We start from the raw sequence: 72089 nt of genomic DNA, 5'->3' as shown, positions 1-72089 counted from the left end.
TGCAGTTAGATTGAACCATCATTGTTTACTCCTGTTGCAAAGTCCACTTTAAATCAGTGTCTGTTTCTACACTGAGCTGCTTCACAAACCAGCATCACCTATGAGGTATTTCTGCTGAAAGTATGCGATGCTTACACGGTATGAGCTGGTGGACGTAAGATGAAGAATCAATAAAACAAAACTCCTTTGTTTATATCACTTGCAGCTACTTATACCCCAACAGTGTTTTGTTGAAACTTTTAGGCTCTGCAATGCAATTCCAAAAACTTCAAAAAATTAAACGTGATTCTACATTGTAATGGCAAATTGCAATCATGTTTTTATGCATTAAATTATTTTATTTATTTATTTATTTATTTTTTTTGCAGGAGGCTACCCTTATAACTTGTGAGGATCTGTAGCCTCATACTTCTGTTACCTTTATAAATGATCTCCAAGAATATATATAATAGGTTCATAGGAGGTTACTAGGCTAACAGCCCTAGAGCCCTTACAGGCCTAGCCATATTTATCTCGGGTTGCTCTAACTGTTGGCGGTTAGGTGAGTAAAGTTCACAAAGCTAAGGGTCTATGGTAGTTAATAATGACTTCCCCTGTCCAGGAGGGACATGGGCATCATCCATGTCCCTCTCTTGGGAAATGGGGAATTCTGAAATACACAGCAGTTTCAGACTTGGTATATATTTCTCACTAACCTGGCTTAATTTCTCACAGATTTGGGACTCACTTTATCAGATCTCAGGCAAACAATAGGATCCCCAGAAGAAAGCACACCATTTCCCAATTGATATAGCCAACATTTACTTTTGAGATATCCCAAATGGAGAATTTTGCTTGGAACATTATGCCAACTGTTTCTTTGACAAAAGATCAGATCAGGTGGGATTGTATATTGCTGAAAACAAGAAATGAAATACTGTATTCAAATAAAATAAAATCCAAATACATTTTATTTATTTTAATTATGTGTAATCAGTATACCAAAACAGTAGTAGAATTTATTTTCCAAAATGTTTGCATATTATTCATATTACAAGTGTGAATAATTTACAATGAGACAGCTGTTCATAGAACAACTTAGGTATATTTATTTCGTATATGATGCTGCTTTGTTAGGTATATACTCTGCAGGACAGGAAATAGCAGTAAAAAGTTAATTGTTTTATTTAGCCGCAGAACTAATATTTGATGGAATACAAGTTTAGAAGTAGTTGTCGAATACCATGGGACTTCACCAGATTCTTTAAATACGTTAAGTAAAAGCTGATATCCTAGTACTGCAAAATTTCTTTCATCATCAGCAGCATTTTTAACATTAAATAAAAATTCTGTTTCATTTGTTCGTCATCACATTTAAGTCCGGTTTCAGACTTACAGAATGTGTCAGCTGTGAAGCAAAATGCCAAACGAATGTCCGATTAATTGCCACATATTCAGATTCACTGTTATATCTGGCAAGTGTTTTTTTTTTACTACATTTATTGAATTATTAGTTAAGGCATAGGTAAACATGCATTTATATAAACAAAAACAAACCATATTAATATGTTCCTAGTCACTTACATTATAACACATTTGTTCTGTTGCATAACTATCAGCAATCCGACATTCCATAAATTGCTCACTTCCGACTTCCCTTAAACTTCGCTCTTCCTCTAGATCATTATTCTGCATGTATTGATCCCATAATTTCCATTTATTTCTATATAATTTGCTTCTATCTTTTGTAAAGATCCAACTTCCAGTTCTTTATTTTTTTTTCTCTTTTACGATATTCAGTTCTTCAAATACACTTGGTTTGGTCTGATTTCCATCTTCTTGTAATTGCATTTTTGGCAGCCACCACAATTAAACTTAATAAAGCATTACTATGTCTAGGCAATTCAGATCCTGTGCCCTAGCTCAAAACAACCATTTCTTTAGTTACACTCATTTGCTCAACCAATATTTTTGAAAGAGTACTCTGTGAGGAAAATTTGAAGCCTGTTGATTCATTATACTTCCAAAATATATATTCCCAGATATCTCTTTCTTCCCCATAACATTTGTCATTTACCTGAGGAAGAAAGATTTGGAGTCTGCTTAGGGTATAAAAATATATGTGTAAACACTTCCATGAAAAAAAAATTCTAAATCGTCTAGACTTTGTTGCATACTTGGGAGCCATGTATATGTCCTCTCATTGTCCACTTGTAAATGGCTTATTCAATCTCCCTTCCCAATCTTTTCTAACCTCCTCTCATTGATTCCTATAGTTTTTTATGCAAAATTTTATATGCCGTACTAATTGTCTCTTTTTTAACAGCAGCTTCTGTTCTGGCTTCAGCTAAAAACTCTACCTCAAGTTTCGTGCCCACTGAGTGGCGCAGAGCTACAGTTATCCCAATCCACAAGGGGGGGATCCACCTTGGATCCCGGAAACTACCGTCCCATCAGTCTGACAAGCCTTATCTGCAAGGCCATGGAGCGTATTATCATGGAACTTATAAACAAAGACATTGGCAACCTTCAAACACTGGACCCCACCCAGTTTGGGTTTGTGAAGGGCTGATCTTGTCTCCTGAACCTGATTGACTTCTTTGAATCAGTCTCCAGAGCGATGGACAAGGGTAAGGTGGTACACACAGCCTATCTAGACCTTGCCAAGGCCTTTGACACCATCCCCCACTCTGGAATCATAGATAAACTTACTAAGTTGGGCATTAATCCCTATGTCACCCAATGGGTTGCTAAATGGCTTACTGATAGAACCCACACTGTAAAAGTAGCCAACTCCAAATCCAGCTCCAGACAAGTGACAAGTGGAGTACCTCAGGGTTCAGTCCTGGGGCCGCTCTTGTATGGCATCTACTTCTCTGAAGTACAGGTCAACACTAAGGGACTCTGGCTAACAAAGTTTGCAGATGACTGCAAACTGGGAGCCATTATTGAATCCCCAAATGATGTGGATACTCTACAAAAGAGCCTTACAGAAACAGATGGTTGGTGCCAGAGCCATGGGCTCAAGCTCAATGCCAAGAATTGTATTATTATCCCCTTTGGGAAAAAACATGTATCCATGATTTACCATATAGGTGGCAGTACACTAAACACAGAAAGTGTGATAAGAGACTTAGGGACACAGGTGGACAGTGGTCTCACCTTCGATAACCACATCGCCACAACAGTCAGAAAATCCTTCTATGTGGCACACCTCATCACGAAGGGCTTTTCATCCAGAAAAAAGGAGGTCATTGTCCCACTGTAATCATCCCTCATTAGACCCATTATAGAATACAATGCCCCATTTGGTATGTACCTCTCAAGACATCTGCAACAACTGGAAAGGCCTCAGAAATACCTCACTAAAAGAATCACAGGCCTAAAGAAGATGCCCTACGCTGACCGCCTTAAAAAACTCCAGCTATACTCTGTCGCATATTGTCTACTCAGAGGCGATCTCTGCTTAACATACAAGGCCATGTCAAACCCAGAGCTGTTGGACATGCTACACTTAAAGAAATCCCAATCCCTCAGAGCTACACGCTCCAGGGATCTAAACCTTGTCATCACAATAAACAAAACATGCTGGAGGGATAGGTTCCTGACCCAGAGACTCCCAGACTCTGGAATAGATTGCCCATACATGTCAAGCAGAGTGCCTCTTTGGACCTCTTCAAGAGGAACCTTGTCGATTGGATGGGAGAAAGGAAATTCACCCCAGGGATCACGTCAGTCGCCCTGCTAGACAGGGGTCCAGGAAAGTAAATAATGTGGGAAGAAATAGCCAGGGAATTGTTATGACTAGGCTTGTATAGGCCCTAGGGCTGATAGCCTAGTACCAACCTATGAACCTATGAACGGGTTGGGAGGGTGGTCTAATGGTTAAGGTGTTTGCCTTACAAACACAAGGTGCAGGGTTTGAGTCTCACAAGGGATAACTGGCTAGGCTTAAAATGTCTCGCAAGGGCAGTTAGCTCAGTATGAATCTATGAACCTATGAAACTATGAACCTACCAGAGCAGGTCTGTCACTTAGGATCCCTTATCCCTATCTCTTTGCCTTTACTCTGATATCAGTTCCTGATAGAGAAGGCAGTCTCTAGCCTGCAATTCAAATGTCTTCTCGGACACTTCCCATTCTACACCTTTCCCTTTCTAGTTATTTGCTCCCAATACTTTGTTCCTTTTCCAGTTTTCTCCAGTAAATTCTAGCTTTTTCTTGCCTATCCTCTGTACCCCTAATTACAGTCATCCCTATGGGCAAAATCTCATTTCTCCTTTCTTATGCTAGCTTAGTTCCCAGAATACTTTATGGCTATAATATTATGTATGGCTGTTGCTATTCTCCTTAAGGATCTCTATCCAAAATCCCACTCTGTCCTTATTTTTGTCCTCTCATTCACCATCATCCCTTTCCACTTTGAATTATAGCTTTCTGCCTGTGTTATGTATATAAGCCATAGCTGTGTAGCTTTAAAATATCTCTTCAAATCAAGTAATCCTAAACCACTTTGTTCTCTCTGAAGGATCAACTTATACCATTTTACCCTTGCCCTCTTCCCCTCCCAGAAAAAAAAAAACTTCAACTCTTTATTAATTATTGTGCACAACTTCTACTGTGGCTGATGAAAATATGCCTGATATTTATATAAAGCAAAAGGGATTAACAACATTTTCACTGTGTGTATCCTATTCTCCATATCCACAAACAAGAGCTTCCAGCTTCTCAGTTATTATACTATCTTTTGTTTAGTCTCTCCCCACATATCCTACTGCCATAACAGAAGCCTTTTTAATCCATGCCCCTAAATGCATAATTTTATCATGTCCCCATAAATATGGGTATTGCTGAACCACTTCATGCATGGGTACACAACTTACAATTATAGCCTTTATTTTATCTTCATTGATTGTATATATCCTAAAAAGACCTGAAACTGTATTAAAATGTTTCACAACACTAAGATGTCCTTTTCTTGGTTTATTCTTATACAAAATATTATCTACAAATAAAGCCAACTCTTCTTGATTGCCATACTACCCTTATCCTTGAATGTCTGAATCACTTGTTTTCTTTGCCAATGTCTCTAAATATAAAGCAAATAACAAAGAGGAAAGAGGGTACCCCTGACTTGATTCTTCTGTTTAAACATAACTTATCAAAGAAGAATGTTCCCACTTTAATTCTTGCCTCTGATCCCTCATATATCCTTCTGATAACCTTACTATTGTATCACGGAATGCAAATGGTTCCATTGTCCTACTCATAAAATCCAAGCTTACTCTGTCAGGTACTTTCTTTGAATCAAGACCCACCAACAACAGTGGCATTTTTTACATTCTACTTTCCTCTGGATGATCATTGTTCTATTAATATTGTCAAATGTTTGCCTCTCCTTCACAAAACCACACTGAGCCACATCTATCAATTTTGGTAATACCTTTGCTATTCTTCTAACTATTATAGACATAAACATTTTATAATCATAATTTAAAATTGGAAAGGGTCTATATGAAGCTGATCTGATGGGTCTTTATTTATCGCAGACACCAAAGCTTTCTTCAAGGGTATCAGTGCTTCCCCTCCTTCTAAAATACTGTTAAACAAAACCTTCCAGATCTTTATCATTTTCTTGACTCCTAGCTTCCAAGCTTCCACAGGAATACCATCTGTTCCTGGTGATGTTCTTATAGATTCATTATACATCCTCATTTTATCTAATTTCCAAATATCTTAACTGCTAATTGTTGAGCCTCATCTACTTCTAATCTTATTTCTTTCATTAATATTTCCACCTGTGCACTTTACTGATTTCCACATTTCTCTGCTTTATATAATTTTTTATAAAATGTCTAAAATATCTCTAATATCTATATTGGATCTCTATTTATTTTTCTTGTTATAGGTTCCTTAAGTTTAGCAACAACCTTTTCTACTTTACGTTGCCTCAGTCAATGTGTTAAGTTTTTGTGCTCTTGTGTTGTTATTAAAAACAGTTGTTTATCTGCAATCTTTTTAAACTTATGCATATTATCTAGATACTTACTTATTTTCTCTTTAGCACTCAGCTGTTACACCTCTTTCTGGTCTGTGATTTCCCTCATTCTGCAATACTTTAACTTTTGTCAGCCACTCTAAATAATTCCTGTTACTTCATAATCATATTTTCTTTTCTTTTCTTTCTATCTATTTTTAAACTCCACTTTCATTTTATTCCACTCGCTAGCTATAACTTCTGAGAAATTTCTGTCCTCCCTAATAACTTTAGAATAATTTCCACTACCCATTCCATAAATTCCTCTCTTTTTAACAGATAGGTGGGGGAACACCAGTGTCTCATCTTTTCTTTCATTACCTTGCCTTTTTCTCTTAATTTTATTGGCTCATAATATTAAATAGTTATTGGATGTGTGTTGAAGATTTCAATTAAATTCACATGTTCCTGTGAAATGTAATTTCTGTGTAGTCTAGCCCAGTTATTTGCACCTTTGGGAATAATATGTAAATTTGTTCTCTGCAAATTCCTACTACTGAATTCACATCTTCAATGCCGAATATTTTCATAACATTTTCAGAAATCTACTATCTTTTGTTATTATTGCAAATCAAGTTGCAGTCCCCACATATAAGTAATATTCCCTACTGAAAGCTGATTATTTCTCTCAAAAATTTCTCAAGCTCCACAATAGCAGTTTTAGGTGGAATATAAATATATGCCAGTGCAATCCTTGCCAGTAGCCCCTTACTACCACAGATATTACATTATTATTCTTTTGTTTGCCTCTGTTGTCACTATTGGAGCTCCTGCGGCAATTACTATAAGTACTTCCATTTCCCTTTCTCCCTGATATTCTTCTGAATATCCATAGTGAAATCCTTTCTTTATCAAATTCACATGGTCATTTTTTCAAAATATGCCTCCTTAAGCATTGCTATTTGCACTCTACATTTCTTAATATAATTCAATATGCTTACTTTTTTAGCTGTACCTGTGAGGCCATTTATGTTCTAAAATAATGTGGATAGCATAGCTATTATTATAAAAAGTTATTATTATCATGTATGATATATGACAGCTTTTTTAAATGTCTATTTACAACCTTTGTGTCCCATATACCCACTAATGATTTGCAAGTTAATCTTTTATACTGTTGTTTCTTGTCATATCCATTTTAATCTATGTCACATTTTCAAGATTTTTTTTATTTTAATGTAACCTTCAAACAAAAAAGCAAACATATCCCAGAACACCCCAGAACCTATTAACTTAAAACACATGACCAAAACTATGTACTTTTTCAAATAATGTAGTTTAACCCTCCTGACGGAACAAATTGTTCTAAATTAACAGCTGTACCCTCAGGCATTACCTAAACTAACATTAAGGTTATCCATGCTAAAACACATTTTAATTTTACAGCATGTGCTCCCAGTTATAGAAATTTCTGTTCTTTCTTTATGTCAGTTTCCATTCCAGATGTGATAAAGAGCCTGTATGCTTTCACGAACATAAATGTTTAGCCTTAAGAAAAAGTATACTGGCTATCTTTAATTAAAACTAAATTATACTTTCTTCTAGTAAATACATTGAAGTACTTCAGCTACCAGGGATGCTGCCATCTTTTATTCACTTCCAATAATTTAAAACATTATTGTTTACTGAGCTTCTTGCCCTTGTACTTTTTAATTTTACATTTACCCCAGTAAACAATGTTCAGAACTCTCAAAATGCATTGCCTACACCTGTAGTCAGCTTGTTTCCATGGAAATATAACAACAAAATGTACAACTGCTCTCAGATGCAGACTTCTCTACTCACACTGAATATTTATTTGCTAAAGGAAAAAAATGCATTCACCATGTTTTCTTATTTTACAAACACATATGCTTATACCAACATCTTCTTCTTATATTAAACAAGCATTAATCATATCTGGCAAATATTATAGATTATCTCATGTTACATATTAGCTACCAGACTTCCTCTGCCTTCCTCTCTTACTACATTCACATGGAATAATCATTTCTCTTGTTGAAAGCATGTCTGAGAGATGAGAAATAAAGATTACATAAAAAAGGGAAATAACTATGCATTTACAGTTCAATGGAGAAAATGCAAACTAAAATGCAAATTTACATGCAGATTCTTCATAAAGAAAAATTCCATTGACTCCAGCAGGTGATCAGTGAAAACAATACTACTATTTAGTTACTCATTTAAACATGTTGACAGGGTAGTCTCACTGGAACACAGGTACTTTTTTCATGAGAGTCTGAAGGAGTCAGGATTCCACATAAAGACCAACAGACAATATTACATAACATAGCTCTATTTAGTGTTAATGCAGATAATGCATGGAAATACCAACTTCTTACATTACTTACTAGAAACTTATTTGACAATCAGAAAAAATGCATTCACATGCATCTACTTGTGTGGTATACTAAGAAACATATTTAGTACTAGCAATACTATTTGCAGTGAGTACAAATAGCAGAATAATAAGCGGTAATCTGCAAACGGGTACAGACATAGGTAAAATGTTTCTTTAGTTCAAGGAGTATACAGTTATTTTTGTAGAATTAATGTTTATGGAGTGTGTTTTTGAAGGCTAGCTTAGAAAGTGAATACGTCATAGACTACAGCAGCTTGTTTCAGAGACTGGGATGTAATTACTAAAAGCCTTATTACCATCCCATGTGGCAGTAAGTAGCATAGTTAATAATAATGTTTCACTGGATTTCAGCTTGCTTACAGAAGAGGTATGCCTTGAAGGAATGTTTGAAAGGATGGGAACAGAGTTAGTTTGGGTAGTGTGCAGGCTAGCCATAACTGTTGGTGAGCTAACCTGTGCTGAAGCAACATTTAGCCTGGCTGAGTGACTCCCTGCTTAATGTGTGGAATGCAATGTTTATGTTGCACTCCCAAGAATAAATCTTACAGTTCTATCACAAGCTTTTCTATCTCGGAATGGCTTAACAAAGTATGTGGTTTCAGAAGACAATACTGGGCTGAAGTTAGTCCTGCCTACCATTAAGGCTTTTGACACCATCCCCCATTCTGGAGTTGAAAATAAACTCACTAAACTAGGTATAAATCACTATGTCACAAGATGGGTTGCCAACTGGCTCACTGACAGAACCCACACTGTGAAAGTAGCAGACTCCAAATTAGACTTCAGACCAGTGACAAGTGGAGTACCACAGGGTTCAGTCCTGGGTCATCTACTGTTTAGTATCTACTTCTCTGAAGTGCAGGTTAACACAGAAGGTCTTTGGCTAACAAAGTTCACGGAAGACTGAAAACTAGGAGCCATAATCAAAACTTCTGATGATGTGGACATCCTACAAAAAGGCCTCACTGAGGCAGATGCCTGGTATCAAAGCCATGGCCTCAAGCTCAATGCCAAAAAGTGCATTGTCATCCCCTTTGGTAAAAACTCTGTACCCATGAACTACCACATAGGTGGTAGTCTACTTAACACCAAAAGTGTGACAAGACACCATAGGATACAGGTGGACAGTAGTCTCTCCTTTGATAATCACATCACCACAGTAGTCAGGAAATCCTTCTATGTGGCACACCTCATCACAAAAGGTTTCTCATCCAGGAAAAAAGAGGTCATTGTTCCCCTCTACTCGTCACTCATTAGACCCATTATAGAGTACAATTCCCCTACTGGTATGTACCTCACAAGATATCTACAACAACTGGAAAGGCCACATAAATATCTCACAAAGAGGATTACCAGCCTCAGGCAGATGCCCTATGCAGACTGTCTCAAAAAACTCCAGCTTTACTCCATTCCATATCGCCTGCCCACAGGCAATCTCTGCCTAAAATACAAAGCTATGTCAAACCCAGAACTGTTGGACATGCTCCACTTAAAGAAATCCCAAACCCTCTGAGCTACATACTCTAGGGACCTAAACCTTGTCACCACAATAAACAGAACATGCTGGAGGGATAGATTCCTGTCCCAGAGGCTTCCCATATCTGGAACAAACTGCCTATCTATATCAAACAAAGCTCCTCATTTGCACTCTTCATGAAAAATCTTGATGACTGTATGGGAAATAGGAAATTCACCCCAGGGATCACTCCTGTGGTTTTGCTCAACAGGGGCACAGGAAAATTTTCTTGGGTGGCGAAAACCAAGGTACCTTTTTGGCTAGGATTATATAGGCCCTAGGGCCTATAGCCTAGTACCTACCTATGAACCTATTACTTCACTTTCTGTGTGCATTAGTCTTGCTAGAAAGGCCATCTCTATTCAAGTAATATGCAAATGAAGATCCATAAGGCATTCTTATCATGTTAGCGAGTCATGTCTATCCAGAAAAGTCAGAAATGTAGGGATAAGGTATTCCACAGCATTATTACTTAAATTCACCAATGTTTTACAAGTCTAACAAAAACAGAGGATTCAGCTTTCAGAATAATGCCTTGAATATAACTATAGATGAAAATACATATTTTGTATTTGCTCCTCATATACCATAAAAGGTGGGTGGCTGATGTTTACTAATTGTGTAGCAAAATTCAAGCTGAAGAACACTTCAAACAGATTTCACATTCATGGCAACTGGTAGTCACAAAAAAAAATGAAAATATGTACTAGACTGAGGAAAAGAGGGACCAAAGCTGGAATTTCAATCAGATTGAAGGTAAACCATCGCAGGCCTGCACTCCCCCCCCCATACTACTAGCCAATATACGCTCACTTGAAAATAAGATGGATCACTTAAGACTGGAACTGTCAACACAAAACAAGGTGAGAAGCAGCAATTTATTTGTGTTTACTGAAACATGGTTAAATCAAAATATCAGTGATAATACAGTAAATGTAGAGGGCATGACTTTATTCAGAGCAGACAGAATTCAGTCACTATGTGGCAAATCCAGAGGAGGGGGAGTGTGTATATATGTTAATAACAACTGGTGCTGCAACTGTGTAGTGACCACTACCTTCTGCTCAGAAAACATTGAAATTCTGTTATTAAAATGCAGGCCCTTCTCCAAGCCAAGAAGAGTTCAATGGAATATGCATCACAGCAGTCTACATCCCACCTGATGCAAATATTAATGACGGTCTGTCCACCTTATATCATTCTATAAGTGACCAGCAAAACAGAAATCCAGAACATGCAATAGTAATTGCAGGAGACTTCAATCAGGCTAATGTAAAGACTGTAGTGCCCCATTACCGCCAACATGTAAACTTTGCCACAAGAGGAGTAAATATACTGGATAAGGTCTACACTAAAATAAAAGGTACATATAAAGCAAAACCTTACCCACATCTAGGGAGCTCTGAATACCTAGCCATCATGCTGGTTCCAGCTTATAAATCCATACCGAAAATTAGTACATCAGCTAGAAAACAAATAAGGATCTGGCCTGAGGGAAAAATCTCAGCTCTACAAGACTGCTTTGACTGAACAGACTGGTCAGTGTTTAGAGAGGCTGTTGTGACAAGCAACCATATTGACTTGGACACATACACTGAGTCAGACACAGCTTGCATTTCTAAGTGTGTGGAGGATGTAACAAACACCAAACTCATCACCATCGGGCAAATCAAAAACCTTGGCTAACTAGTAAGGTGTAGGTGCTCTTGAAAGTAAGAAACGCATATTTCAAATCCCAAGATATGGAAATTTTAAGTGTAGCCAGAGCCAAACTGAACAAAGGTATCAAAGAGGCGAAAAGATCCTATGGCAGAAAAATCCAGGTTTATATCAGAACATTGAAGGGTGATAAGTCCGAAGCTCACAACCTCGAACTGCAAACCTCAAAAACTGACAACATCGAACCGCAGAATGGAGATCGCTATAGAGTGCGGGAAGGGAAGATTTTCCTTTACTGCACTATAGTGTGATCTCAGAGTTGGTATATTTAAGTAATGGGGGGGGTGTGGGGGCTTGCCTCCATGCAGAGAGCATTTTTGTTTGTCCGTTCGATGTTGTCAGCTTTCTAGATTTGTAGTTCAAAGTTGTGAGCTTCGGAGTTGTAAGCTTTTGGTCATCTGATATAGATCCAAAAAATCCAAAGCCAATTCGGGGACCAAAAGGATACCAGGCAACTATGGAAAGGAATTCAAAGCGTCACCGACTACAAGCCTACATCAAATTCATGTGATGATAGCATCGAGTTTCTGAATGAACTGAACAAATTCTTCAGTAGGTTTGATGCTGACAACAAAACAACAGCATGCAGAATCCCTGAAGAAAAGGATGCAGTGGTGCTGAGCTTCAATACAATCGATGTCACCAGAACCCTAAAATGTGTCAACCTGAGGAAAGCAGCTGGCCCTGACAACATCATGGGCAGGATACTACGGGAATGTGTGACGGAACTGGCTCTAGCACTCACTGGCATCTTTAACACTTCACTCCATCTAGCCAGTGTTCTGAAAGGCTTCAAGGAGATGACTATCATTCCTCTACCCAAGAAACCACAGCCAGCAACTCTGAATGACTACCAACAAGTTGCTTTAAGCTCGACGGTAATGAAGTGCCTGGAGAAGCTGGTCAATGATCATATAGCCTCAATCTTATCTGCAATGCTGGACACAATGAAATTCGCATATGGGACAAACCGCAGTACATGGGATGCCATCTCACTAGCTCTCCATGAAACACTGACCCACTTAGAATACAAAAACTGCTATGCAAGACTGCTATTCATCAATTTAGTTCTGCCTTCAACACTGTCATCCCTCAGAATCTGATAGCAAAGCTACTTCAACTGGCCATAGACTCTCATTTATTCAATTGGATTCTGAGCTTCTTTACTGAAAAGTCTCAAAAGGTTTGTGTGGGAGACAACTCCAGAAGTATTATTCTGAACACAGGGGTACCAAAAGAGTGTGTCTTAAGCCCTCCTTTTCACTCTGCTGACACATGACTGCATGGCCAGACATGAGACGAATAGGATAATCAGATTCACGGATGGCACCACTGTTATAGGCCTGGTCAAAGATGGAGAGGAGGAGGCCTACAGGAACGAGACTGATCAACTTCTGGCCTGGTGTGACAACAACAGTCTAGCACTGAATATCAGCAAGACCAAGGAGTTGATTGTTGATTTCAGAAGATCTCAAATACCACACAAACCTCTACTGATGAAAGGGATGACAGTGGAAAGGGTCAGGAGAACAAAGTTCTTGCGTGTTCATATCACTGAGAACTTATCCTGGTCAGTCCATGTATCCAGCACAGTCAAAAAAGCTCAGCAATGCTTGCACTTTCTAAGGAAACTTAGGAAGGCAAAATTGCCAAGCTCCATACATCAGACCTTTTATAGGGGCACCATTGAAAGTGTCTTGACCAACAGCATTACAGTCTGGTATGGGAGCTGTAACAATCAGGATCAGAAGGCTCTCAAGAGAGTTGTAAAGTTGGCAGAAAGAATCATTGGCACCTCCCTTACACCTCTGGAAGATCTACACAAATGCCAGTGCATCAAAGTCTGCATTGAAAGACCACCAGTCTAATAACAGTTTCTTTTCGCTCTCCATTAGACTGTTGAACTGTTGGGAAAAACAAACCATGACTTCTGTTACATAACTAGCCTATCAAGTGGCTTATTTTATGGATGTGCAATAACTAAGTGCAATACTAAGGTAGATCACCTACACACTGAAGAATTGTAAAGTGCAATATACAAACTGCAGTAATTCAGTCTAATCATAGATATGCTGCTATTGCTTCAATTTTACTTTGATAATATTACCTTCATATTGTTCCTTGTCTTCCTTGTCTCCTCTTCTGGGATGGGTGTGGGTCACTGCTGTCCTACTTTACTTACTAATTACTACTTATTAAAAGTCTACTGTGATATTTTATTAATTCTTCTATGTCTATATGTGCAACTGTTTCCTGCATTGAGAACAAAGCATTGTAATTTCATTCAGCTACACTGGTGTGTAGTTCTGAATGACAATAATGTTTTCTTTGACTTTGACTTGACTTGATCTACAATTTATTGAGTATTCATTCTTGGCTGCTCTTTCCTCCAACGACTGGATCAGTTGTTGTCATCTGATATTATTTGTTGAAAGTCTTTAATGAAGACTAACAATTAGGTAATTTTGTTAGGATTCTGAAGGTGTGGTCACCAGTCTTTCAGCTTTTCCCAGTTACGGGTCACCCCAGCAGAACTCCAGTCCGCTAATGATTGGCAGTGAATTTTTACGGTGTTGAATTGCCAGCCCAGCACCAAACCATCAAAGAAGGCGCACCCACACACGCACCTAACCTGCATGTCTTTCAATTCACTCTACCACTCTGCCACAGAGGGGACATGCAGATAATTTGCTGATGTGAAATTCAACGATTGTTATGGGGGTGTTTAGGTTCAGATATACTAGCCAAGACAGACATGAGGCATGAACCTATGAACATATAATAGAGGCTGTTAGGGGCTGGGAGGGTGGCCTAATGGTTAAGGTGTTTGTCTTACAAACACAAAGTGCAGGGTTTGAGTCTCACAAGGGATAATTAGCTAGGCTTAAAATGGCTTACAAGGGCAGTTAGCTTAGTACTAATCTATGAACCTAAGTACTGTAAGAAGAGAGGTATATCGGATGCAGTAAAACAATAAGACCATGCAAGATAAATTTGGTTAAATATATATTAGAGACAGATAGAGATTGTGATATAGAGTTTTCATCGAGGTATGATGCACAGGGGTGAGGATTTTATGTGAAAATATTAGTTTAAGGAGAGTTACAGTAAATATGAAGAAGATAAATGATTAGAGTGTTATTAAGAGAAATTTGAGAGGAATGTTTTCATGGATAAGGAATCAAAAGTAGATTTGAGCTTTAATAAGGAGCAGGATAGCAGGAGAACATATTATGGAAGCTCTGTCAGTCCCTGGTTATAAATGTAGAAAAAGCAAGAGAAACAGTAAGACGTCTATATATATATATATATATATATATGTGTGTGTGTGTGTGTGTGTGTGTGTGTGTGTGTGTGTGTGTGTGTGTGTGTGTGTCAAGGTGAAGGTGCTGAAATAATGATCAGGTAGATGGCGTTCCCAGGATTAGCATAGCAGCAAATCCAAACAGTGGTGCCAAAAATCAAGACAGACTGAGAAAGTAAAAAAAAAATACAACTCAAATTTATGCAGACTCAAAATGGGCTAAAATGTTAAAATGTAGCCACCTTCTCTGAGCATGAAAGTACCATGTCAAATAATATTCCAAAACTGGTCGACTGCTTCTCTTATCAAACATAGCCTCTTGCATAGTGATGAGGTGAGCAAGTGCTACCTCATGGATTGCTGATGAAAAGTGAGTCTGTTGTAACAGATAACCTTACCACAATGTAAAAATCAGGTTTATAAGAAGCAAAACACCCTCTGAGGATGGTGGTATTTTAGGAAGAAGTTGATATAATCAAAGTGAGTTAAGATACAAATGTCAATGAAAAAATATTGTGCATGTTAGCTACATTGCATCAACATGCTGAGAAACAGCAGCGATCGCCCATTGAATGAATGTGCAGTCAGGATAGTCATATAGGAGGCATTTTGTAACTTAGCAGAAATGCTTGTAGTTCTAACCTTAATTTATACCATATTGATCAAAAAGTGAGTTACTATGCTACTATGCTAAGAACAATAAAAAAACTAAAAATAGCATTATTACCAGGCTGAATTTCATTCCAGAGTTCCACATTCATCAGGCAAGGTACTATAATCCCTGTTTTCATTTATATCGACATAATGTAATCAACTCCAAGTAATTACACCTTTAACCACAGAGAATTTCTCAAATAAACTTATTTAAAAAGAGTTGTTGCTTTCATGTGAGGCAGTCACACACATATCTGTCACTCTGTTCCACTCTGTTCCAGTGTCACTTTTACATAATTTTCACTTCATCCTTCCTTCAGCATCTAAATTTATATTTTGTTTAAAAAGTACTTTTTGCATGCTTCTGTATTACCTAATACACCCTAACTCAAGATCCTCATTACCATTACATTTGTCACTAGTGACTTCTCAGGAAATAAAGAAATAGTTGAATAATTATATTATTATGTTATCAATACCTTATGATACAAATAAGTCTTTTTGATATAAATTCATCATATTGATTTTTTCCTCTAGCAATAAGAAAATAAATGATTTCTGTGTATATATCCAGAGACAGTAGTTTTCTTAGACCATTCACACACTCACTGCTTTCTCATTCCTTTACAAACATCTGCCTTTTTAGAATCACTGACACATCATCAGTATATGCTATGATCTTTGGCCTATCACCTGCTACCAACATGGCATTGTTTTTTTAAAGGTGGTTGATTATTCCTAGGCAGTTTAATTTATCATCAATATCTATACAATATTTTCCTTTACTTTTTTAATAGTTTACCTCTGGGTTCATAATTATGCATTTTGTATTATTACTAGTAAACTTCAGTCTAAAATGTTTAAGTTTTTTTTTAATTTTATTCTTTGCTTCTTTAAAAGAAGAGTAGCAGCCCCCTATTTTCCTTTTTTTACATTCTTCTCTATTTTGAGGATCAACTTTTTCACAATAATCATGTCAGTGCTAGAAGTAATCCCCTGTGTAATGTCAGAGGCTCTAGTCAGACCACAATGTTCTATTAACAAGAAACCAAACAGAAATATTTCTTCTTCTTGAACCACTCCTTAAAACAAGTCATAATAGCATTGTCTTTTCTTCATAGTCTGTGTTGTCAGCCACTTATAGTATTCTGTTTCATATAGCTATCATAGATATCTTCCATGTATTTGAATGCCAAGTAGACTTTTTTTCTGTTGTATTAAAGAATCTACTAGCTTTTGATATTTCCTGCACCAAAACGTTTTTAAAAGCATGGTTGTTCACATGCATCTATTTTGCTTTTAAATGACATCATAATATAGTGTGAAATTCATAAAAGTACCAGATAGTGTACATGTAAATTTTTGAATTCAGAAACAGCCTTAACATGGTGCTTCATGGTATTCTAGCACAAAGACATACAGTACCTGGTAAACTTGGCTCTGTAACTGTGCTAATAAGATAGTCCAGGGGACAGGCATATGCTAATTATCCAAGTGCTCCCTCGCTCTCTTTCACTTTCCTAGAACCACCTCGAAGAAGATATCCACATAGCAAATTATTCAGGAAATTGCTCAGCATGTTGAACAGTATGGCTGGCCCCACTATGATGCAGCAGTGAGCATGACCATAGGCATAATACAATTGTGCCATAATGGCACTGACAACAATACAAGAGATGGGGGGGGGGATTACTACCCGCCAGGGATAATATAGTTGTGCTACAATGGCACCTACAGCTTTACAGGGAATGAGGGTCAGGGAAACACTAACCAACAGGAATAACACAATTGTACCACAATGGCAACAATAGCAGAAAGGGGAACAGAGGCGGTGGACACTAGCCAGCAGGGATAATACAATTGTTTATTTATTTTACATTTGTTAACTGGGGAAGTCCAGCGGGACACAAATGTTCCTTTTCAGCAGATGCCCTGGGAGAAAAGCTCCAGTACATGAAGTTCAAATAAAACCCTTTAAATTATATAGGATCAACAATGTCAGGTAGAATCCGATTGAAATAAATTTTACATTGTCAAAATAGATAAGATGGTAACCATACATACAGTAGTCAGGCTTTTTATACTAATTAGACTCTATACAGATACAGTTAAATAAATAATTATGCGGTAAGGTAGATCTTACAATACAGAGCACTGAGTTATTTATAAAGGGTGGGTGGCAACAGGGTGATTTAATTTTGAGATATAAATGAAATGAGTGGTAAAAGAGTTGAGATACCTGGGTACAAGGTGGGGTGTCTTGTTTTTTTGTTGTTACGCATTCTATTCTTCACACCTGCTAGTATAGTACAGCTTACAAAAGAAGACATTTTCTTGACATCTGTTTGAGTTAGAACGCTCATGCCATCAGACACACTTTTTTTTTTCACTTTTTTATTTTTTTCCTTTACTTTCCCCGCCCCACCCCATCCTCTCTCAATGTGAACCACTTGTATTAAAATTTTAAAAAAACATTCTAGGTGATTTTTGAGGTTATAACATTCTAGATGATTGTTGAGGTTAATTAATTATAAATTCTTCCTTTTATACCCTTTCTGCATATCTTCACAGTGGTACCCACAAACACTGACTAACTTTAGTCTTTGCATTTTTGAAAACTCACTTTATTCACTTCTTTTCTACTTAATCAAGCCTTTCCCCACCTAACCATATTGCAATATTCCAAATAAAGATTTTGATTTAACTTTTACGAGAGATTCTATAAAGCATATACTTTGATCAGCACCTTGATAAATAAAACACATGTATGAGCAGTCTTCTCAAAAATATGTATTAGGCAATTGCATATTCATGAGTATAACCAGCGGTACTTATATATTTTAATTGACTCATTTCATCTCGTTTGTATATACCTGAAGACGTGTCTTCAATTAAAAAAGTTAATCTATGTGAATGCCAAGAAAATTGCAAAATTTCAAAGTGTATTTGAAGTTTATCATTCCTGTTTTCCTGTGTTCCACTATTTGACACAGTGCAGCTTACAAGGGAAGTTATTCCCAGGAATTCATTAAAGGGCATAGCACAAGCAATACAACACATGCTAAAAAGGCTGCCCTGGTCTCATAACAAGCCAATTTGCAGTTCAGCAACATGTTAGCCGCAATGAGGTAAGACCTTATCATTGACTAATTTGCATGTCTCTGAATCAGATTTACTATCACTTTGTGCATATCATTGCTGATCTGTACATCCTATTAGTAAACTGTTGCTTGAGTAGGAAGTGGGATTTCCCCCATCACCCCCCCCGCACACACACACACACACACACACACACACACACACACACACACACACACACACACACACACACACACCACAATTCCCATTAGTGCTCATAACATGTCTTTATCCTGGGGTCCCCTCCCCAAAATTCTTGAAGTGCCATTACAGCATGTATCTGTTATACCCTGGTGGTCTAGAGAATCCCCTACCCCAGATTCCCATACTGCTATTAGCATTAGCACTTTAAGAGAAATCCCTGGTGTCTAGTCTAGCTCCTGCCCCTATTTCCCATACACTGGTCATGGTATGCAGTTGAATATGGCCTTTTTGCCATATTCAATACCATAATACACTGGCAATGTCCATGCTGATCCACACAGCTAAGGAATTTCTTCAATTACTTGGTGGGTTCATGACTTCCTGGAGGTGGTTCAAGAGAGAGAGAGAAAGAGAGAGAGAGAGCACAAGGCTAATTAGCATATACCTCTCCCTCAGAATGCCTCATTAGCATTCAGCATGGCTACAGAGCTAGTCCTACATGGTGCTGCATGCCTTTATAGTAGAAGACTGCACATCACCATTTCAGGGTGGTTGCTGAATCAGGAAAAGGTACCATGATGTGCAAACAGAGATGTGCACATTGTGGTACCTTAATGTATCCAGGCCATTCTCTTCATATCTGTTCTATATGGAGATTTTTTTTCCCCCTCAGAATGTGTTACTTGTATCAGCATTCCAACTGATGTCTTAACTGCTTTTTGAGGTGAAAAGAATTAAGTTACATTATTCAAGAACTGTTATATTTAAATAAGATCATAGTAAAAACATTTTGCCTTAAATACTCACTAAAGGTCAAGCAGCTTTCATTTTATCTACTGCTTTCACTAAATAAATTAACAACTGTCACAGCTTTTCCACCAAATTTTGTGGGAGTACAATTCCATGATTATCTGAGATTCAGTTTCTTGTATAAATACAATAACATTTAGCAGTTATAGACATTGGTGTCATTTCCTTTATTTACAGAAATTGTTCTTACAGCTCGGTAAGCCCTCTCATTGCCACAATACAGGCTTTCAGTCGGTTTTAGGTGTTTTGGGAATCCTTGTCATCAGAAAACTTACCATATTTTCTTTGGGATAAATATTTTAATATTATTTCATCTCTCCCTCTCTCTCTCTGTTTTCTAAATTCTCTGTCTTCTCCATTATTCAACCTTTTTTAAAGAAATTCTCTTTGATGTTCATCTTCCTCAACACATCTATAAAGTCACATACCACATTTTCTGTTTCTTTTATGTGTGTGCCACATTGAAATATTATAGTGTCTAATAGTCTTTTTTATTTTATATAGTCTTGCTGTATATTGCCTATTTTCATTTCAGATAATTCTATTTTTATTGTTTGTTAATGCACTGATGTATGCAGTCAATGCATATATTTTCTTAAGGCAGATTCTCCCTGTGACAGTTTACTTGAACTCACTCTGTCAGGCAGTTTTCTATGCTTCTTCACAAACTCACAGGAATGTTGTTACTTTTAAATTGTTTTTTCTTCACTTTTTCAGTCAGGATACAACATTTTATTACCTTTTGGGCATATTTATTTCACTTTTTAAGTTTATTTTTCTTGTCAGTATTAATCATTTCCTGAAGAGCTTTTTCAGAGTGCCATTACTTCAAGTTTATTAGATTTTGGTAGGAACCCAAACAAAAAAAATGTGTGATCACTGTGCTATTTGTGCTAATTTATTCATTTATTTATTTATTTATTTTACATTTGTTAACTGGGTTAGTCTGGCTGAGCTTTTGGCTCGTTTTTAGCAGAGACCCGGGCAGAAAAGCTCCTCAGGACTAGAAAACAATTTATTAAATTTTAGTAACATAGTAGTAACAATCAGCTACAGGATCTTACAAGCAGAGACCTGGAGAGTAAAAAAGCTCCTCAGGCAATTCAATTATACAGAGTATTAACAATTGGCAGACAAGTATGTGAGTTGTTACAAACAAGGTTTTAAATAATTAGCAGAAGAAATGTGACTAGTTACAGTTAGAGCAAAATGAGTTAATAGTTAGGCAGATGCTTATTTAAAGTGGGTAGGATCTAGTTGTATAGGAGTTTGGAAACAAGAAAGGAAGTAAGAATGGCTAGTAGGAGATGTAGGGGGGGTAGAGTATAGGAGACAGACTAGACAAGTAGGTTGTTTTGAGACTGTAAGAATTAAGAGTGGTTGGAGATAGAGGAAGGGAAGAGGTAGAAGAGGAAGGGGAATAGTGTTAGAGATACATTAAGAGTAAGGTGGTGAAATAGGTGAAAGGATGGTGGTTTCAGGGTGGTTGGCTACAGTGGCAAGACCACTTTGTTTTTAGGTATTCCTTGTGGCTAATTTGAAACTTTTGCTATGCTGGAGGGATTTTATTTCCAAGGGGAGTTGGTTCTAGGATGTAGATGGGTTATAGTTATAGAGAAGGCAGCCTATTTTGGTTTTGGGTTTGTAGATGTCTAATAATTCTTGATTTGAGCTGTGTAGCATCCTAGCAGGGGAATATTTGGATATGATTGTGGAGAGGCTTGTGCAGAAGGAGGGTAGATAGAGGATAGAGAGGATGATTTGTAGTTGGTATAGTTGGAGCAGCTGAGGGAATTCTAGCCACTCTAGTTGCTGTAGTGTTAAGCAGTGGTGTGACTTGTAGGTTTGGTTAGCTGCAAATCTGGCGATCTTATTATAGGCAGTTTCAAGCTTGGAAATAAGTGTACAATTTAGGTTTGTGAATATGTGGCAGCTGTACAGGAGTGTTGGGAGTAATAAAGCCTGGGAGAGTTATTTGAGCAGTGTTAGTTAAGTATTTCTTGCTACGGAAAAGGTGTCCAAGTTTCTGATGAGTTCTTTTTACTGAGTTAGTAATATGGAGATCAAACTTAAGATGATCATCTGTTGTAACACCTAACAATTTAGTACTAGAGTCAGCTGAGATTATAGTGTTGTAGGATATGATGGTAGATGTACTTTTGAGTGTGGTGATGTTTTTAGGGAGGAAGAGTAGGAGCTTAGTTTTTTTGGATTAGGTATTAGTTTGTTATCACTAAGCCAAGTCTTAATGGTGTGGAAGGATGCCTGGGTAGTTGAGTGGAGGTCGGTTGGGTTGTCAGCAATGGTTATAACAGTTGAGTCATCAGCATATTGCACAAGAGATGACTGGGGGCAAGACGAGTAAAGCAAGTTGGTGAAACTATTAGTGTAGTGGTCCACGTATGGACCCTTGGGGAACTCCCATTTGTAGAGTAAGAGGGGATGATAGTCCAGAGAGCCATTTAACTGATTGCTGCCGGGTAGAAAGATAGCTGGAGAACCAGGAGATAGCTGGGGGAGAGAATTGTAAGTTTGTGAGTTTATCTAGAAGGAGTGGGTGAGAGACAGTGTCAAAGGCTTTAGAAAGATCAAGGAATAGGCATGAGACAAGTTAATTGTTATCACAAGCTAGGGTGACTATGTTGATGAATGATATGAGTGCAGTAGTTGTACTATGCGTGGGACGGAAACCATGCTGTGTGGGTGTGAGAAGGTTTTCCTGGTGAAGGTAATGCATTACCTGCTTGTGAATGCATTTTTCTAGGATTTTTGAGAGTGGAGAGAGTATGGCAATCAGTCTGAAGTTGGATATGTCTGAGGAGTTGCCCCCTTTATGAATAGGTAGAGTAAAGAAATTCTTCCATACAGTGGGGACATAGGATTTAAAAATGGATCGGTTGATTAAGATGGATACAGGATAGGCAAGAGATTCAGAGACAATCTGCAGGAAATAAGAGGGTAGCTTGGCAACAGATGGGGAGCAAGGTTTAAGTTTAGAGAGTAATAACTTTACATAGTTGATACTGCTTTTACAGAGAAGGAGTTAGGAGGGTTTGGAAAAGGTATAGAGTTTGTAGGGGTGCTAGTGTTGTTTCTGGGGGAGGGAGAGAATTTATCATGGAGGTTATTGAGTTTATAAAAGGATTGTTAGATTTGTTGGATATGTCTTCAGGTGTTACACTGGGACATGGGTTAGGAGAGGAAGGGTTTCCTGGATGAAGAGTCTGTTTAACATAGCTCCAGATTTTCTTTGGGTCTGATTTAAGAGTAGAGGGAGGATTGGCATAGAAGTTTGTTTTCTCATAATGGATGATTTTTTTTAATTTTATTTCTGAGTTCTTTATATTTCTGAAGAAGAGAAGGGGTCCTAGCTTTAGTCCACATTTTCCAAATCCTATTTATGTCTTTAGTGCGCCAGGGAGCAGTATTAGATTTGATTCTAATTATGCGAAGAGGAGCAAGGGAGTTAAGAATGTTTAGGAATGTAGTGCTGAAGGAGTGGAAAGCTTCATTTAAAGTAAGAGTGGTGAAGTAAAACCAGTTAATTTTGGAGAGTTGGTGAATAAAGGAGTTAGGACAGAAATGAGAAAGTGAACGGTTGATAATAAATTTATTAGGTTTGGTAAGGTGGGGAGTATGTCTGGTAACTGTTATAGGGCAGTGGTCACTGAGGACATTTGGAAGGTTTGGGAGTTATGATAGTTTTGAGGGTGGGAGACCAATATCCAGCAAAGAAGAGAGCTAGGTAGGTGAGATTTATAAATGTAGGTTGGGGTTGTGATTAGCTGCTCAAACCCATGTAGGTTTATACAGGAAGTAGTGTTGGGAGCTTGTATTTTAAGCCTATCGATATTTACATCTCCCAGTATAAATATTTCATTGTGGATGGTATGTGAGAGGTGAGATAGGATGTTCTCAAGTATGTTAATATGGAATGCAAGGAGAGGTATTCTATGTGCCTTAGTTGGTAAAGTTGTTAACATTAAAGAGTTCAAAAATTGTCAGTTTGGGTAATAAATCATGCTGTACTTGTATAGCCTATAGCATAGGCAAAAGTAGCAGGGTGTTTAAAACTGGGGTCATGAAAAATAGGTGAGATGAGGGAGCATAGTTGGTAGTAAACTAAAGAAGCATCTCCTCTAGTCTGAAACTCTGAGTTGCAAATTCAATTTATTAATTTTATGTTGATTTAAGTGATATATGAGAAATTTAGAAATGGAGGCACATATGATTATTTAAAGAGAGGCGTTTTTAATTTTTCACATAAAAAGTACTTTTAAACCCAGAATAAGTTAAACATATTTTGAAATGCATAAGGTAATTTTCACACTTAGAAAATTGTTTACTTGAGCAAAAACATTCATTGTATTTATATGAGGTATGCACTGGCTGTCCATATTTTTTTCTCTTACTCATGAGTTTAAGAAGACAGCTTTTCACCTAGAAGGAAATGACAAACATTGCTAGTAAGCCAGAAATGTTTCCTTTTAATGATTACTTTTAGTTCTGCCTTTTTTATCAACTAGTTAAGTAGGGTAAGTTTAGATTTGTATTTTTAATATTTTATTGACTTTAGAAAGGAATATGACCACATTCACTAAAGCCTACATGGTCCGTTTACACCATGCACACAGTAGCAAACTGTTTTAGATTCACTAAGCGGATGTGTAGAGCCACACAGAGCCACGTAAATACTGTGGCATGCTAATTATAAGTGGCTGAACTGTATGCTAATCAATCAATCTAAGATGGAGAAGCTATTCAACAAGCTATAAAGCAACCATGTAGACTCAGTGTTGGTTTTCCCTGCAAATTCCAAAATCTATTGGAATATAGCCATAGAAAGGAGTCTATACAGAAACAATGTTAGGGACTGCTGTTGCTTTCATTTATGGGTATGTACAACAGGCCGACTTCTATGCTGCTACTGCTGCTAATAGACTCTGGCCAAGAAGGAGAAGAGTTTTCAGACCCGTTATCTTATCAAAATCTGCATAACATGGAAATGGTATGTCAGGCAAGTGTGAGCTGTACATGGTAAAGGTGGCAGTTCATCATTGCTGTACCCGACCATGAGAATTGGCTCTGCCAGGAGTTGCACTGACACATTCACACCCACAGCCAGATGCACTCCTGCTGTCTGAATGTGATTGATATCTACTGGATGTGCTCCCCTCACAAGGATGCCCAGGACCATGACCCCATGGCTTGCCATGCCTTGGTGTAGACAGCTCAACCACTGAAAAGCAGTGAAGTACTGTCACTATGGGAATGTGATTGTGCATGGCCATATTGGCTATCATCAGATGATGTGGCTGACCTACACCCATGAGGATGCCATCACCCTCCCAGCAGATGTTCTATCACAGACACCACCTGTTCTATCATGTCATTCATCCGATCCATTGAATCAGCATCACAGTGGAGGCAGTCACACATGTCAGCCTGTGCCACATCTACAGCCTTGAGCATTTCTCTGGAGAACCTATGGAAATGTGCCTGTGCTTCCACAATGGCTCTAAACATACATTTTGTGGCACAGGAAGAGAGACCTAGATCAGGTGGATGATGGACAGCAGGCATCCTCCTCCTCCAAGCACCCCTAACAGCCCTCCTGAGTGGCAACTTGCCCATATTTTGGCTATAGCCAGATTCAACAGACACTGAAGCCACAGTAACCACACTTCCCTGATCAATTGTCTCACCCTCCATTTGTTCAATACCTGAGGGCTCACTGGAATGGGTAGGTGTAGGCCTGCTGGCTGTGTCTGATGGAATTACAGGGGAGGGCAGCATGTCAATCTCAGCATCAGATTCAACCTCTGCACCCCCTAAGTGTGCCTCTGTTTGGCCACCATCATCACCAGAGTCTGCTGATACTTTAACATCAGGTGATAGTAGTCCCACACTTCCACTGTCAGGAACCCCTGTGATAATGAACAACAAACACGGGAAAAAATTAATACCTACACTACTATAGTCCAATATATGCTAACAAACAGTGGTGCCACTATTACAGACCATACAGCAATACACACAACAGTCCTGACACCAACATCACACACTAAATATTTCTTTGAACTGCTCATCAGTACTGACATAATAGTGTTTGCCTTACCATGTGCAGATGATAGTCTGCTCCCTTGGCCAGATGGTCTTGGAAGAATTTAGCAAAAGGTAAGGACAACATCATCACAATTAACAGTAATAAAGGGGTAAAACTTTTTGCCTTTTATATGTCCATTAAATATAGTTTCAACAAGAACTTGGATGACAAGTCCAATCTAAGCCCCGTGTGTAAGCAATCAGAATGTGTTGCTAACTGTAGCAATGTAAAGTCCCCCTCAACTGATTTCTTGTTAAACAGAACTAACGTATTGATGTAAATATTTTACTATACAAGAGTATATAACAATGGTGATACATAAGTCTACATGGAAGCTACTCCTGGGACATACTTGATGTCCCTGAAGCAGTAGCACCAATGTTAAGGACATGTTGTTCTGCACTTTCCTGGGAGCTGTCTGGATCCCTGACAGTGGACAGGAACTCTTAATTTGCTGTTAGTGGTGGCTCTGTATCAGGCCCCTCCATACCCATCCAATCACAGGCCACTGCAGCTGCCCTTCTCCGTGCAGATGACATCATGTCAGTGGTCCTATGGTGCACTTGATCATATGTCCTGTTATAGCTGCCTACTGCATTCACATCTGCAACTATCTGCTGCCAAATTTGCATTCTGCCTGACATATCTCCACGTCCCTGTCAAGTAGAAAGGCACCATGTTGCTTAAGAGCTTCCATAATGACTTGATTCTCAGGGTCACTGAAGGGTGGTTTTTGGAGATTGAGGTGGCTGTGTGCCATAGTCCTAAGTATCCAAAACACAACAGAAGTATCACAAAACTAAAAAACACCTGTTCCTAAATAAAACAGAAAAGGTAGCATTTCAGAATTATCCACTGGAGAAACATAAACAGTCTAGATATTTGAAATATGAACAACAGGAATTGCGTGGTTGCATCATATTGCATTCACACACAAAGTAAGGCTGGATGCAAAAAAAAGGGAGAGTATCAATAACAACATATCCTTCTTTGTGCCAAAACAGAAATGCAGCTTTGCTCCCCCACCCCTAAAAGAACAGGAAAATTACACATTTTGCTAACAAACCATCAATGAAATGCTAAAGGTGCAATCAAATGAGCTGCCCTGAAACATGTGTACAAATTTAATACAGAACATTCCATTTTAAGCTATTGACAAGCATGTGTACCTTTGAAATGACCTGACAAACATGCCCATGCCATCAGTATACTTCTCAGTAATGTATAGAGATAACAGTAGCATTTGCTAATTAATATATTTATATAGATATAAAACATATTTTTTCTTAAATGACCTTTCAGCATCTGCAGTATGCAAGCATACTTTCTCAAGTTCAGTAGTCTGTGCAGATATATCCAAAGTAATAGTCTCTTCTCTGATCTTCACATAAACAAGTCTCCTCACCTTCGGGTGCTCTTGCTACATGGTTGCCTTTTTATGTTGTAGATTCAGGGCTGTTACCACAGTGAATATGCAAATGAGGTTTGTACTCACTAGAATTGCTAAATCCCAAACTTTTGGCTCAGTGTAGCAGTTGTAAACATAATGTAGGCACTCCCTCATTGTTTGTTGCTAAAGGATCACAACTGTGAGTGATTACTGGTAGAGAGAAGGAAAACACAACAGTGATGCAGACAGCCCTACCTCCAGTGGGTTTGTCTGATTAGACTTACAAAGTGTATATAAGTAATTTTATCAAGGCTGGAAATGTAAGTAAACAGCACACAGTTCACAGGTTCTGTTTACTAACATCCAAACTCCCCTTCATTTGTTGGCAGCTGCATTGTACTGCCATTTAATATCCTCATACATTTTAAGGACAAGGATATAGAATGCCTTACAGACTGCATGTCTCAGACTACTGGTCAAATAATACAACGATGAGCAACAAACACAGAGAGGTAAGACAAAGCAATAGTCATAAATGATTGTGTGATCACTCAGTGCACTACATCCAAAATTTATACATGTACAAATAACTGTTGTGTGGTTTCTTAGTACCATGGATGATGTTGCAGTTGATTGGTATGCAGAATGATTTCAGTTCCCCGCTGCAAAGCTGTTTGTGTGGCAAAGAGGGATAAGGCACCCTTAACTGTGTTCTGAAGGCTCATTGGAGTGAGAAGTCTAATCCAGACCAATGTAGAAATGTTTCAAGTGTACTGATGAACATTGTGTATTGTTTATATCATAGATTGTTTTTCATCATTTCAACACCTTTTCCCTTTTATTTTATTTATTTATTTTTTTTTGGCCATTGTTTGCGAGGTGCATGGCTTAGTGCAAACTAGGGAAATGGAGAAAATGAATGTCAGGTCTGGCTGTGCTTATCTCAGTTACGTGATGCTTAGCAGTGTGCAAACTAGACTAGTGACTCACACAGGAAGCAGACACAACACCTGCAGACAGGGCACCTACAAAAGTGCAAATGTCAAAAATAATACATTGTTGAAATATTTGCTTTCCATCATGGAATGCCACTGACTAACAAGGTTCCCCAACAACTGCTCCCATGAAACACCTGAAGACAGGATGCAGACAGCCAACAACTGAAAAGGGATGCATTCAATTAATTCTGTTGGGCACAATGCAAACATGGTAAGTAGCATAGCACTGAGGTTAGCACAGAGAACTTAAGAATGAGTGTGAATTTATGGAAATGTCATGTGACTAGTCCTGTGGCAGCAGATGTAAGTGTAGAGTTGCAGTACAGATGGTTGTGGGTTCTAGTACAGGGTGTGCAACTATTTTTACTGTTTTGACAGTGCAGTTTATAGCAATTAACTGTAAAATAGACAAGTGTTATTGTAACCTTCTTGTGGCAACAGCTATAAGTGTAGGACTGCCATACACATGGCCTTTGGTTCTAATGCAGGACATTCCAGACATTATTACTGTTGTTCCATTTCCCATTATATTCACTCTCACTTATAACACTTTAGATAGTAGAGCTGATATGAATTATATGTTTGAGGGATAAGACACCCTTAGTGCATTTGCAGATGTATAACTGAGGGTATAATGTCTGCTATATTTCTATAAGTATAATTCTGCTATCTGGACTTGGATGTCCTTCACAATTAAATAAGACACATACACAACTGGATCTATATACATGAACCTTGTTAGGTCATGCACATACATGTGTAACACCTCAAATTGTCAGCTGTATTTATGAATGATTTGTGATTATGTCTGAACAGCACTTCTTCTGTGGCATAGATGAAAAATCACCATTGTGGAAGAAAATGTTTTGTCCCTTATGCCTAGGTTTGAATCCCACACTTTAAAAATCAGTGTTATCAGTGTATAAGCCAAAAACAAATGTGTCAGGTCATAATATTTATGCCCTCAGTGCATGTCTACAAACTTAACACACCTAATCGTTATCTTCACTTTTCAATACATATTTCCACGCTACATTACCGGACACCCCCCACAAACTAAGCTCAAGTGTCAGACTAACCTTCCTATTTCAGATATTTATGTCATCCTTGCTTGGCACTGTTGTTCTCTGCTTAACATTATGCAAACACAGTTGGCATGGCTACTGGGGTTTGTGAACTACCAATAAACTCGATAACTGGAATTGGTGGGAAAGCATTGTTTTCCATTGCTCTATGTTGGGTGTTAGACTTTTCTGGAGTTAGTGAGGAAGCTGCCAGGTTTAGGGCACAGAGGTGGGGAGTCCAGGAGTCCAGCATATTTACTTGATGCCTGGTAAAGTGCCATTGACAAAGGTTTCTGCAGGGGGACTATTCTGGCTCCTAGTACAAGTCTGAGGTGTGGAGTAGTTTGGCCAAGGCTGTATCCAGTGCTACTAGCATCCCATGTTCTGGAGAACAGGGTAGGCGTAATTTTAAACACCTACACAGGCACAAAAGGGATACTCTCAACCATTAGTTGACTGAATTTGAGACTGCAGACATCCCAGAGCTGTGTAAGTATGACAATAAGAGAGTATTTGTAATACTTAGAATGCTTAATATAGGCAAGACTGGTATACACAATGCTCTTCTGTTCTTTTCTTTCTTTCCACAGCTAATGCCGACAGAGAGCTCAATCAACATGCTCATGTTGCTCGAATGAAGAGACTGAGGGAGGCAAGTGGTATGTATGCAACACAAAAGAAGTATTATTGTAGCGTTAAAAGTTAAAGATAGTTTTTTGTATAGTTGTAGCAAACTGAGCATGCATATCCTAATTGTAAAAGCAAGTATTTATGCATTAGTCTTTAGCACAAAAAAACTTTAGGAGTCAAATATAAGACTGTAGTCAGAGGTTCTGGGTTCAAATACCAGGAGTCACATCTATACAGTACTGCATTTCTTTAATAATATTTACGTTAAATTAAACTCCATACAAGTGGCCTAAATGCTCTACTGTAAACAGTATAACTGGAACACACATAAGTGCAATATATGCACATTTCAAGGATTACTTTCAGCAATCTGTAGGTATAATGTTCTTATGTAAGGATGTATACTTAAATATAATACTTCAGATAAAATAGCTGTATAATTGAGTTAATGCATTGTATGTCGATGGTATTACTTTAACTCTTTTTCTCTCAGCCCAACCATTATCTGTCTTTTTTTATTTTCGATTATGTGTCATCAAAATGTCTCCATGTCATCCATATGTACCAAATCACTAAATGCTACACAGCACAGTGAGGTAAGCCATCCCCAGTGGATCAGAATGCCCCCACTCCACTGGCTCCAGCACTGATGACAAGCACATCTGGGACCCAACCTGGCAGCAATGCCTCTGCTGCCCTGCACTATCTGCACCCCAGGTAGTACTGCCCCAGCAGCTGGTGCAATGTTACCCTCTGGGAGCAGTGGCAGAGGTGGGGATGTCATCACCTGCTGAGAGATGCTAGAGTTGGCATGTAGGATCATGTACTGGACCATTGGTATACACCTGCACAGGATGGAGAGGCCGCTCTCCCTCGTGGTTCATAGGAGGAGGAGATGTCAGACATTCCAGCTGCCAGTAGAAAGTGATGAGAGTCCACTGGGTGAGGTCTCGATTCTCAGTCTCTCCATGCTTGACAGGCATGAGAGTGTGTTGTCTCCTCCCTCACCCCAATCATGGTGTCCCCCATCCTTTTGTGTCCCCTCATCATTCCTGAGTCTTGTCTTGTTTGCCTTGTTTGTTTGCCTTTGCTTCCTTAACTACCTAACTTACCTGACCCAGAACTACCTACATCCCTTACCCAGCATTCCTCTTACTGAATTTTAAAAAATGGGCACTTGTCCCACAAAAAAATAATATCATTCCATACATAGCTCTCCATTTTGCATGCATGTCATCATGACCCACTTGATTTGGTCCAGCTGATTATACAACATAATTACGTTGTTGCCACCCCTGTCTGTTTAGGTGACAGTCCAAATTCAGCTAGTATTCTGCACATATCGTCAGAGTTTACTGTTGAAGAAATGGATAGGTATGGTTCTTTCCTACCTCCTACTTCTCTCCTGCACATTCCTGTATTACTTTCTCTTTGTTCTTTCCCCTGATTGCGCCCCATTTTACCACTTTCCTGTCTACCCCCATTTTAACACCTGTAATCTGGTCAAAAAATAGAATCACACATAGCACACATAATAACCAGAATAAGTAATGGATCCTGTCATTTTTGGATCTATGTTTGTGCAGAGTTTGGCATCATGCACCAATGCCAAGCAACAGTGAGCAGCTTTACAATGCTGCAGTTACTGCCGCGCAATGCCGCTTAGCCCCACTGGGGATGGCTTACCTCACTGTGCTGTGTAGCATTTAGTGATTTGGTACATATGGATGACATGGAGACATTCTGATGACACCATGCACGGCAACACATGTACTATAAATAATTCATGTCATTGCATTATCACTGTTTATCTAAAAGTATTTGCTACACCTTAATTCAAACCCAGTATTATTTGGGCTAAAAAATAAATGCATTAATGCAGTTATACCTGCTGACACATATTCAACTAAACTGCTGGTATGTTTCATAAACTCAGTACGTACTGTCAGAGCTTTAGCAATGCAGCTCACATTTGCACACTGCTTGACAAAGCACAAACAGGGAAAGCTATGGAAATGTGCATCTCACATGCACAAACACTTTGCCAACTGTTGTGTAAACTTGCTGCTAGCTGCTGAGCTATGCAAAGTCAATATTAGCATGTATTAGTGCTGTTTACTGTCCATTTACTCTTTATGTCATGAAAGCACATGTGAAAATATAACAAACTGAAGGCACTATCTAACACTTATTTACAATGCAGCCATGTGTCGCCTCCCCATGCACTGCAACCCTGGTGTCTCAGTACTTTTTCACACATACATCAACTACACTATATAAATGAATGTCAAATGCTATGTGATATGCAATGCATAACATTCTGGTACATGCAGAACTAAAACTATCTTCACAGTTGAATATGTCTATACATCTATCAAATAACCTTGGGAACTATTGACTCATAAGTCTAATCAGCCTTATCTGCAAGGCTATGGAAGAAATCATCATGGACCTTATCCACAGGGACATAGGTGATTTTCAACACTCTTGACCTGACCCATTTTGTTTTTTTTTACAAGGGTAGATATTGCTTATGAAACCTAGTGTACTTCTGTGATAATGTCCCCAAAGCCTTGGATGAGGGAAAACAGGACATTTGGCCTATGTTTGCTTAGCCAAGGCCTTTGACACAATCCTCTTTTCAGGTATCACAGAGAAAATCTCCCATCTGGGGATTAACCTATACATTACTGAATGGGTAGCAAATTGGCTCAATGGCAAAACACACACTGGCAAAGTTGGGGAGTCCATCTCTGCCAGTAGACCAGTTACCAATGGAGTACCACAAGGATATGTGCTGGGCCCTCTACTGCTTCTAAACTATTTTCTGAAGTCCAAGTGATGGTAGATGTCCAATGGCTTAACAAGTTTGCAGAAGACTGTCAATTAGGCACAATCATATATAGTCTCCGAACGATGTTAACATATTACAGAAAGGGCTGACAGACAAATGATTGGTGCCAAACTCACAGACTGAAACTTAATGCAAAACGTTGCCTCATTGTCCTCTTTGGCAAAGAAGTCAACTGCTAATTCTAATATGCATAGCACCTCACTAAGTTCAAACTCAGTGGTGATAAACTTGGGAAAAAAGGTTGATAAGACTCTAAATGTCGATCACTATGTGTCCATAGTAGTAAGACACACATTTTACACTGTGTACCTCATAAATAAGGTTATCACATCCAAGACCAGGGAGGTCATAACTCTGTTGTACTTGACCCTTATTAGACCACTAATTGAGTACAATGCTCCCTTCTGTATGTACCTCACCAGACACCTGCAGCAACTGGAGAAACCACAGAGGTTTCTGGCCAGAAGAATTCAGGGCCTCTAAAACATGACATACATTCAAAGACGGAGCCCTGACAATGTACTTAGTATCATACAGGCTGCTAAGAGATGACCGGTGCCTGGCATACAGAGCAGTTAGACCCTGCCCTACTTGAAATGCTGGACATCTGCATATCAAATGGTAACAAATAACTTGCTCCAAGGATCTCAACCTATCATGTGACATGAACAGAACACAATGGAGAGACAGATATAGCTCACAGTGATTGCTCCTCCTCTAGAATAGGCTCTCACTGCATATGAAGCAGTGCTCCTCAATGACCCTATTGAAGCACAACCTTGACAGCTGGACAGGTGATCATAAATTCACCCCATGGGTGGCACCTATGTCTCTCATGGACAGGGGAAGGCAGTGCTGATCACAAAATCACTCTGGTAACAATGAACATTTAACTATAAGGATACTTAGGTTTTTACACAATTAGGCTTATAAGGCCCTAGGACCATTAGCCTAGTAAATTCCTATGAACCTATGAAGTTATGAACCTAAGTAGACCTCCCAACATCTTCTATGCATTGCTGATGTCATACACTATAATTTGTCCTGCAGCCTTGTAAATGTCAGGTTTGTGCTGTGGCACTTGCATAAAGTACTTAGCTTTGTAGTCAGTGCATTTAGATAGGGAGGAGTTCTATTCTCATTGCAGTCAAGTGTGTGTGTGTGTGTGTGTGTGTGTGTGTGTGTGTGTGTGTGTGTGTGTGTGTGTGTGTGTGTGTATGCATCTAGCCAGAAGAGCATAAGTATGTATCCTACAGTTGTCACTCCAATCCCATGAATTGACAGTATTTTGAGACACACATCCCTTTAATGCAGGCCTCCCAACATCTTCTCCCCTACATGCACTGCTGATTTCATCCACTACAAGTTGTTCTGCAGCCTTATAAAAATCAGACTTGTGCCATGGCACTTGCATAAAGTACTGATCTCTGTAGTCTGCGTACTTAGATAGGCAGGGGTTCTGTTCTTCCTGCACTCAACTGTGTGTGTGTGTGTGTGTGTGTGTGTGTGTGTGTGTGTGTGTGTGTGTGTGTGTGTGTGTGTGTGTGTGTGTGTGTGTGTGTAGCCAGAAGAGCATAAGTGTGTATCCTACAGTTACCACTTCAGTCCCATGAATTGACAGCATTTTTACACTTGCACATGCCTACACATCCATTTCACGCAGACCTGCCAACATCTTCTCTCCTACATGCACTGCTGATGTCATCCACTATAAGTTGTCATGCAGCCTTTTAAAAGTGAGACTTGTACCATGGAGCTTGTTTAAAGTACTGAGCTCTGTCATCTGTGTACTTAGACAGATAGGGGTTCTGTTCTCACTGCAGTCAAGGCAGAAGTCACCACATCCTATACAATCCAGATTACAATAACATGGCTTTCAGTCTATCCACAAACATCATGGTATGGTTTGTAGGCCCTGTGTTTTCTTGGTGAGAAACCCCTGTGGTTTCTTCAGTTACTGCATGTGTCTAGTGAGGTACATGCAAAGGAGACCATTATACTCTATTAGTGTTCTGTTGAAGTTTGAGTACAGTCCTGTAATATAATCCTCACATTTGAATACGATAGGGTGAGTTATGATGTGCACAACATAGGCTTTTAATATCAGTGTGGAGACTTGGTGATCAAGGTTCAGACTGCTATCTACATGTATTAGTGCTTCCATCATTGGGTTTCAGCATAGCGGGGCTGTTGTCAATCCTGTAAATAGCAGGACATTCTTTTTTGCAGAAGGACAACATAAAGATACATTTTTGCATTTATTTGTAGACATGTGGCTTTGTCTCCAATCATTTGTATGTATTAGCCCTTCCTGTAGTATGTTATCATCATAGGTGGACTTAATGATTGCACCCAGTATGCAAGAATCAGCAAATGCTACAAGCCAAAGGCCATATACTTTAGCCTGAACTGTTGAGAAATAGAGTCCAAACAGTAAAGGGCCAACCACAGATCTCTGGGGTACACCAATTTTGACAACTCTACCGGTGGAGGTTCATTCACAACTTTTACAGTATGTGTTCTGTCATCGAGCCAATTAGTTGCCAGTCTACTGACATACGGGTGAATCCCCAGCTGGGTGAGTTTCTCAATGTTACCTGCATGAGAGATTGTGTCCAAAACCTAGGCCAGATTAGTATAGCCAGTATGCACCATCTTACCTTCATCTAGACCTATCACACAGAAACAATGGGCAATGACAACATCACAGATCATCTTTCATGTGACTCAGCACATACACTGTTTTAAAGCAGTTGAACACACTTAAACACACCCTCCACACACACTATGTTCCTGTAGAAGGGTGTACATCAACATGCACTTATGTGAGTTTGGGGGGGGGGGACAACACCAGATGCATGCATGTATGGACACATCCTGGATCTCTTCATCTGTGAGGTAGACCAACATATCATCATGGACCTTCTACTAAATGGATACTACTAATACCTGGCTGTGTGCAACTGAACTGTGTGAGTTGTTAATGTTCATCATGCCTGTTATATCTGTTAGATGGCCTGAAATAGGTCATTGGGGGCATGCATGATGGCAACACTATCATCCTTTTGAACTTGACAAGCCCAAGGCATTTTATAGGCCCTGTGTTTTCTTGGTGAAAATCCCCTGTGGTCTCTCCAGGTGCTGCATAAATCTAGTGAGGTACATGCAAAGGAGAGCATTATACTCTATTAGTGTTCTGTTGAAGTTCAAGTACAGTGCTGTAATATAATCCTCAGATTTGAATAAGATAGGGTGAGTTATGATGTGCATAACATAGGCTTGCAATCCCAGTGTGGACACTTGGTAGTCGAAATTCAGATTCCTATCTACGTTTGTTAGTGCTTGCATCACTGGGTTTCAGCATAGCAGAACTGCTGTCAATGTTGTAATTAGCAGGAAATTCCACTTTGCAGAAGGACAAAATAAAGACAATTTTGCATTTATTTGTAGATGTGTGGCTTTGTCACCAATCATTTGTATGTGTTACCCCCTCCTGTAGTATGTTATCATCATAGGTGGATTTAATGATTGCGCTCAGTATGCAAGAATCAGCAAATGCGGCAAGCCAAAGGCCGTATACTTTAGGCTGAACTGTAGAGAAAGAGAGTCCAAACAGTAAAGAGCCATGCACATATCCCTGGGGTATGCTAATTTTGACAGCTCTACTGGTGCAGGTTCATTAACAACTTTCACAGTATGTGCTCTGTCGGTTAGCCACTTGATTACCAGTCTACTGACAAAAGGGTTAATCCCCAACTGGATGAGTTTCTCAATGTTACCTGCATGGGAAATTGTGTTCAAAACCTAGGCCAGATCAGGATAGTCAGTATCCACTGTCTTACCTTCATCCAGGCCTATCACACAGAATCAATGGGCAGTGACAACATCACAGATCATCTTTTGTGTGACTCAGCACATGCTCCTTCCTGAAGTCATTGAATGCATACTTCAACACAACCTCCACAGAGACAATGTGATTTGGGGGGGGGGACAGCACCAGATCCATGCATGTATAGATGCATCCTGACTTTTTCCTCATCTGTGAGGTAGACCAACATGTCATCATAGACTTTTTACTAAATGGACACTACTAATACCTGGCTGTGTGCAACAGACCTGTGTGAGTTGTAAATGCTACATCATGTCTGATACATCTGTTTGATGTCCTGGAAAAGGTCATCAAGGGCATGCTTGATAACAACACTATCATCCTTTTGAACTTGACAAGCCCAAGGCATTTGCCACAAATTCACACTGAGGTATGCACTCAACACTCTCAGATGTGGCCATAAATACCTATATCACCAAGTGGGGAGACCACTGGATCACATATGTGGCCTCTACATATGTTGAAATGTGTGAAGTGAACTATATCTCAGGTCAAGTGATCAGGTCCGTACATGAGTACTGTCTGCTAGGCCCTTTCTTGTCCATTTTTTAAGTCACAGACATCACAAATAACATACACATCCTGTGTCCAAACAGCTGTCTGAAGGACTACAGATTGTGGCAATCATTTACTCCAACTGTGATATTAGTATAATACAGACACTATCAACACCCACCAGAGATTGCTGCCACAGCCATGACAACACCTGCAATGGCATAAAAGATGGGGTAATTTGTTACATTGGGAAGAAAAACACAAACACACAACCTAAGTATAGACATCACACCCTATAATCAGACCAATAGATATGTGACCTGTGTCCTGGGGTAGATGGTATGTGGAAAGTACACAGAATGTAGCCAGAATGCTGACTACTCCCTTGTATGTAACACAGCTACTAATTATGTGAAGGACATCCACATCACAGGCCTTAATACCTCTATAGTTCACAGCCTTCAGCACACCAATGACCGAGTACAATGCACCTTTCTTCATGTACCTCACTACACATCTTCCAGTGATTTGTAACTGAAGTATACCACCTTTGCCCCAGTGAGCTGTTATACATCTTATTGGCCATACCTAGGTATTCTTTTTCTGGCATAAACATTACTGTCTGATAGTGCGGAAACCACATCAAGTTGTTACGCCAGATGCATGTTTAATACCTGTTCAGGTGATGCTCCCAGTACATACATAGCTGTTTGACAACATTAATGGTATGGGTAACATTTGTGACAGTGTGGATTGTGCCATATACGCATGCCATGCACAGCAGTCAACTAGCCTGCATGGATTATAATGTTACATATAGGTATAGCAATGTCCCTCCTAACACCTCCAGCATATGTTACAGTGACAGGATGGTGTGCATGATTACGCTTATAGAGTGCAGACATATCATAATAGTTGTATAAGTGTGTTTGTGCAGAACCCACTCTGATCACTTTAGATCATACACGCTATGTCAGAGACATGGGATTACTGGTGGTATTATTCTGATATTGTCTATGATTGTGCATGCCTCTTTTAATGTTGTCGATGAGTCTTTACATGTGTCCCACTTGCTGGAGACCTCTGCTGAGATTACATTCATATTCAGGCAACTCAGTCCCTATTGAATATACACACTTCTCCTGGGTGTTTATTTTACATAGCAGTCCATGTACCCTTACAGATCATTTACACAACATCAGGACAGAATGCCATGAATGGGACTTCACAATCCTCTGCACTGTATAAACTGTCCTGTACTGTGTTTGGAAACTGGACCATATACATATCATACTCTCAGTTGTCCAGATTTTACAGTTTATCTAGACACTTTGCCTTATCTCTTTTGGTCTGTTCCTTATAAAAATTGTGGTTTTATGCCGTATCAATGGGATGATCTCGGGACTGATGTAACTAAATAATTACGTACATTTGAGTTTCAGACTTCAAATCCTTCATAAAATGTATCGTAATGCAAACTCTTGTTATTCTAGCACATTTCTAACATACAAATATCTAGAATCTATTTCTGGGTCATTGCTCCCCCCCCATTATTTTGGGTTTTATCCAGATTTCTTGCACCAAGAGATTGACAGCTATGAAAACTTATATATGCTCTGGTGATCATTGTGGCATTTCACTCAAACTCGGTAACTGACTTGCTCTGCTGTAAATAGGATTGCTATCTGTGTTGCTTTGCATGGATTCCTACCCAGCACCGCTGTTGCTGGGCACAAAATCACAGTTATTTCCATTTAAATGCAATGTGCTGCATGAATATGTAATTAGCGCTGCTGCTCACCATGCATCACTGTGCACACATGTAAACTCTGCGTGGGTTTCGTGCAAAGCTTACACAGAGTTTGCAGAATTCCATGGGTAGTCTTTTCCCTGTTTAAATTTAAGAAATAAGCAAGAGTCTGGATTTATTTTATTATAATTAAGATATAATTTAAATAGTACATTTAAAGCAGTTACAATGGAGTTTGCTCTTCTACATGTTTTCAAAAAACTTCAGGTAAAAGCAGTTGAGGTTTTATTATTTTTGTTTATGGTTTATATTTATAAATGTTAGAGTGGGTAGAGCTGGACACTGCATTACAGAGTCTTATATTAAAACATCAACTGATTTCACCTGATGCTTTAGCAACAAGTATAAAAGAACAAACTCCATTTAGTGTAACCATAGATAGTGGAAATAGCTTACAGCTGTACATTAAGACCTACTGTAATATTTCAGAATATTTAGTAATACTTTTGGTAGTAGTCAGACTGTCTCTCTCTAAACTCTTCTTCCCATTGGTGGAAATGTTCAGGACTGGCACTGCTCACCAGACTGAGCGATGTCATAAGCATCTCTAACCACTCTGGCAAGCAAGCAACTGCTAGGCATTTACATTACAATGGAGGCCCTCATAGGAGTGTCCGAGCAGATGCCCCTGGTAGTACATGTGCTGTTGTTGAAGAGAAATCTTCATTTTCCTGCTGTACCATGTAACAGCATTTCAATATTCAGTCCTTACAGAAGCCATAGCTATGTGCCAGGCCGAAACCAGCACAGCAGTTATGATGCATGCCAGAGAAAGCATGTGATATGCATCCATGAAAAGCAAGGCAATGCAAAGTAATCTGATATTAATGTGCAGCAGTGTGACTATCACAGGCAAGCATGGACTGTGTAGGTTGCACTTTGCTTCACACATGGTAGTGTAGTTCAACAACTAAATACAGTTACCTACCATAATGGCATGCTGCCACCTAAAGACACCATGTGGCGTTGTGACCCAATGAGCCTGTAGCTCAGGTCTGTAGAGTCACATAGGTGCAGGAGTCTAATGGATTTCCACAGGCATGCTTAGACAATAAAATGGATACAAGGTACATTCATCAGGAGATATGTCCTCATAGCCTAAAGTAACACTCACATCATATTGCATTATAAGTGTGATTTAGAAAGAACTGAGCAAAATTATCTAATAAGCATAACAGTGACTCTGTGAGGACAGTATTAGTGTGGCACTGACCAAGCTATAAAAGTGCTACAGCATACATAACGGTAACTTGCACAGACTTACAGATAATAATAGCTACAAAAACTGACTACAACATGCTGTCAGCTGGTGTGGACACAGAAAGAGTGTTTGTACCATGAGTAAGAAGCCTGCAACAGCACCCTGCCAAATAAGTGTGTGACAGCGCTATGGGAGGGATGAGATCATAAATAGCATACGTCTGTGTGTCCCTAGCCAAACTGTTGGAATGAATATTGACAAAGATCATGGAAACAGCTATGTTGGGTGACAATACAGACAGAGTGGGTGTGCTGGAAGGAACATACTCTGTAACAGAGGTCCATTTGACATACACAGGGATCTATTTGGGAGAAGGAGGCATGTTTGCTACATGGCTCAGGCTGCAGAAATATGCATGCAAGACAAATGTTGATGTTGTTTGGGACCTCAAGTCGGTATATACACATCAAAGGCTGCATATTACAGCTGGACTTGTTTGCATGCTGCCATTGTGGGCTCAGTGTGGGAAGTGGCCCATGAAAACCCTGTATAGCAGGCATGTCACATGTTGCAATCATAGCTGCAGCATGGACAGCAGACAGTTTGAGATGATGGGGGAAATGGTTTTTCCCATAGACTGACCACAAGTGTAAGTTCATCCCTACTGGTATTCCAGTATTACCCAGACAGTGACAGTGGCTGGAAAAGTCCATCTAGAAAAAGACTTGCACTAGGTGGGTTCACCTGGTTTATAAATTAATAACATAAAAATAAACACATAGATGATATGTGAAATGCATGTATATATCATGCATGTAAGCTTGGGTGTAAAGTGTACAACTGTACAAATTCTTTTGTACTTATAAAAACATAATTCTTCTTATAGCTATTTCAAATCGTATTGTACTGAACATGTAAATTACACTGAAATGGGGTTATTTGTTGCCCCACTGGATTTTCCTGGCAAAGAAATACAAATAAATAAGTAATAAAACAGTAGTTACTCTGCATTGTTATAATAGATTCTTAGGTTCATAGGTTCATTGGTGTATGCTAGTCTAACAACAACTGGGGTCCTTATAAGTCCATGGCCCACACATTTGATTTACATAGACTGCATCTGTCCATCAGAGACATAGGAGCCAGACCAGGGGGGAATTTACAATTACCCATCCATTGGTCCAAAGTACACATACATAAGGATAGGGTGGAACTCTGCTTCACATGGATGGGGAACCTGTTCCAGAGAATAAGAATTCTCTGAGAAACATATCTGTTTCTCCAACATGTCTTATTTATGGTGCAAGCAAAATTTCGGTCTTTTAATCTAGTAGTTCTGATGCTGTTTGTGCAAAAGGTTCATCAAAACATTTTCTACAGATGAAATGATTACATATAAGTCAGACTAAAAGTGCTGATTGTAAATTCTCTTTTAAAGCAACTGATTTTATATGACCACTTTAGGTAAGGGGGCATGAGCAGTGGTCTGAAAATAAGAGAGACATTTTGGATAGTACCATCACAAAGTACATATGAATTTGGTTTAAATGAAGTGTTAGAGTGTACTCTATTTAATGTACAGAAGGTGATTCTTGACATTCAAGTATTTATTTAAACAATTAATTTTGTTGTATATATAAAAAATATATATTTTGAATAACTCTGCATTTGAATGCGTGCTATTTCTATTTATTACTTCTGGGTTCTTACAGACATCTAGTGGAATGATTAGAAATGGCAAGCATTGCAGGTAAATTACAAAATATTCATAGTGCACAATGAATTAATTATTTGTTTATTAAAATTATTAATTTTATTTTTGCCATTTAGTTTACCTAATTAAGAAAGGCTATTTATTGACAAAGAATAGTTTGGGAGCTGTTCAAATTGTAGAACTAGCTGGTTTCCACAGGTTAAGTCAAAATGCATCTCAACATAAGTTCCAGTACCCATAAATAGCTTAAATAGCTAAATAAATTTCAGCTACTGAAGCATTTCAGAGAAGGAACAACATGCAATTTAAGGTTCATAATTACATTCCACCCTTGAGGAAATGAAGAGCAGCAATCCAATATAAAGTAATAACATTCACAACACTACAGCAAAACGTCACAACAGTGCAGAGAGAATAAGAGAATTTGAAATTGGTACATTTAAACTGAATGAAATGCCTTTAGAATGATTAACTGATTTTCAGAAAATTAAAAACCACTACATGCACTCTTAATAACCTACCTTCAGAATATCTAAACTGACAGCAGATGTTCCTTCTTATGCTACCTCGATACAATTAACAGGTTTAGCCTAGAATCTCACTTCTCCACCATCTGCCAATGGTCTTATACCTTACCACTACACAAAGATGGTACTTCTGTTGGCATTAGTAACATCAGGCCTAAAGCCATTCTATCTCCTCTCTCATATTTAATAGAGAAATGCATCTACTCCCAGTTGCTAACACATCTGCTGAACTGCACTCTCTTCTCACCATACCAGGTTGTCTTTCTTGTATCCCAAAGTATGGCCATTGCACTCCATTCCTTCCTTACTTCTATTTGTGAACTCGGAAATAACAGTCTCCTGGTTACTGTGGTGCCCAGATCCCCAACTCTTCAATAACCACACGTTTTGCCATAAGACAGCCATGTATTATTAAGTAAGATATGACTGATTTAGTGCATCCAAAGTCAAAATCCAACATACCAAATTACAAAACATAGAAACAACAAAATTACAGTAAGCAGCATTACCCATTACTTCCTCCTACAATTGACATCAAACAGCATTAAATCAACCACTCATTTAATGTTGACTACTTACCAGAAGCAGTGTGCAGCCACTCACTTCGATAACCAGCCAGGCACACTACACTCTACAACCAAAATAACTCAAAGGAGGAACAGAAGAGGGGTATCACAGACCCTCTTCTCTACCTGTCTAGCCCAACAATCCAATAGACATACCTCCAGCACATAACTCAGCCAAGGCAAGGGTATGGAGGGTGGGACAGCAAGCTCATGCCAAAATTTGCTTCTCCCAAGTGCCATGCACTGGATAAAACTACCTGACTCCTCCTCGCTTTTATATCTCTTCCTCCCTACTTACCCCATCCCCAAGATATTAACCCTTACTCTCCCATCACCCACACCTAACTCCTCTAAGCCCATCTCCCCTACTAACCAGTGGTGTCTCTGGACAAATGAGTCTGTGTCTAAACTACATTTCTTGGACTTATGAAAAACCTTTAGAATAATGTCACATCTTAATTTTCTCAATTATTTCTCACAAATAGGTATCTCAACTAAAATTAGTCAATGGTTTGAATCATGCCTTCTCCACAGGGCCCAGAGCAGTAAATGGCAATAAGTCTTCTCCTCTTTGTTCTGCAATGATCTATTATTGGTCCACTACTTTTCAGTGTGTTTTGCAGTGACTTACAACCTGCGCTGTCATTTTTCATTTTTCAAATATGTTGATAATTTCACAATTACCTGTTCTGCCCCCAACATCTCCAAACTGCAATAAAGTCACATAGCAAGTCTTTACAGATGACAAAAAAGTGGCAAAACAATTCTGCACTTGTCCACAATCCAAAATCAAATTCTAGCCATTTACCTCTAAATCTTTTGCTTTCATGCAAAATCCCAAATAGCCAAAATACCAACTTAGCAGGTAGTACTTCTCACTTCATTGCTGTCAAAAAACTGAAATGCCTTACTATCCCAAACCTCTTAAAATGCTACCATCTCAAAACAGTACAATATATCCTACATTCTGAAATTCCTGATTTTCCTTCATTCCCATACTTAACTGGTATATTTCCTCACACACCATATGCTCCTCACACATATACTTCATACTAGTTAAACCCTCACCTAACTCACACAGAGATTCACTCTCTCTATGGTAACTATATGTCTAAAACATGGAACTCTATGTTTTACCAAAGGAACACTCCCAAGCACTTCAAACCCAAACTATAATTCTATTTGAACATTATTTGAACACATCTTGCTTAAGCCATCGTTCAGAGCCACGAGGCTAAGATGGCACCCCATAAACTTCTCTCCCTGTCTTTTCTCCTGACAGGCAAATACCTCTGACTGATTTTGATTTTCTGTCTATAGTAAATGATTCCCACCTATTTTCATGTTAACCTAATTTCCTTAGCTATTTTCATGCACTCATTTAACTATTAACTTTTATCAAATCCTATGTTTATTTTTATAGTCTACCCTACACTGTAAGTCTCTATCTCATTCATATAGTCACCACTTATTACTCCAAGCATACCTCTCAACCTCTTAGAGCAAGAAATTTGGACAAAAGCATCAATAATAGGGGTTCAAAGGCCCACAAATAGGGACACTTTTTAAATATTGTTACAAACTTAGAAAATTGAGAGAATAACAAGTTTTGCATTGGTATGATTTTTCTGAAGGGTATGAAATCTGAAACTCGAATGTCTGTCATTATTTTCTGCCTTTAATCCTCAATGATTTGCTAACAGTTTGCCAGAAAACCATACTTTTATGACAAATGGACCAAAAGTATGAGGTGAAAATCTAAACAGTTGAGAAGTATGACCCCTGATGTCTTTCTATTAATGTCAAATACAATCTGCAATGCTTTTGTATAATAGCTATTTTTTTATGCTTACACTTGTCATTATCTCCGTCGCTCTTATTTCATGTTTTATGTTTCCCTGTAACAGATGTGTTACATTTAAAATTTATATCGCACTTGAAAACTAACATATGTTCATACCATCTTTCTCACTATTCTGAGTATGTGTAACTTATATCCCTCTATGCTTCACTTGTATTCGTATTCTTTAATTGCCAATTACCCTTATATATCACATTTCCTTAATTATTCTATTCTTCTGATGTAAATTATCTTTCTGTATATGTAACATATATTTTGCAACAGACTGGAATCTTTCAGTTTGTAATGACTGTACTTGCAGGCTCTTTTTAAAAAAACGTTATGATGCTTTGGATCAACACTAAAAACACTGACTGAAAATGGGTTAAAAAAATATCAAAACTCAAAAGCATGTGCTCTAATTCAAACTGTGGACCATACAAAAGACCATTTCTCTTTTTTGCATGCATGCAAGCCCCACAGCAACCCCCAAACTCCCTGTCACTTAAATATTCTAACTCAGACATTGCACAATATCTGCACAAGGGCATATTTCCCAACACTGGTACTATTTTAACCTTGCACAGCTGTCAGCTATCTGCTTTGTTGAACACAGTCTCCTGGATTCAGCAAGATCTGCATGGAGTGCAGGAATAGTGCAAGAGCTGCTGCAGGCAATATGGCCGACGAGCGATCCAGGAATGAGCTTCCGGGATGTGCATGAGCGCTCCTACACTATTCCTGCATGGACACCACTGCTATATGCTAATTACCCCACTTGCTGGTGAAAACCATGCAAATAAAGTGAATTAGTGATCCAGGAAGCAGGCAGGCATCTATGCAGGAATAGTGTCACCTGCAGAAATGTATTCGATTACTAACCGAATACATTTCTGCAAATTAAAAAATGGAGGAATGACAGCTCCAAAGAAAGCACGTATTCAATGTAGTAGGCATGCCAATGGCCAAGTATATGGCCAATGGCATGAGAAATTGTTGCAAAATTATAAAAAAATAACTTTTATTTATTTTTTGGCTGATTTCGGCTGTTTAAGCATAGGGCAGTGGTGCGCAAAAGGGATCAGCCCGAAAATAAGAAAAAAAAGTTGGAAATAAGCTTTTAAACCCAAATCAGCATTTTGCCATGGTAGTCAATGGCATGCATAAGACAACAATACCAAGGAATAGTGGCTGCTAAGGGGGAAGGCTCAGTGTGAGTGTTGTAACTATGAATTAGCATTCTGTTTTATGCAAATTAGGGGATTAATACTGAATCACAGAATTCTTCTCAATGTAAGCTTGCACTCAACCATGTAAGTGAAGCTACACCATGGTATAATTATAAGAGGTAGATGACCTCATAAGGGAGTGTCATGCATGCTGTAAGCTTATTTTGAGCTCTGTGGCCAGTATTTGCCCTTAGCTAAGCACAGCTAAGGAAGGGGGGGGGGGTCTGAGACTGCCTAGCAGTGTTTACATTGCCTAAACGGGTGTGTGCGCAGCACACCAGGATTTAAAAAAAAAAAAAAAAAAACAATAAATAGCAGATCTGTTCACATCTGAGCACTGGGTATGTGTGGACTGTCTTGGGGCTGGGAAGGGAAAACAGCAGTAAGAAGGCAATCAAGGAGAACTAGCATAGCTGGCAGGTTAAATGTATCAGATTCAGCCAATTACAGAGGCAGCAGCCCAGCACAGTACACTACTATAAATTATGCAAACACCTTTCACTCTGTTTTTTCCCCACAAACTCTACATCACTGGTGTACACAGATGGGGAAATTTTACCTGACAAAACTAACAAAATGTTAGGGGCTGCTGTTCCTCTCATACATAAATATGTGGAAGAGGCTGAAGGTGGTGAGGATGTGAAAGAGTGTAGAAACCCAGGGTAACCTACCAGCGGCTACATGAGCTGGAGATAGTGGAGCACTATAGGGAGGACAGGGACATTCTACAGCAAATTGTTGAGCTATGCCGGAAATGCCTCACACACAGAACTAACAGAGGGGAGCCCATCCCAGCGGGTAACAAGGTATGTGTAGGCTTAAGAATACTAGCCAGGGGTGACTTCCAAAGGCCAACTGGGGATATCATGAGGATCTTGCAGGCATCAGCATCCAAGGTACTCCACCAGTTTCTGGATGCCATGTCAGCACATTCCGGTGAGCACATATATTTTCTTAATACCCGTGAGGTGTTGACCAGCAATATGCATTTCTTCCACCAAATAGCAGAATACCCTTAGGTAGTGGGTGCTGTAGACTGCACACACATACACATCAAAGCACCACTTGGTGAGTAGGGTAGGGTCTACATAAACTGCAAGGGCTTCCCCTCCATCAACTGCCATGTGCGATGCCCAGGGCATTATCTTGAATGTGTGTGCTGGCAGCCCTGGAAGTTATCATGACTCCCACATCTGGCATATGACGCAGCTGTACCAGACATTTGCCAGTGGGGACATCCCATATGGCCACCTAGTGGGGGATGCTGGTTATGCACTGGAGCCATGGCTGATGACAACCATCAGAAATGCACACACACCCAAACAAGAACACCATAATTAGGCACACACACAAACCAGAACCATAATAGAGTGTGTGTTTGGGATGCTCAAGTCATGGTTCCACCTTCTGGACATATCTGGTGGAGCCTTGCAGTACTCTCCAGCTACATGTGCACAAATGTTTGTGTGCCATGCTACACAATATGATCCTGCAGAAACAGCTGCAGCAGGAACAGCACAGGGCAAGGCCACACAGCCCCCCACCATTGCCAAGGCCATCATAGGTACAGAGGGACTCAGAGGAGGAACAACCTGAGCCTGTCCATGTAGGCAGAAGGAGGCATGCCCAGTATGCCCAGGCTATGGCAAAGAGGCAATGCATAGCACATACACTGACACAGTAGGGACCCAGGGAATGACACCTCTCTCTGACTCACACATACAGTAAAAGGGATGCCAAACATGACACTACCTGTGTACTATGTGCATCCAACATAGTCAGCCCTCCAGCACTTTCCTCAATACTGGCAACAGCCTCAGGGTAAGTCCCTCTTCCTATCAATTGCTGAATGGAGTAGTATGTTCTGATAGTTGTATCTATGGTATGGACGTGAGCATGCAAGGGAATCAGGTGGCTGAATGGGATGGCAGCAGATAGTGGAAACCTATATGGGCAGTATGAAATCCATAACAAATACTGGTGTCGTCAGGTGTGCCCCCCCCAGAATCCTATGTAGAAACTGAGTAACATGTATGTGTGGGTTTAATAACAGTGGAGCACAGATTACCCTGAGCTGGCCCAATTTATAGGATAGATTGTTGCATGTGTACAATATGCAGGGGTCTGTGTGTTAGGTTGTTGTGTGTTCAATATTATCTGGAAGTGGTTAGCATGCAGGCATGGAGGGTTGTATTTCAGTGGCCTATGGCTAGTACTGTTGATGACAGGCAACCACAAAATTCACTGTGGAAGTCCAATAAAGGGAGAGAACTTGAGGAAAAGAAGTTTATTATACAAATCCTGCATGAACACACACAAATACACAGACGCTGTAATTCTCACTAATATGTTTTCGTTCCACACTTCATCAGATGTAAAAAGCAGAAAAAATACAAAGAACTGATTTTAATACAACATTTAAACTAGTGGCTTGGAAAAAGAACCAATCAAATCAAACTGTCAATTAATCACTTCAAACCATGAATATGCATGCCTGTCCTCATGAATATGCAAATTTGAAACTAAAAAATTGTAATACATATTTAAAACTCTAAAAACAATTTGTTTTAAACTAGGAAATTAATTGATTGCAGGGTACAAAAGATTAGCATACACATTATAAATTATATTGTAAAATATATGAAATATATACCTAAATATATGTTGCAATCAAATATAAAATATGGTACATAATTGCCCTCTAGTGGACTAAGAAGCCCATTACAACTTGGCTGATCTTATTTTTAAAACTGGAAGAATAGACAACATGTCATTTAAACCTGGGAATTTCGTGGCTTCTAAAACAATTTGCCAATAAAGCTCACAATACTCCAGGCATGGAGGGTTGTATCTCAGTGGCCTATGGCTAGTACTGTTGATGACAGGGCCATATTCTGACAACTGCAGTGCCAGCCACAATGCTTCTCAGCAATACCCATGTCAGCAGTCATCCATACTCACTGTCCAGATATCAATATCTGTCACCGTATGAAAAATGGACATGCTATGAATGTGGGCACAGACATACACACACTACACAGGTGGAAATACCCTAGACAGAGTACATAATATGTAACTGTCAACTGCACACACCTTTGAAATTGTACATACAGGTTAGCAGCACATTAGTTGGCTGTGTAGTATGAAATACTGATGTAGTCTGGCCAATCAGTGGCAGACCACAAAAGGCACACTTATGAAGTAATGAGAGATTGCCAATGTCCCCATACAAGGCAGCATAAGAGGTATGTCCCAGGTATATCTGTGAGTCAGCTGCAAGAAGCTTCCATATCACACATGCACTCAGCGCACCCCACCATCAGCTGCAGGTTTATCACAGATCATATCCTTGTTGTTGGGAATGAGTACAGTATGACCCCCACTTCTTTATGGGAATACCCACAGAATGCAGCATGGTGAAGAGGTGTCCCATGCAGGTGTGTCCCTAGCTGTAAGTAGTACCCTGCCAGCCTCCAGGCCATTGGCTTAATATGGACAGGAACTATTGCCATTAACACCTCACACACTTACCCTGTCAGCCCAGAGGAGTCCAGTGGCTCAGAGCCTGGGAATGTAGGAGTGACAGAATGCACTGGCCTGCTACAGATAGCCTGCATCACTACCAAATGGCCTACAGTCCTCTGTCAATGGCCTGTGCATCACCTGTACTGCCAATGTATGTTATCTCATTGGGTCCCAACTAACAACATAACACAGTCAACAGGACACAAATGCAAGGCCATGATGACAAATCCCAGTAGCATGCCCACCATGTCCTACTGCATGAACTGTGGACCAACCCCTAAATATCACTGGGATGAAGGGACAACTATAGGGATACTTCTCAAATATTGCTCGCATAATGTTAGGAAGAGGATAGAATAACACAGTGGGGGGTTGTAGAAGCATTGACATCATGAAGTGTGTGAAGTCTGAAACTCTGATGTGTGCCCATAATACCCATGCCTGCAAACCCAGTAATGGGTGACTACAAACTTGCTCATAAAACACAATGTGAAGGGGAACTGGCCAGATATATGAGCCCTGCCTCTGGGTAACCTGAGTGAATCTGTACAGCTGAGAGCTGTGGCCTCAGCAGGATATGGCCATTCTGTTACGTTGATATATGTACAAGAAGGGGATCCTTAGCCACCACAGTACCAAGGTGCTGGACCATTTACACAGACCCATTAGCAAGTGTCTGCAGCTACCCCTCCAGAATGGCATGAGTGTGCAAGAACATATAGGCTGCAGACCACAATACTGGACACAGCTTCATTCATCTTGTATTTCCCAGGAAATGACTGTGAGCAAATAAGTATATCTGTCAGTAGCTGATGACATAATACATCACAGTGTAAAACAGTACATATGTCTGAATATCTCTGCTAACACCAACCATGTAATTCAAGCAGCTCAGACACAATAGCTACAGTATCCCATTATCTGTCACCCATTGTGACTCCATATTGTCAACCTATCTACAGATATCCTGCAGAAACAGGTTGCTAGCTGCAGGTGTAGAACATCAAACCCTGGACTGGAGTACAACCTACCTGGAATGGATTCACACACTCAATACAGAAGGGCATACTGGGCATGCTCCTACACGTAGAGAAATGAAGCCCATGTCTGACAACACAGTGGACTATACATATCTGTCAGTCACAGATGTCTTTGCACACACACCACATTGTACACCATTCATGCTTTGCACACATAATGGATAGGAATGCTCACACATATCCAAGGCTAACACATTATAATAGGTCAAACATACACACACAAAGATGTGGGGAAGAGAGAGACATACAGAGTTCCATCATGAGTCCTGTCCCACCCACCACACATCCAATTGGCCAAAATCACATGATGTGTGGATGGCAATTACTGTAGACATTGCTTTTAGAAGCCCTCAGCCCTATAGTCTATGTGGTGCTTGTGATAACTGTGTAACACAATAGTACAAATCAGTATTCATCTAGCATTTGTATACCCAGTCCTGTCAAATATAAAGTTGGATGTGACTGAGTGTGTGTGTGTTTCCAGAGGAATGGTTTATGGCCCATTAACACACACTGCACTTCCCATTGCCCATATTAGCACTCCTGCTGATGTCAGTCACCTTGAAATAACCCTCTGGCCAAGTCTCAGCCCTATACCCTGCGTAGTGCTTGCTATACATGTGTAATACTGTAGGGCAGAAAACTAGTTAGGTAGGAGTTCAAATCCCAGACATGGCAACTGTGAAACTGTGTGTGTGTGTGTGTGTGTGTGTGTGTGTGTGTGTGTGTGTGTGTGTGTGTGTGTGTGTGTGTGTGTGAGTGTGTGTGTGTGTGTGTGTGTGTGTGTGTCTGTGTGTGTGTGCATGTGTGCGTGTGTGTGTGTCTGTGTGTGTGTGTGTGTGTGTGTGTGTGTGTGTGTGTGTGTGTGTGTGTGTGGAAATAAATTATTTTGAGACCATTCACAGTCACTACACCTCCCATTGCCCTACTTTAGCATCCCTGCTGATGTCAGTCACCTTGAAATAACCCTTTGGACAAGTGCCAGCCCCGTAAGGTCCATGGTGCTTGTGATAACTGTGTAGTACTGTAGTGTAGCATACTAGTTAGGTAGGAGCTCTAATCCCAGAGATTGCAAACTGTGAAGCTGTGTGTGTTTGTATGAGAGAGTGGGTCTGTCTTTGATGATACCTAATTTTATGGACATTGACGCTTACTACTTTCCCCTTACCCATCTTTAGCACTGCTGCTGATGGTAGCCACCTTCAAAGATACCTGTGGAGAACTCTCCAACATATAAGCTCCATGGCACTTGCAATAACTGTGTTATACTATAGAGTAACATACTAGTTAGGTAGGAGTTCTAATCACAGAGATGACAACTGTGAATCTGTATGTGTTTGTATGAGAGAGTGTGTGGATCTTTGATGATACCTGATTTTATGGACATTGACACTTACTACTCTCCCCTTAGCCCTCCTTTAGCACTGCTGCTGATGTTAGTCACCTTCAAAGATACCTGTGGAGAGCTCTCTATTATATAAGCTCCATGGCACTTGCGATAACTGTGTAATACTATAGTGTAGCATACTAGTTAGGTAGGAGTTCTAATCCCAGAGTTGGTAACTGTGTGTGTCAAAGAGTGCATGTGTCTTTGAGAATACCTGATTGTATGGACATTGACACTTACTACTCTCCCATTACTCCTCCTTAAGCACTGTTCCTGATGTTAGTCACCTTCAAGGATACTTTGGAACAGCTCCCCAACATGTAAGCTCCATGGCACATGCCATAAATGTGCAACAATGTAGTAGCAATAACTAAATACATATGGGCTTGAATCTTATCCATGGCAAGTGTTTGTGTGTGTACATATCTTTACATATGTATGTCTGCACCTCAAAGATTTTGGCCAGATTTACACCCAGTACACATCTCAGAGCCTGACTTTAGCAGTCCTGCAGATATTATCCACATTAGAAGTACCTGTTGCCATCCCTAAACCATGTAAGGTAAGTGGTGCATGTGGTAAATGCATAACATAATTGTCCGCAAAGATTGTTAGATAGAGGTTTGCACCTCACCCCTGGAAAATGTAAATGTGTGTGTAGGGTAAAATTATTTTTGGGATCTTTCACCCACTACATCACCCAATGCCAATATTTACAAGGGCTGGTGATGTTCCTCACCTTAGAAGTACCTTGGGACAACATCCATCCTATCAGCTCCATGGCATATGCGATAAATGCGGTGCACTATAGTAACAATACATAGCTATGTAGGAGTTTGAATCTCAGTGCTGGCAAGTGTGTGTGTGTGTGTGTGTGTGTGTGTGTGTGTGTGTGTGTGTGTGTGTGTGTGTGTGTGTGTGTGTGTGTGTGTGTGTGTGTGAGTGTGTGTGTCTGTCTGTCATCAGCATCCTGTGTGGAGGTTAGTGTGATTGTGTAATAACAGGATCCATTGTGGGTGGGTTTTGCTAAATTATTATGTTGAGGACCTAGTATATGTCAAAATTTCCACCTTACAAGGACAACATATGTCAAACACCAGAGAGGTTGGTGTAGACAATCCATAGCCTTATATGTGACATTATGAATTGGTGAACAATATACACAACCCTTCTATTACTCAGAGAACACTCTCCACCCACATCTCATACACAAACACACTTGGCTAGGCAACAACCACTATATCGGTAGTTCTCTGCATATTGCTTCACAGATAGTAACCACGGTGTGATTACAGTGGACTACATGCCTCTTGACCACGACAGTGGCACTGACATCAGAAAGTACTTTGATGTGTTACATCTCCTGACTGTGTGCTATCCAGCAAGTAAAAGGACATGGCACACTGTCCCATCCCTACAGTAGGCAAATAAATGTGTACAGTGGCCCTTTTGCTATGTTCCCCACTGGACACCTGCAACATCTGTAGAGTCTGCAACCATAACCCACAAAGGGAATACCATGCCTTATACACATGCCCTGTATGGAGAGACGCCATTAACTCCACTGAATACCCATATCATGCTGTCAATGTAGGTGCAAGCATGACCTCAGTTACATAGCCAGGTCTCACCAAATGAGGTCAGGAATGCTACATCAGAAGATAACAATCTGTCCACACAGCAAGCCCCAAAGACCTCAAGTACACTTCCACACATCAAAGAACATGCGTGTGGGACATGTGCACAACCAAGACACTGTCCATGCTAACGAATATAGATCACATAGATGGGAAGCAGTGCACATCACTGGCCACCCACAACAGTAACCCAGATGAGTGGATGGTGAATACAATACCAACCCTGGGGACCACTCCAGGGACTACACCCCTGAGCCACACTGGGGACTATTGTCATGTGGCATGATGCCAAAGTGTTCCTTTGGCCTAGCCTTGTACAACCTTCAGGCCCATTCACCTACTACACACCTGTGAAGCAATGAACCTATGTATCTCAGTACTGGCAAGTGTGTGTGTGTGTGTGTGTGTGTGTGTGTGTGTGTGTGTGTGTGTGTGTGTGTGTGTGTGTGTGTGGAGATGAATGATTTTGAAGCCATTCACACTCATTACACCTCCCATTGTCCTACTTTAGTATGCCCGCTGATGTCAGTCACCTTGAAATAACCCGTTGGCCATGTTTCAGCCCTGTAAGCTTTGTGGCACATGTGATAACTGTGTAATACTGTAGTATACAAACTAGTTAGGTAGGAGTTCTAATCTTGATTCTGCCATCTGTGATAATGTGTGTGTTTCTCTGAGAGAGTGTGTGTGCGTGTGTCTTTGTTGACACCTGCTTTTGTGGACATTCACACTTACTACACTTCCTTTACCCCTCATTTAGCACTGCTGCTGATGTCACTCACCTTCAAAGATACCTTTGGACAGCTCTCCAATATGTAAGCTCCATGGCACGTGCAATAACTGTGTAACACTGTAACAGTAATATATATTTAGGTAGGGGGTTGAAACTCAGTACTGGTAAGTGTGTGTTTGTGTCATCAGTATCCTGTGTGGGTGTTGGGGTGATTTTTAATGAGAGGATCCATTGCAGTGTGGGTTTTGCTACATCATTATATTGAGGACCTATATGTCCCAATGTCCATATTACAAGGCCATCAGTTTTCAAACACTGTAGAGGTTGCTGTAGCCAATCCACAGTCATAAATGAGTGCAGTGATGTGCAATTACTATGTGACAGTATGGATTAGTAAACAATATAGGCAACTGTTATAATACATAGGTTCCACTCTCCACCCACAAATCATGCACAAACAAGCTTGGCTCTTATTCCTTTCTTACTTTCTCTCTGTCTCCCTGTCTCTCTGTCTCTCTCTCTCTCTCTCTCTCTCTCTCTCTCTCTCTCCCTCCCTCTCTGGTGGATGTGGAAAAGTACATCTGTTTTGCATAGGCAGTAACTTGACTTTTGTAGGTAATGCTCATGATCAGCTGATGGCCTGTACATGAATTGGAGTCCTCCACTTGCTAATTGCATGTGGAACAGCTGTGGTATCATTCCTATAGCCAATTGCATGGAAATACACTCCTGTAACTACGCACTTCATGTGGATGTTGGCCCTTTTCCTTCACTGTGAGCAGGACTTCATGTGGGTGTCTGACAAACAGCATCACATAGGGTAGTTGGAAGTACCTCTTACAACATACACTGTGGAGACAGACTAACGAACAGGAGGGGGATGTTCCAGACATGGGGACAGAATGTAAGTATTGCTGTTCTACATTTGAAGTAATGTTGGTTTAACAGGGTTTGTGTGGGTATAGCTGTTCTACATGATTTAAAGTCTGGCATGACAGTCTTATATGGTTGAGGAAACTCTCACCTGTAGGGCTTTCTGCAGACTGGCCAGAGTTTGGAGTCTTAAATGTGGTGTGTTACTCACACATGCCCTATCTTTAGAAATGCAGTAGCATACTCTGATAATTACAGTCAGCACATGGTGACATCCATGTGAGTTACTGTCTTCATATCCCTCAGAAGAGATATGTCACAACAAACACTTTTACACCAGGAATTGTCTCAGTTTATTACAGCAATATATCAATATTGGCCCTGTGTTTGTGCCTCTGTCCCACAAGTCTGTCGCCCTTTGTCCATATGGCATGCAGTAAGAGGTGCATATGTACAGTATATCATTATTTACTGACATCATTCCTGAAAATGAGCCAGTGATATATCAGACTGCTAGACAAGTTATGTATAGTAGGCCTTATATTTGAGGACAAAACCTGGACATTCTGTTGTAGTCTGTACAGTAGTGAGGTCTGTGTACTTATGGTGATTGCTGACAGAGTGTCAGTATTGTGTAGCAGTGTATTGTGAATATGTTACTTGGCCTGTGGACAGACTGTGGTAGATGTCAGTGTTCCTGGTCCTGTTCTATCTGACATTGCATGCTGCTCCAGTTTCTGGTACCCTATCAGTGTATATCTTTCTAGGGCCAGATTGAGACATGTCCCATACCACAGTCAGGCATCAGACTACATTGTGAATTGGGCCAGTATATGTAGGGTTAGTGTGTGACTAGCAAATATGAGGATGGTTTTGTTCACACAGTCCATATACTGTACTATTAATTAGGCTTACCATAATGTGACTGTGACTGTGTTGAGATTGGTTATGGGTATGCACTTTCACACTAGTGTCTGTTACTCTGTGCTGTTACATGCCTTTAGTGCCTGCTATATTTGCAAGTACATGTGTATTCCCCCATAGAAAACTTGGGTCAGTGTTGGGACAGTCTGCCTGTAGTTTACACAGTGCTTTTTGACATGCCTAGCAGCTTAGTGTATTTATCTAGTGTAATGCTATGTCCAGATATTTGTCAGATGTGCTGTTGTCTGGCCACCATATGTGTTGTGTATTTCTGAAAAAGCAGTGGGATGCTGTGAAGATGTATGTCATTAACTAGTGGGAAGTATGTGGGCTTGGGATCTCCGCTCCTCTGGTTAATTTGTGTTAGGACAGACAGGCGGTTGTGAATGCATCAACTGTGTGAGCTTATCTATTCAAGTATTTGTGTGATATCGCCATTTTCATGGCTGTAAACATCGCCTTTGTCAGGCTTGGTCCACACGTCTTGCACTAAGGAGTTATGTGTATACCTCTGGACTGACCGGATTGTGTCAGACTGTCCATGTTTATTGGTCATATTTCTGCTGTATTCCACAGGATCATTACTGTGATTTGTGTGGTCCTTCATTATTTTTATTTTATTTATTTTACATTTGTTTACCGGGAAAGTCCGATTGGAACAAGGTCCATTTACAGTGGAGGCCTGGGGAGAAAAGCTTCATAACATAATGGTACAAATTTATTTATTTATTTTATTTTATTTTACATTTGTTTACCAGGAAAGTCCAACTGGATATATGCCCATTTTCAGTAGAGGCCTGGGGAGAAAAGCTCCAGTTTGAAAAGTACAGTTGCATAAAGACAATAGAGGCATTTGGAAATACATGTAAAATACATTAATCAGTAAGGCACAAACGTACATATATATAAAATACATTCATCAGTAAGGTGCAATCATACAGACAACAAGTTTGATTTTGCTACGGTAACAATATTTAAGACATTCATATTAGGACTAGGTCCATTAAGAGTATGGACTCTATCAGCATATGATTAGACAGGGTTTCCACAAACCGCAGGTAGTAGTTAGTCAGGGTTTAAGCAGGGACAGTGCCACTGTGATTGGAGGTGGTGTTTGAGGCTTTTTTGTAAAGGGTTAGGGAGGGTTGGAGAGTGAGTATGGCAAGTAGTGAGTTCCAGGTTTTACCTACTGAATTGGCAAATAATGAGTCCCCTGTCACATTTTTGCTCTTAGTCATTTTCACCAGCAGTTTGTCAGCAGAGCGCAGAGACCTCATGCTGCTATATGGTTTAATATCATTTAATGCAGGTGTGCATTCAGGTTGGTATAAAACCTTGTGGGCTATAATGAGTTGGTTATATTGGACAAGACTAGGCCATTCAAGCTGTCCTAGTTGACTTAGGCAGATACAATGGTGGGTCCCAGAGGGTGTACCTGTGGCGAATCTGGCAACTTGGTTATAGCAGCTAGAAAGTTTGGTGAGAGAGGCTTTAATCAAGTTAGAGTAAAGAGGGGAGGCATAGAGTAGGGTGGATAGTAAGTGGGATTGGGCAATAGTAGTTCTTGCTAATGGAGTGAGGAAAGAGTTGATCCTATAGAGGGAGAACAGTTTTTTGTTGACAGATTTGATTGTTTGATTGACATGGGTGTCATATTTTAGGGTATTGTCAACTATGATCCCCAGGAGTTTTGTGTGAGTATCTGGGGAGGTCGTAGTGCCATTGTTGGAAGTTAAAATAAAAAACGGCAAAGAGGTTTTACTAGTGGGGGAAAAGATTAGGAGATTGGTTTTATTGGGGTTTAAGAGAAGCTGACAGTCAGAAAACCATTTTTCTACCTCATTGAAAGTATTCTGGGTAAGGATCTTGAGCTCAGTTAAGGAGGACGCTGTGCAGATTAATGTAGAGTCATCTGCATATTGAATGCAGGTGGCCTTGGGGGTGATAGTGGGTAGGTCGTTGATGAAGACTGAGAAGAGTAGGGGTCCTAATATGAACCCTCGGGAGACTCCTACAGTAATATCTAGTTGGGTTGATAGGGTATTATTCCATAATACTGCTTGTTTCTCTCAGTCAGATAGGATTGGAACCATTTAATAGGGTTGCAGGTAAATGACAGGTGCTTCAGGGTATGGATAAGTAGCTGGTTATTGACTATGTCAAAGGCCTAAGAGAGATCTAGGAAGAGAGCTGAGGTTAGTTTGTTATTGTTTCGATTAATGTTAATAGAGTTAGAGAAGGAAAGGAGGGCTGAAGTGGTACTATGATGAGGCCTAAAGCCATGCTGAGAGTTGTTCAGGAGTTTATTTTGGGTGAGGTAGTGTGTTAATTAGTTATGGATACATTTTTCCATTATTTTGGCCAGTGAGGATAGTATGGCTATTGGCCTGTAATTAGAGAGGTCTACTGAGTTACCTCCTTTATGAAGGTGTATGACATGGGAGACCTTCCAGAGAGAGGGGCAATAAGTTTCAGACAAGGTGCGGTTTATGATAATCAAAATGGGGTATGCAATGGCCTCTGCACTTTTCTGTAGGTATTCGGGTGGGAGGAGATCAGCTGCTGGGGTAGTGGGCTTTAGCTTGGTAAGTAGGGATTTTATGGTAGATGTGGATACAGGCTGGAAGTTAAATGGTAGTTGGGTGGTGGTTGGGGAGGAATTCTGCGAGGGGTTGATGGGGTGTAGCTGGCTAGCTAGTGACTGGATGGTCTTGGTAAAGAAGTTGTTAAAGATCTTGTTCTCTACAACAAATGACAAAAAAATTCTGTACGTAGGCATATATACAATCAAAGATCCATGTCTTTATATGACAACACAATCCACGAATGACAGAAAATTTCTATACAGTGGCATATAAATACAGTCTAGGAGATTTTCCGTACCTTAGTTTGATTTGAGCAAGCTTGATATATAGATAGCAAAACTTCGAATTCCCTATTCATAGTACAAAGCATAAAAATGAAGGAATGGAATATGGAAAATAATGCTATTCGGGAGATATGTCATAGCATGAGGAATAGTTTGTAGGATAGTAGTTCCTGATAGGAAGTACAGAATAGCTGAGGTAAGCAAAGGAGATGAGGTGTGGCAAGTTAGGAGGAGAGCAGAAAGATTTTATGTGATACAGGGAAAGAGCCATGACTGCAAGAGGTGTGACTTTTGTGATTTCTTGAAAAGTGAGATGGATGGTGCAGAGGAGATACTTTGGGGGAGGCTATTCCATGCCCTAGCAATGGTGTGGGAGAACAGACTTTTCCCTACAGTGTTATTGGCTTTGGTTATGCAGAGCAGGGTTTTGTTGGATGAGCGTAGAGGGCGATTTGCAGAATATTGATTTAGAAGTTGGTTTAGGGCTGGGGTTTTCAGAGGGTTCCTTATTATGTTGAAGGTGAGGACTAATTGGTGATAGCTAATTAGCTGTGGGAGTTCTAACCACTGTAGTTGCTTCAGGGCAAGACAGTGATGACTTCCAAAAGTGAAGCTGTTAGCGAATTTTGCAATTGTATTGTAACATGACTTTAGTTTGTTTAGGTCTGGTTTCCTGATATGAATTAGGACTGGTGATGCATACATTAGGGTAGACAAGAGGTGATTCTACCTTGGTCCGATAGGAACTGTTTCTGTTTGTATAGGATTACTAGTTTCTTATGTACCTTTGTGATGGTTTGTGAGATATGGACATTAAAGTTTAGATTGTTATCTATTTTAACCCCGTGCAGCTCAGTGTGAGCAGAGGGGGAGATTGTGGTCCCATTTTTGGAGGTGATAATGAAGGTAGGAGGTGTGGATTTGGATTTATTGGGGGTAAAAAGGAGTAATTTGGTCTTGCTGGGGTTTAGAATGAGCTGGATATCGGTAATCCATTGTTCCACAAAGCAGAATGATTTTTGGGTGAGCTTTTGAAGAGTGGTTATGGATGGGGCCGAGCAGATTATGGTGGAGTCATCTGTGTACTGTAAAAGTGATGCATGCAGGGTGGAAGTATGTACTTTTGTTAGTGAAAATGGTGAATAGTAGAGGACTCAGTATTGATCCATGCAGGTATGATAATTTTATGATGTCTGTCAGTAACTGATGGCATACATGTCAATATCACAAGTGACTTCCTACACAACATATCTGTTGACACAATCCCTGTTACTGTAGCAACATTCTACATTTATACCTGCAATACTTACATTACATTCCCTTGCACTAAGAGGTTGTGACTTATGGTGCTGAGGTATGACTCCACTACATGTTATGGGCATATGTAATGTATACATACATATATATATGTATATATATATATATATATATATATATATATATATATATATATATATGTGTGTGTGTGTATATATATATATATATATATATATGTGTGTGTGTGTGTGTGTGTGTGTGTATATATATATATATATATATATATATATATATATATATATATATATATATATATATATATATCCATATCTTTGTTATGTGTAAACATGAGTGTTGTATATACCTTCCCAGGTATATCACACCATATTTATCTGATATGTGTATATTTAGATATAAAAACATGACTGATTCAACACTATTTTCACTTACAAGTACTAAACAATTGTAGTAGTCAAAGCAGTTGTTCACTACTATTCAGTATGTGTACTGAAGGATATATTTGAAAAAACAACAGACATCACAGCTCAGATGACTTAGTGGTTAACTGCTGTGACTATAGTGTACAGGGCCTGGGTTCAAGAGCTGGTTATTTTGTTGCTAGGCAGAACAAGGACTGTTGGATACAGAGTGGTTAAGGTAGTTTTGAACAGCTTTAAGTGAGTTTACTCAATGTTAAGTAGTGCTAACGTATGGTTAAACGAATTAGGCGCTTACACCATGTAGGCTTTGCTTACCAGTGTGTAAATGTGCTTAGCATTTACATTTCAGCAATGATTATACCTGCTAAGCATAGCTCAGCCCTGGTATCCAGTGATCACATTCCAGTCTGATAAAATAGCAGGGTAATGATATCTTTAATAAGTGTATTTAATTCCATGTACATAACATGCTTCTATGTGCTGTCATTATAGTAGCAAGGGGTGTGAGTATACTGTATGAGAAACCTGAGTATATATGACTAGTACAACAATCTTTTCTCTTTGTATGCATTTCATACATGGGTAGTATCTCAGGTTATATGCAGTCACACTTGCATGTATTGTATCATCACGTTACTACTTTTAATAGTGCTTTTCCAAGTAAGAGTAGATTGCAGATAGTAGTACTGGAACCATGTACCCCTACATGCAAAGCTGGACTCTGTGCACTGACTATCATCTTCTTGGTATGTGAGCTGTATGTTATTAAGTATCTCCTACTGGATATTGATCTGATATGTGGATATTAACTGTAGACTACTATGTGTTTAGGACATGTCATTGAGCGCTGCTGCCATGCAGTAATGGCATATCTATCAGTGCCAGACATCTATCTGTCAAAACATTCATTCTAATGCATAACCTGTTGGCTAGCTGATTTCTGTCTGTCCTCTGTACAGATGTGCAGATGTCAGGTATCCATCTTGGCTGCTTACAGGCAATCTGTGATTGACTGACAATGACATGTCTGCCCAGCTGTGTTATGAATGCCACAGCTAGGAAACCCCATCCTGTATGCACCACATGCCATGGATGCCTCAACCAAACTACCACAGTCAACAGAACATGCTTGAGTACAGGTCTCTAACCCAGACATTGGCCATGCTATGTAATATATGTTACATACATGTCAATTGGAGCACCTCACTGGACCTCTGCAAGAGAAAACCAGATGATTGGATGATGAATTTAACTGTCACCATGGGGATCACTCAAGTGGCATTGGATGATAGATGGCCTGCTGACAAATGTCAGGTGGCATGATACTAGTGTACCCACATGCCCTACTCTTCTCACTTCTCTATGGACATTAGCCTGGTACACACCTAGGAATACCTGCACTTATGGACCCCCATGCTGACAAATGTGTCAGTGTGCATTACTGAGAATAACAGTGTCTGTGTGTTTGTAAACTTGTGGATGACAATACCCTGAGGGCCTTCTCACCCACTACACCCCCCATTGCCATACTTAGAAATGACTGCTGCTGTAATTGATGTTAAATGTACCTTGTTGCACTCTTCACCCTATGGGCTACCTGAAGCTTGCAGTACCAGCATAACAGTGTTCTACAAATGGGTAGATAGGCGTGGGTTACCCTCTGAGTCCTGGCAAGTGTGCATATGTGTGTGAGTGTGCATATTTGTAGGCAACAGCATTCTGAGGCCATATTCTCCAAATACAATAAACCTTGCCATACATTATAAGGGATACTGATGTTGCTGACATTAGGAAAGTCATGACAAACCCTCACCCTACTATCCCTGTGCCATGTGCAATAAATACATATCCCTGTAGTAGCACTGATTAGATAGACAATGGGTTGTATTGCAGTCCTGGTTAATGTGTGATTGTGGGTATGTCACAACATTATCATGGGTTTCAGTAAGTACAGTATCCAATGTGGGGTGTGGGTGCTGGGTATACTGTCTTTACACCATGGTACCCCCAGTACATGTCCCAAGGTCCACTGTATGAGGACTGCTGTCACCATCAACCATACAGGTAACTGATTACACTATCCAGCCCAATGATGCCTGTGCTGTGTGCAAAATGTCTGTAACAGAATGGACTGTCTGACAAGATACTTAGCACTGCTAAACCCAGGTCAGTCAAATGTGTCTATGACTGTATGTGTTTGTCAATGTGCATATGACAGTATGTCATACTATGTATTGTTCATTAACACCCAGTGCACCCCCATTACCATACTGTACAAGGCCTGGTGTTGTTCTTCACTTAACAAGAAACTCAGGACCCACCTCACCCTAAAAGCTCTGTGGTGTGTGCAATTAAAGCCAAACACATTAGTAGCAATAAGTACCTAGGTAGGGGTTCTACTCTCAGTGTTGCCAGGTACGTGTGTGTGTGTGTGTGTGTGTGTGTGTGTGTGTGTGTGTGTGTGTGTGTGTGTATGTGAAGGGATCTACTTCAGTTTGCAGAAAATATATGTCCCAGGAGATCATTTGTCTGAGAACTAACTAGCTAAAGGTAACATTTCAAAGCAATCATCTTGTGGAAATACATTCAAGCAAAAATAGTAGTGGATGTGTACATGCCATCTTCCCCACTGTATAGCTGTACAGTGATACAGGAGTTGGTATATATACATGGATATGATTGTTGTGGCCACAGCCACCCACATTGGAGTTATTGTTGTGGGTATCCCCCAGCTTAGTGTGCTGTTTTACTGTACAGTTTATGTTAACAGATTAAGTAGTTGTTAATCACACTATGCGTGGTTCTACGCCACCCCACACCCTCCAAAGTGGGGGGCTGTGCCACCCACACCAGCACACCTATGTTTACCAACCCCAGGATTGCACTACATTGGGGAGGAGGACATATACCCTGCCAGTACCATCGTCAATGACATTAAACTGGTGAACTGATTATTTCCTGATGTGATGTTGTGGCAATTTAGTCTGGGTGGAATTACATAGGCCAAAATGAGTTCACTGCAAAATGAATTACATCCATGTGAACAGTATTCTTTGTGCATTGCATCAACACCAAAGCCTGTGTGTGTGTGTGTGTGTGTGTGTGTGTGTGTGTGTGTGTGTGTGTGTGTGTGTGTGTGTGTGTGTGTGTGTGTGTGTGTGTGTGTGTGTTATTCACTAACATTTGGTGTGTGCCACCCAGTATGCTTACAATTGTCCACTGTAGAAGAGCTGCTGACATCAGCCACCATGCTCTCACCTGTATACACTCATCAGACCTATAAGCCATGTGGTACATGCAGTAACAGTTATACAGAACTGTTACCTGTGTTCAGCTGTACCCAGGATATGACACAGTCAATGTGTTCACTACCAGTTATGGTAGGAATATACATGGATTTTTAGATTTAGTGCAACATCATTGGGGCATACTGCTGGCTGATGATAAATTGCAGGGTCTGTTAGAGGATAGATGTTCATTTCTGTTTCGAAAAGGAAAGACTTTGGGTAGTTACTTCAGTCATTACAAATGCAACATATCATCAGAAAATTTGTTACAAGGTACATTGGATGGGACTAAGTTAGTTGGGTGTTATTCTTGTGGGCATTGCTCTTTCTTTAAATATATCTGTCAGACAAAGGAGTTTACTAGCAAGAACACCTCAAGGATTTTTTCTATCAATATTTTTTCTAATTGCAGTAGTGACTGGGTTGTTTGCCTTGCACTATTTACCTGTTCAGCATTTTATATTGCCCAAACTTCTAAATCTTTCAGACGGCCTATTTTCGAACCCCTGAGTAACATTAGAAATAAATATTTGACTAATGCTTTGTATAAACACAATTGCACACAATTAAGCCAGTTTTAAATTTATTATTATTGACAGAATAATGGGCAATAGATGTTTTAAGACAGGCTGGCATAGTATTCTGAATAGAAAAAAAAATCATGGATTGTGAGATTGGGTGGATTGTTTCCACCTGGTTTAAATGAGCACTTATAATTGCATTACTGTTGATTGATTTAATTGAGGTTTATGATATTATATAAACTGAGTTTACTACAGTTAGGGTTATGCACTGAGAAGGGCTATTGGGCCAAAACCTGTTTGTTGACTGTGGTTTCATACATTAACTTCCTTTCCAGATGGCGCTGGCTGTTTTCTGTTGTGAACTTTGACTATTTTGAGCCTTTGCACCTGTCGTCCATGCAGAACTCTTGTGGCTGTTTACAGTCAATGTGTCACCACAGTGCCACACCCCTTGTAGGACAGGACAGCAGACTAACATCCTGCTGACACATAGACACCTAGAACACAAACAGAATGCATTAAGGAGACCACAATCAGTCAGTGTTAATAACAGCTATAATGCATTGTGGGTGGACAGCTACACACCCTGACGTGTAAGCATTAATCATTCTAGCTGAAAACATGTTAAACAGCATTACATTGCTAAACCTTAGGACATTCACCCTGTGCATCAGAACCATATCAACATGTCCCTGCATCAATGGTATGAATGACAAGGATGTGGCACAGGTATCATCATATACACAGTGTGTGCTGCGGGTTTGCCAGAGGCCTAGGCTGAGCTGTTTGGTTGACATCATGTGTGTGGGTTAGGGGGTTCTTTATTAAATGGGCTGTGCAGATGTGGTGTGTGTAGGTATGGAGCTGCAGACCATACATGGCAGAGTGTATAGTTCACTATCTCTGACCACGGACATGGGAACTATGCCTGCCAGGAGTTTCATGGGCACTACCAGGCAGAAGCCCAGATATGTTACTCTCCCCTGATGATGACAATTGTCCACCGGATCGGTGTCCCTGTTGTGACCGACCAGAACCACGTGCATGTGGCCTGTTGCATTGTGGTGTGGACAGTGCCCCCCTGCACTGCTGTTGCTGGTACTGCCACTACGGGAGTGGCCGTGAGTTGTTGCACATCCATGTAGACCTCCACCTGTTGGTGTTGCTGACCTACATCCATGTGGCCGCTGCCCTACTCCCACCACATGCTCTACCACAGACACCACATGGTCGAGGATTCCCGCTATCTCACCCAACCATCTATATAGGACCTCTGCAAAATAACGGTGGGCACCTGCAAGATCATGGATGTTGTCAAGGACAGCAGAATGAGTAGCCCTCTGGAACCTCAGACTCTGTCTGGTGTAATGTTCCATACATGCCTGTGCCTCCATGATGGCCCAAAACATGCATCTGGTGACACCTGCTGTGGCACTTCTGCCAGGGGCATGATGGCCAGCAGCCCTCCTATGAACACCTCTGTACATCTGTCTATGTGGTACCTCACCGGTTATCCGCTATGGCTGCAGTGTACAGACACACTTGCCATAATCCCCACACTGTCCTGTCCCATGCCACCATCCGCCAACTGTCCCTCATCTATGGCCACTGGTGATGGGGTACGTATGGGCACTGAGACTGTGTGTGGGGATGGGGTGGATAAAAGTGGGATGTCAACCGATAGCACATCTTCAGCCCCTGACAACACTGCCTGTGCCTCACCATGCCTATCATAATTGTCAGAGTCTGTATGGACACTTAATATCAGTTCGCCTGCAGGAGGGACACTGACCCACCTCGCCACCTGACAGAGGCAAACAAAAAATGTAATTTAAGAACTGTACATTATGGTTTACCTCTACACACACTTACACATACTCACACACATACACACACACACACACACACACACACACACACACACACACACACACACACACACACACTTACAAGTGAGGTGACACAAATATATTACTGAGACCTCTCATTACCCAACAGTCAACATGCATGTAATTTGGCCCTCAACAGCATGCACTGCAGCCATACTCAATCCTTGTTACCAACATTATACATATTTGTGATGCATGTGTTGTGTTAGTAGGTGATGCCCCTTCCCCTGGAACACATTGCACCCACGTAAACAGTATTGCTGTGCACCTGTACAGCACACTGGCATGTACTGTGCACCATACATCACTAGTGTACACACTATTGCTGGATGTGTATATGTATGGCAGTTATGTTTGCTCTGTTACTCACAGTCCCTATGTGTTTGGCTGATACATACCTGGGATGATATGAGGACTGATGTCAATAGTTAATGCCTGACCTCTGATTTTCAGATCTCATCATCAGCAGTGCATGTATGAGCAATAAAATCTGATTACAGTGACAACCTTCAAAGCTTAATGTGGATATGAGGAGTGTACACACCCTTGTTGACATTCCAGAATCTTCCATGGTATGCAGTGGGGCCACAATACTACATATGTTAACATTACACACACCTGATATGTGACATATGACCTGTGAAATCCAATGCAGTATCAAACAAATGTGTTAGTCATGCAGATGCTGAATGATATGCATACACTATGTGAGTTGCATAAGTGTGCAAACCCTTAACACAATGGTTTGTTGCAGCACCTGTTAAGTGAACTATAGCAGTCACTATTCCTGGAAGGGGTATACTAGCATGGCCCATCTTCACTTGCCATTATTTGGTCACTCTGCCCTACAAATTTCCCCCAACTCTGCCAGATTGCAAGGTCAGCTCATGTGCACAGCCCATAGTGGCTTCACTATTGCTGCGGAGTCAGGTTATGTCTGACACAATTCATGACCTTTACTGTGTTCAGATACAGCCATTCTTAGCAAGCTTTGGATGTATGCTTCAGTTCACTGTTGTGTTTCAGGATGAGAGCCCTCCCAATCCTCAGCCTTATTGCAGATGGTTGACAACTATGGGCCACACATGGGTGTTATTTTGCACTGTTCAAAATTCCGAACTCCATGTCTACCAGCCTAGCTCCTGCTAATGAACAGCAAACCTAAAGGTGTACACTAGTACCAGGAAGGTAAAAATGGGGATGGTGGCCCTGAGGTGGAGTGAGGTGTTGCTTGTGCACCACTATGTATCTTTATGAATACTGTCTGTAGGTTTCAGCCTTGGTCTCATAACACCATTACACATTGCAACACATGCCTTTGGAAGACCCGATGTTATGCATATGTTACCTGTAGAGAGCCTTGGATGATGTTGCCTATGGAACAACTCTTCTGTCTGATTATCCTAACCCATAGGCCACACTTATACAGATTCCAGGCAATTGTTGACACAGGTACTGCACAGGCAGTACTTGCCAGACATTCCTGCAAGTCTCTCAGTGTTGCTGCATGTTTCTGGGCAGCCTCTGTGACTAGTTTGCAACATGTGTTGTCATCAGTTTTAGATGGGCATCTGTTTATTTTCTACATTAATGTTGTCCCATACTTCATACACACATACATGACTGTCTGCACTGTTTGCCATGGTATCTGCAATGGTGAGGTAGGGCTACTTTTCCCACTCCTGAGTGCTACCTTTCAGATATGGGATCCATTTCATGGTTTGTAAAATGTGTGCAAGCCACAGCTGCCTCTGTTGTAGGTGAGTAGGCAAATGTCATGGACATACTTCTTGGACAGCAGACCATCACATGGTGTGACATTGACGCCCTGTACTTGATGAAAGGTGTGTACTCAAGAAGAGTGAATGCTGTCAGTACCTCACAAGCTGCTTCCACAATATGTTATCTGGAGTGTGAGCACACATATGCATCCAGTGTTTGTTAAGGTATGTATTCCCCATATTCATTCTCCTAACATAGGATTCCATATTACACATTCATTGCTCATGTTAAGATCACATTACAGGTTGTAAAAGGTATGGAATGTGGTATTGTGATTTGCTGTTGTTTAGATCAGGAACAGTTGCCATTATGATAATGGTGTATACACTGTTGTAGCCACTGTATAAGGGTAATGTTTCAGACATGTCCCTACTGTAGGCCATTTGTCCCATCATTATGTTCACCTCTGTCCACACATCTTGCACTGACAGGTTGTTAGGTATACTGCAGGACTCTTGCATACCCTTCAGATATGCCACCATGGTGACCACTTTGATGCAGTGCAGTTAACAGCAACAATAAGTAAACATGTACAGCATGCATTATGGGTAGGTATGTTAAAGGTGTGCATGGCAAATAGCATAGCCATAACATGGCCGGTGTATTGGCAGACCTGAACAAAACAATTCCATACTCACCAGCTACAGGCTGCTGCCCTAGTTGTAAACCAGAGGGACCTAAATAGTTGTGTGAGAGACATAATGTCAGTAGCCACACCTGTGGCATTGGTGCATGGTGGGAGCAGCATTTCAGCACATCAACAGTACAAACCCACAATACCTGAGATTATGCACATTTGTTCATTACTACACTGTAGCAACAGACAATCTTATCTGACATATGCACGTAGATACTTTACAGATGAAAATGAATAAGCAACAGTGGCCTACTAATGTGCCCTGGGGCCTTACCTGCACACTCCTTGTCCATTGTGTGGGTGGCACCCACCTGCACAATGCTGTCTTCAGCTTGCTGACTTGGCTGGTGGGTGGGTGCCCCAAGGATGATGAGCAGCTCCTCAGCATGTGTCAGTGGGGGCTGGATGGCATGACCCCCACCTGTGGCTAGCTGGTCCCTCCTAACTGCAGTAGCACACTGACCGGTGAGGTGGATCAGATCCATGCAGTGATGCTGCACCTGCTCATAATTGCGGTTGTGCAGGTCGACATTGTTTACCATGTGGATGAGCTTGTTCCACAGGACGGTCCTCTCCTGCAGATCCTGGGCCCTGGTGCCCAAAAAGGATGGCATGATGGACTATGAGGAACCGGATTATAGCATCATTTTTCAGGGATGTGTATGCGGGCAGGCATTCCCGGGACATTTTACCTGGAAGACATAAACAGGAAAAAAGGTCAGAGGACCTCATACAGTTGTCCATGTGCACATCAACAGTGGATATTACTTGCAAACAATCCAGACTATACCATAACACCGTAAACTACCATGGCTTGTACATCCTGCATTACACTTATGGCCCTGACCTGTCCAGTTCCCCCAATGTTGGACACTTAATGGCATAATCCACTACACACCATTCATTTCTGTATAGAGGAATGACAGTGTCCATTTTCCATGTGGATGGGGTGTGAATGGTGGCATGAGTGTGTTTGACTGTAGTGTGTGATGGGACTGTGAGCACATGCCTGTGTTAATGTAGGAGGCAAACTGTGATGTTCTCAAGCCCCATGGAGACTTGTAGTTGCCATCAGTAGGCATTATATCCATGCTCAGCATTGATGTGGGCAGGAGTGTGGGTGATGCACATATCCCCCTGTACTACTGTTGTGGACAGGGTGCCACTATTCCCACCTATCCTGTCTGATGCAGGTTGCCTGTATCCATGGCATATGTGTATGAGGTGTGCTTTATCCCCAGTACAGGTTGACTTGTGTTACTGGCTCTGAGATTGCGTACATATGTGTAGACATGGTTGCAATTGGCTTTGGTTGTTTGAATATGTCTGATTTCTAGTCATAGTTAGCCTTACAGGAGGTCACCTGTGAACCTACATGCTTGCTCAGATAGAGGTGCACTTGCTTCCAAGTTGTGGTCTGCACCTATGTGTCCCTGTACAGCCACTATAGCAACCTATTATGTGCTTTGTGTTTTGGTGGTGTCCACTAAGGGGGATTACTCTATCATTGCTGCAGGATGGTTGTACAGATAAGGTACTGCTTATTCCATATAGCTACAGTGGATATGAAGTGTACACACCTCTGTTACAATGCATGGTACTTGTGCAATTGGAACATGACCCCAACAAAAGCACATGTTAACACAATCCCCACCTGTGATATGCCCTATAGCCTGCTCAGTTCAATAGGGAACATAACAACCTGTCCTGTGGAAACATATAGATTCATAGGTTCATAGGTGTGTACTAGGCTAATGGCCCTGGAGCCTTTACAAGCCTAGCCCATGAAATTACCCTGGCATCATGCCACCCAACCTTACTTCCCAGTGCCTCTATCGAGTAAAGCCACTGGAGTGATCCCCTGTGGTGAATTTTCTATTTCCCATCCACTCATCAAGATTTCACTTGAAGAGGGCCAGCAAAGTGCTCTGCTTGACATTTATGGAAAGTCTGTTCCATAGCATGGGCATTCTCTGGGTAATCAACCTGTCCCTCCAGCATATGGGAAGTAATACAAAATAAGCCAGATGAATGTGTGTGCACACCCTTACACTGGTATGCTGTGTAAACACCTGCTGAGATGATTACAGCATCCGTTTGTCTTGGTTTGTACTCTAACGTCATATCACATCTTCACTTGGGAGTGGTTACTCACCTTCCATGAAACAGCTTTGTTTCTTTTTAAATAAATTTTACAGGTTATAGGTCACATTTGAGGCAAGAATGTTTTGACATGACTCCCTGTGGTTTCATTAGCATACAGCACACAGACCTGGCATTCCAGCAGGGGTGTGTACACTTTGATATCCAGTGTATATGGGTGTTGATATAGCTGTTAGTGGAAGGCATGGACAGTGGGTCATAACAGTTGTACACTTCTCTGATTATTACATGATAAGCATGCCTACTGTAGTACCCATATCAGTGTCATGGCAATGCAACTATTTAGCCAAACTGGAGGCTGAGCTCTCTCATCTCAAAACTGGTGTAACCAGTCAGGAGAAGAAGGTAACCTCACACAACACAATTCCACACATAGACCCACCACATCAGCGAACCAAACACATAAATGCACAAAAACATACTCGGAGGCTCCAAATAAAAATCTACCTAAGCAACAGAGACCTCCAAAGCAGACATCCAAGCAAACGCTACCTCAAAACAAAACACACACAACACATAACCCACAAAGTCAGTGTGCCAAGCAGCCACAGCCCTTAAGGCTGAATAACACACCTGATACTCTTGTTATAGGTGACTCTATTTTCAAACACACTGACGTCCCGCTCACCAGGCTGAATAAAGAGAAGGTCACAGTGAGCTGCCTGTCGGGTGCTAGGATCCGACACATAACGCAAGCACTCAGGTCACTCCAAAGCAAATACAAATATGACTCAGTCATTGTACATGCTGGTGTGAATGACCTGAGACGTACCTCCCTAGACTACATGAAAAGAGACATAGAGGAGCTCTCTGATCATGTAGCCCAGGCTGGTATGACCCTGACCTTGAGCAGCATCTTACCCTCACCTGGAATGATGCCACAGTATAAAGACAAAATGATCAATTTTAACAATTGGCTAAAATTTTGGTGTCATTAAAAGGGGATCCAGTGTCTGTCAGCCTGGGATGACATGCTCGATAAGCCATGTTGCTTCGCTAGGGACGGCTTGCACCTGTCACCACTGGGCTTTCGGATATTGGCAAAGGCTCTTGCCACCCCCATAGTGCCTTTTTTAGGCAAGGCTCAAAAGTCAAACCCACCCCCATAGACAGCACAAGGAACAAGAAACTAAGGGTAATGCTGCT

Source organism: Protopterus annectens, chromosome 10.part0, assembly GCF_019279795.1.
Source record: "Protopterus annectens isolate FY-2018-M chromosome 10.part0, PAN1.0, whole genome shotgun sequence".
Lineage (NCBI taxonomy): Eukaryota > Metazoa > Chordata > Ceratodontiformes > Protopteridae > Protopterus > Protopterus annectens.
The sequence above is the reverse complement of the archived record's forward strand: the minus strand, read 5'-3'. Positions refer to the sequence as shown.